Source organism: Hyalella azteca, unplaced genomic scaffold, assembly GCF_000764305.2.
Source record: "Hyalella azteca isolate HAZT.00-mixed unplaced genomic scaffold, Hazt_2.0.2 contig5826, whole genome shotgun sequence".
Taxonomy (NCBI): Eukaryota; Metazoa; Arthropoda; class Malacostraca; order Amphipoda; family Hyalellidae; genus Hyalella; species Hyalella azteca.
In genome coordinates this window covers 335,821-399,263 of record NW_025936006.1, presented here as the reverse complement: position 1 = coordinate 399,263, position 63,443 = coordinate 335,821, and the positions used below count along the sequence as shown (strand labels likewise).

The 63,443-nt window shown below is 39.1% G+C and overlaps 1 protein-coding gene and 1 long non-coding RNA gene across 2 annotated transcripts; both read left to right on the top strand.

The window, feature by feature from the left end:
* The first annotated feature begins 8,257 nt into the window (after positions 1-8,257).
* On the top strand, positions 8,258-35,838 carry LOC108676312. Its single transcript, XR_001931170.1, has 3 exons — positions 8,258-9,433; positions 31,540-31,789; positions 35,780-35,838. It is a non-coding gene; the product is annotated as an uncharacterized LOC108676312 (long non-coding RNA).
* A 215-nt stretch (positions 35,839-36,053) lies between these two features.
* On the top strand, positions 36,054-42,940 carry LOC108676303 (neural cell adhesion molecule 2). Its single transcript, XM_018164364.2, has 5 exons — positions 36,054-36,074; positions 38,824-39,034; positions 40,899-41,026; positions 41,412-41,574; positions 42,785-42,940. Exons 1-5 carry the CDS (start codon positions 36,054-36,056, stop codon positions 42,916-42,918), a joined length of 657 nt encoding a protein of 218 aa, XP_018019853.1. The 3' UTR covers positions 42,919-42,940.
* The last annotated feature ends 20,503 nt before the right edge of the window (positions 42,941-63,443 follow it).

Here is a 63,443-nt window from a genome sequence, read left to right as displayed (position 1 = left end):
CTTTGTGTGGTAGGGAAGGCTCTTAGAAGCGCGCCGTTATGTTTGATTCTGCTTTATGTGGTAGGGGAGGCTCTTAGAAGTGCGCCGTTATTTTGATTTTGCTTTGTGTGGTAGGGGAGGCTCTTAGAAGCGTGCCGTTATGTTTGATTCTGCTTTGTGTGGTAGGGAAGGCTCTTAGAAGCGCGCCGTTATGTTTGATTCTGCTTTATGTGGTAGGGGAGGCTCTTAGAAGCGTGCCGTTATTTTGATTTTGCTTTGTGTGGTAGGGAAGGCTCTTAGAAGCGTGCCGTTATGTTTGATTCTGCTTTGTGTGGTAGGGGAGGCTCCTTAAAAGCGTTCTCTCGAGGAAGTTCCTGAAACTGGAAAAACAAGAATCCTTGAATGAGCTACCGTATGGTAGTCACTGGCGTATTTAATCCGCTTCTGTACGTAGATAAGCGAAAAAGATAGAATTTTCATCTAAATTTTGAACTATAACAATTACTGAAATGAATCTCTCATTTAATGTGAACTGAAAGGTGCCGACAATACACCTATTTTGATCACAATTAGCAAATAGCGGAATAAAACTTGGGAATACGTTAAGAATTATTTCATTTAAAAGTCTCTGTAATCTTTTATCCTAATATTCATTAAAATATATGAATGATTGTTCTAACTTTATCAGTGCGCTTGAAAGTTTCACTTTGCCAAGAATAAAAAGTTTTCAGCGTTGACTGCCTCACAAGTTCTCACCAAAACTAGTCATGCAGTTTTGTGATCGCGAGTATGGCTCCAGCGCCCGGCATCTGTGCTGCAGTTTTCCAGTGCCAGCACTGAAATATTGTGTAAGGTTTGTAAAGTTGCAAGCGTGTGGGCGCATCCGTCGCGGGATTTCGGTGCGATTTATCCTGTTTTGGCGCTCATTGTGAAGCATAAGTCTCGCTGGGCTTGTCACAACCTAACTTTACTGCTCAAGTCGGGAAGGAACTCCGACTCAAGGAAGTGCGAGACACTTCTTCCTGCACAACACCCTTACTTTCTACGGAGCTTGTCGATAAATTCACATAAATGTTACACATAAAATCTTGTGCGTAGATTAACTTATTTTTATACGAGTTTCGGGGATTCGGAGATTGGGTGGAAGAAAGACCAAAATGCTACGATATGTTGACTGTATTTCAGGAAACGCGTATTTTCCTTCTCGAGGATTTAAACTGAGTGAGCTACGTTTAGCTACTTAATAAAATCTGATTCAGAGTACATCAAACTAGTCATAAAAGAATAACTATTATTTTTCTCATATCGCCAACGTTGACCTTCAATCTTGTATTATTGATATAATGACTCGTTGATCAGGGAAATTTTACTTCAAATACAATTAATGGGGACGATGATTGTCTTTAAATTAACGAGAAATGCAATTAACGACGAAGAAAATGTAAACAAGTAAATTCACAAAATTTTCGCTGAAAAAGTTTCAGAGGTCGCCGAAACGTTTTTAACTGAAATCTGATGAATATAATTGGAATTTACTTTGCTTTTAAATTAGAGGTGAATTTAAAATTTAATTGAAGCAATGATTCGAGTGCTTGTCTTCAAATTATATATACAAAGGGAGTTTTTATTAGGGACCAAACTTCCTTGATGTCTTTCGGATGTTTTATTTCCATTTTACAACGGCATGCTCTCAGAAAATAAATGGACATTAATGTTGAAATAGCAACACATTTCTGTGCGTAACTCTGATGCCCCTTTAATTTCGCCGGGCAAAACTTGGTCAGGACGACACACGCAAACACGAAGTGCATCGTTATTTGGACAAGACCTCGCTTATTTCTCTAAGTGTGGATGACGAGCGGCCTATCATCCATCTATTAAGAAAGACTTACAAGTTGAAACTATGTCCGGTTATTTATACAGGAACATGTGGTGAGTCGTACACACTTTAAAAACCTTCACGATTTGTTTGACAAAAATAGTTCAATGTAAACCGTAAAATCGATACTTTTATTGAATAATTTAACATTTGGCTATAGTTTACGCCCTATAGAATGCATTGTCATCAACGAATCGCCTAACTTCTGGAAAGTATTTAAGGTTGAAATAGCTACTAGCAGGTATACAGTATAACATGTTCTAATGCATTTTGTATACCTATACGATATATCAGACGTAGAGCATTGTTCAGCAAGCGCTGTCAGAAAAACCTTCTTTTTCAAAACTGAAACAAGAAAACTCCTGCCCCCCAAAAAGGCGAAGAGTATCAGGAAAGAAGGAGAAGCTGAGGCGAGAACAAAGCCTGCTAAGTTCTCGTGGCGTCGGCAGCGCTGAAGCTCTAAAGGCCCTCAGGAAATTCAGGGCACGGAGCAGCGATCAGGAGCATAGGGTGGGCATCGCTACGGGGTAGGCTTGGGGTCAAGCGCGCCAATGATGATACAGGGCCGTACTATTATAAATAGTTACAAGTTTGTAAATCAATCAGTCATTCACTGTAGGCTTTTTGAGCGAAATTCACCAATTAAAGACGAGAAAGCGGCCGCTAAGTGTACTTAAGCTCTCACGTGTCCAATGCACGTAGGACGACATGTGTGTCTAATCGAGGCCTCTGTTGTTTCGTTGCTGTACTACTGATACCTGTCTCGGTGCTATACCGATGATACCTGTCTCGGTGCTATACCGATGATACCTGTCTCGGTGCTATACCGATGATACCTGTCTCGGTGCTATACCGATGATATCTACCTATGCCATGCAGGAATTATAAAGCTAACATCTAGTGAAATTTAAAAAGATTTTGACGAAATTTTTAATTATAACTTGAAAGTCAATATGAATAGGCATAAAAAGCTCAAAAATTTGTAATGTACTCATTATACAAAACACAGCTTGAATAGATATTAGTGATAAATCGTTTCAGCTATGATAAAATATACATACTTTATAATCATTTTAAATGTGCTGATTAACTCGAAATAATTAATGAGCTGCAGCCAAACCGAACACAATTTATGACTGATTGGAACGCTGCGCAGCACCGGAAAGTGCGAATAAAACATCGATATATTTTTGATGTAAAATAAACTTTAATTCCATCGCGTTTTGGCTGATATTAAACTTTTATTATAACTTGTTTAGACTCAAATTTAACTGTAATAATGAGGAGCTTCGAGGACGTGTTTCAGTGGCCACCGAAATCTAACTTTGATGGCGGCCTCAGACCGTGGCTCGAAAAATTGCTAATTAGTTACCTCGCTGTATATGAAGTGTGACTTTGTATTGCAAATTCCGGAAAAATTTGCACATTTTCAGCAAGCGTTCCCAACACGAGCAAGGCCACTTGCTGTAGAGGGAAGTCTTGCGAAAAATTGTGACTAAGCTTCACAGACAATATTCAGTGCTGCTAGTTAGAATATTGAGTCTGAATTTGTTTCTGATTCAAAAGAATTTGGTTCTGAGTTATTTCTTCACCTGGGATTGCTTTCTTATGAACTGTGTGATTTGATAAACATTCTTTTTCATATTTTCATCGTTTATTAAGTTTAGGTAGAACGTTGTCAAGTATTCGCTTTTCCGAAGGATTTCAGAATGGGACTTAGTCAACGGGTTAGAAAAAGAAAAACTTTTACGAATAAGACTATATAGCGGGTTGATATTTGAGCATCGTTGTGCTGCACTTAAGCTGGAATATTTCCAGTAGAGATTATTATACGAACAGCGAATATTTACAATCAAATTTTGCACCCTACAGTGGCTTTCGAGGTACTCCAGCTGTCTAATATCTCGCGGAATCTTCCTCCAATCCACATAATTGGTCGTAAAAAATCTCGTCAACCCCAACATCGCTGTTCTTCTTTTTTAGGACGCATAAATTACATGAAATTGCGTCGATGGATTCGTGGATAATCCAATGTCATCGCCTCATAAATGTTAGCATCTGTTGAACATAAGCTTCTTGTCGTTATAAAATAACTGAAAATTTTACTTCATCGTTTGCGGGCAATCGAAATCCTATTAGTGGCCTACGAAAAATTCCTTTAAAGCTCGAGATTTCCCTAGAGAAAAATGTTAAGCGATAATTGGAGGCCTCGCGATGCCTAAGGATATGTCGCCGATAATCTGTCGATAATTTTTAAATGATCGCGGATTTTTTCAGTATCTCGCTGAACAAATTACTTTTTAAAATATACGTAGTGCTTTACTGAAACAAAAGAAAAAAATAAGCGTCCCTTCAGAGCCATTTGTTTTATTTCTTGATCGATGTCTGCGTTTATTAAATTGCGTAACTCGACGACATTCATCACAGTGCTACAAAACAACGGGAAACTTCATCCTTAATTAAGGTTTCCAGTGCAGTAATGGAGTAGTTGTCGTTAGAACGTTCAAAGAATAATTGTGCTTATTAAAATGAATTTTTTTGGTTTTATGTAATGTTATCCTAGCTTGTTCTACCAGTCACTCCGTCTGAGTGCTTTCTCCCGCTAAATGACCAGAGGATTTTCCTTAAAATTATATCTCTGTTTCTTGATCGTTCTCCATGCCCGTTTTTTCTGCTGCTAATATTCTAGACTTTTATGTTGCACTGATGCTTATGCTGATATTTTCATCAGAGTTGTTTTCATTTTAACGATCTGTACCTCCATTCTAAGAGTTATTACCAGTGGCGTGATCAGGCCTCTTATTCTAAGAGCTGTCACCAGTGACGTGATCAAGGCTCTTATTCTAAGAGCTGTCACCAGTGACGTGATCAAGTAGAGTTGATTAGCGTGGAGATGTGCAGAGTTGATTAGCGTGGAGATGTGCAGAGTTGATCAGCGTTTTTATCATTGGCTGCGTTTGGTGATTGCTTGTATGTTGTATTCCATTGAACAAATCAAAGGCTTAATTAAGAAGAGGCGCGTTTCATGGAAAATTTCATTCCTATTACATTGTGCGTTAATATAATTAGATGAATGATTCCTTAGATTAATTTGTGAATTAAATAATATAGTAATATTTTTGGAGATTGATTAGAAAATGACATTTAACAACTGGTATGAGAGAATTTGAAGACTTTTTTGGTCATTAATTCAACATATAGAGCTGTTTCAAATATTGCACTGGTAATGTAGTAGAGTCGATCAGTTAATATAATTATAAACATGGGACTCCAGCAAATGGGACTCCAGGGCCTATACTTTCAAAAAAAGTTAAGAGATCGTAAGTTCATCAGCCAATCATTGACGGCCTTTCGAGCAAAATCCACCAATCATAGACAAGAAAATAGAGCGTAAGTACTTACGTTCACTTAGCCAATTTTGAAAGTATGACCCCAGAAGTATAAAAATGCGTGTTGTTTTTGATGTAATAAATGTAAGAGGTCTAGCAGAGTCCCGTACTTCGAGGAACAATGTATCGTGTACAGAATATATGTACACGAATATGAATATGTTAGTGTCTCGTGAGGTCAACGTTCCCCGGCAGTCATTCCTATAATAGTTTCTGGAATAGCAGAAATTAGGAATCTCATAATAGCCCTGAATGGGAATCATATAATAGCTGTGAATAGGAGCTATGTTTCATGCATTAAATATGAATCTTAGAATAGCATTGATTGAAAATTATATAACAGCATTAATTTTAAATTTTACTATAGCATTAAATGCGGACGAAGTAATATCATTACATAGGAATAATAGATTGACATTAAATAGGAATCAGTTCAATCTCGCCGGCGATGCTGGGTTTTCAGGAAAGTCGCTGCCGTGTTTTGCGACCTTTGCTTGCTGCGTGCACTGATATTTTTTAGTTGCATAAGAACGCGACAAGTTTTATGTCGAATTGTACTTAGTGCCAGTCCGGCAGCTGGTATTTCAATACCTTCGTATATCAAAGTATTAGGCTTTTATTGGGCTTCGGAGTCTGCTCTATTTATTTGCAAGCTTTGTTCCCTGTTTATGAAAGCATGATTTCAAGGCCTGCTCTTCTTATCGAATTTACAAGCCTGCTCTCTTCTTTTTTCAAGGTTTCAAGGACTGCTTTTTTCATTGTATTTCAAGGCCTGCTCTTTTTATCGAATTTACAAGCCTACTCTCTATATTTTTTCAAGGTTTCAAGGACTGCTTTTGTATTGTATTTCAAGGCCTGCTCTTTGTTTTTATTCAAAGGCCTGCTCTCTTTATTGTATTTCATTTCTTGCCCTTTTTATTGTATTCATAAGCATACTCTTTGTATTATATTTCATAGACTGCTTTTCTTATTTTTTAAGGCATGCCTTTTTTAAGCATTTAATTGCTCTATCTTCTTATATTGTATTTCAAAGTCTTTTTATTTGTGGCTTCTAACTTAGTTTTCAGCGGGAGTCATTTTTTGCCGCTTAGCGGAATGAGGGACACATTTCCAGCTTAGCCTGGCACTTAATTAGACTTTATGGTCAGTGTGGGGAGACAAATACTGAGCTCTATGGTCCCTTGAAACGCCTACACGTGTTCTGCACAAATAAGACAATTGAGCACCAAATTTATTCCAGTGCTGGCTGCTCGACTAACAAGCCGCCTGTCATGGCAGCAACACCGAAATTTATAAATTAATGGCAGTTTGTTGACGGGGACTGAACACTGGATGACGTTAAAGAAAAATATTCGATATTAATAGTTTTTAACTTATTTCTATCGCAGGGTTTAAACAAATTATTTTATTTCTATATGATTTAATTCATGCGTTAAAGAGTCCATGTAAATGACTTTATGTATAAATAAATTGAGCCAGGAGTAATCAGTACAGGTAACTTGCTTCATTTCGCAGACGTGCTTCACTTCAGTAGCTCGCTTCACTTCAATAACTTGCTTCACTTCAATAACTTGCTTCACTTCAGTAACTCGCTTCACTTCGGTAATTCGCTTCACTTCAGTAACTCGCTTCACTTCAGCAATTCGCTTCACTTCAGTAACTCGCTTCACTTCAGTAATTCGCTTCACTTCAGTAGTTCGCTTCACTTCAGCAACTCGCTTCACTTCAGTAACTTTCTTCACTTCAGTAACTCGCTTCACTTCAGTAACTCGCTTCACTCCAGTAATTCGCTTCACTTCAGTAACTCACTTCACTTCAGTAATTCGCTTCACTTCAGTAACTCGTTTCACTTCAGTAATTCGCTTCACTTCAGTAATTCGCTTCACTTCAGTAACTTGCTTCACTTCAGTAACTCGCTTCACTTCAGTAACTCGCTTCACTTCAGTAACTCGCTTCACTTCAGTAACTCCCTTTACTTCAGTAACTCTTTTCACTTCAGTAACTCACTTCACTTCAGTAACTTGCTTCACTTCAGTACCTCGCTTCACTTCAGTAACTTGCTTCACTTCAGTAACTCGCTTCACTTCAGTAACTTTCGTCCATATCTAATCTTAATTGCGGTTGGTGTTGTTAAATCTAAAAATATTTGATGAAATACAAATTTTATCAGACAATATCTTAGTAGCATAAAATGTGAAAACGAAGTGGTTTGCGCACAAAACAATATCGAAACATTCATTTGTTATCGTTGTTATTGCATCACATTCATTTATTGTCAATGAATAAAATGTGAATAAATCAATAATTTTTCGGTGTCGGGACGTTGCTGGTTTTGTTGCTTGTTGCTATACTTATCATAAACCCTCACTCAGATTCTTCATATTATAATAATTTTATGATGATAATATTATTGATAAAAAATAATATATTTACGATATTATTCATATTAATAAGTATTATAATGATAATAATTTTGGAGTTCAGAACTTTTCTATCAAATAACAGAGACCTGACATTGAATCTTACATACATTGCGCTCGAACTCCACGGAACTTGCGCATAAGATTCAATTTACTTTCTTCAGTAGCGGAGTGTTCTCACGCCCGCGACTTTCCTGAAAAACCTTCTCATTTCAAAGGAATGTAACTAAGTAATAATTTAATTACAAGGGTCATTTGACAGTTAATACTGATTTCATTTCCTTGTCTGTTTAGGAAAATAATCCCCAAATTTACCGACTAATATTGTATTGAGTTGAATTTTCTTTTTTTTTTTGGTCAAATGCCCACAATTTTAATATCAAAATTCAGGACTGTTGAAATAAAAAGCTCTGGAAGTTACAAGTTAGGTTTAAAACGTGGTAAAATCACTCACTAAATAGCGTGGGTAGTTTCAAGCTCACTTGGGCAGCGAAGAATGTACATGGGAACCGAGGACGCGTTTTAAGCTATCGCTTTACTTCACGCTTGGGTAGCTGGGCGACGAGTGGCTCGGCAGTCGGTGTGCAGAAGTGAAGGCAAGTGCACGGCGTCGCTCCTCAATGAATGGCCACTCCTCCTCCTAAGTGACTTGAGAGTGCTAGGCTCTTCTGCAGCTGTGCCCATAATGATTAAAATGACTTGGTTAATTTAAATCGAGTGAAAGAAAATATTATTTGTTAAAAACTGACATTAAAACTACGTTCTTTTGATGGGTTGAAATCTTCCTAACACTTCATAGTTAAAAAAAAATAATGAAAAATCGAGCGGTAAATGTGATGCGATATGTAGAGCATGGCTGAGAATTATTTCGTCATCGAAGTGTTCGTAGATCATTGGCCGACCATGCACTACACTGGCTGCAATGCAGTTTTAAAATAAAAGGACTCTGATGTGGACGTAATGTGTTTGAGTGAATAACTGGAACTTTGTATTAGACGAACAACGATGAAACTGAATATCACGTACGGCCAAAGGTAATTTGAAGTTACTTCAAAATTCAGCAAATGAGACATCACATTAAACAAATATCTTCGAAATTCTTAATTTTTTGAATTTGTAAAATTCATATGTAATAAGCCCAAATACACCGGAGCTGCACATATTTTTTTAAACAATAAAGTGCGGTGTTTTTTGAACTAATTCATATTTTCTCACGACTTTGCCTCGAAGTAGAGAGACTGACACACACCATAATGAAATATTGAAATAGAAATAGGGGTTTTTCACGCAAGATAGACGAAATAAAACGTAAAAGCGGCAACTTTAATACTACTTCTAACTGTGAAGTGCATCTGAAGCTGGAAGAGTGCAGCTGCTGTTGTTTGCACCCGGCGCGCTCAAGGCATCCTGCACTTTACCCGCACTTAAAGCGAACTACCTGTAAACATTGACCCTGTGTTATGTGCCCAGCGGGTCGTTGTAAATAAGAAACTTTGATAACTTATCTTTGTTGTTACGCTAGTAAATTTAGCTGATGTTAAGAGTGTTGTTATATGCATGTTAGTCGCTGTCTCATCGTAACTAAGGACACGTTTTCTAGTCTCATTGTAACTAAGGACTCGTTTAATAGTCTCATTGTAACCTGAGACACGTTTACTAGTTTCCTCATATGTAAGAGCACCTTGACTAGTTTCATCGGAAGTAATAGCTCGTTGACTCTAGCGCTACCGTTCGTGGAAACTTTTTTCGTGGACTTCGATTCTGAGGTGAGCAGAAATATGTTAAAATATATTTTTATTTTTTTAAGTCTTTTGAATAGAATTGCTTGACTGGCTATGATGTTATGTTGATGCTCGTGAAAGTAAGTTGAGGACGTAGCGTATAATTGATTGTTAAATTGATAGAATTACTACTTGATAGCATAACTACTACGAACGGCCTAGAACTAACCTGGAATAAAGATTGTGACGAAGAATGTGATTCAAACAACTAACTTCGCAATGCAAATGATTGAACTTGTTCGCTATAATGCATATAGCCATGCCGGTGTATTTCAAGGCTACGTATACTAAAATATTTATATTCTAATTTCAGCTGCACAGCAATTTGCCTCTTCATAACTCCACGGGACAAATAAACTCTGTGGAAAAACACGTGTATGTTCAAACAAAATTTTAAATATAATGTTATCGGAAAAAAATATTCGATCTCCTGAACAAAGAACTGGCAGGTACGACGACTTGTGCATTTGTACTTAATTGAGGAACTGAACAAACTAATGATCTGATAATTCAGTAATGATGAAAATGATTGGGTAAGACTCGACGTTATTCCTGGAATTCAAATTTCAAGAGTCATACATGTAAATCGTAAGTTATGTAGGGAAGACTATTATACTCGCGTAATTGTGTGCACGTAATGATCTCGAAAATGGTGAGGAATTCAGAATTATTCGGTGTCAATTTCATTATTATTTGATTATATAATGTCGCTTTATTTATGCGAATGATCTCAATAATTTATTATCATGTAAAATATAATTTTTTTAATTTACACACGTGCAGTTACAGTGAGATTGCTTTTGATCAGGATCATTTTGAAGTCAAACAATTATTCGGATGACTTAGGTAGATCAAAAAGTTAAATATTCGAAAGTAATTTTAATTTTTCTTCAAATTATAAATTTCTGTTTTTATACATATTGTTTTGCTAAAGAACTACGATGGTTTTAAATTGTAAACTTTTGATTGAGAGTGAGGTTTCAGAATTTTTTTATAAAAAAAATTTCGCTATCAAAAGACGTCGTCATTGATCCGACCCTTCGTAACACAATAACCCGAGAGGCCAATCGAACTCTGGCACAACCCTCTGGCCGCAACCCTTGTTCAATCTAAGTAAAGTTTGCAAAGCTGAATTAATGTTACACGCTTAAAATAAAGTGTATATATCGATTGCAGTTCCTGAGTCACGAACAAAGGTCAATAGATTGGAATAGAGCAAGACTTAGCTAGTTCAGAATGCCGTTATTGGTGTCAGGGATAAAAATGAGCCCATTTTACGAACAGTTACTAATGATAGCCTCAGGGCCTGCGGTGCTCTGAACTGCGTCAGAAATGCAGTAGCGTGGCAGGGAAGAGTTATGTTAATGTTTGGGATAATTGAAGCAATGGAAATTAGGGTCATGTGGCGGTAGCAATATCAATTTTATTACGCAAAACAGGCTTGCGTTGCGTCGGTGTCGGGTATAAGGAGGCTTAGCCAGATAGAAGGGATGAAAATAATGACCAGGATCACACAAAAGATAATTGTTCACATGGTTTGGGAGAGAATATTTTAATACTTTGCATAAAAAAAATCTTTAACCGAAGAATAAATTCAAAAGTGATATTGGTAGTATAGGTTCATCGTGATGGGACAGCCGCAAGCGGCATGAAAAAAATTTAAGGACTTTTAGCCAATTTTGATACTTTGCGTATTACAAAAAATTGACGGGAAGAATATCACCTTCCTGGAAATGCTTAGATTAACGTCTCTTATAGTCACCGAGGCTGGTCATACGTCGCGAGGTTGCAAGTCTTTCCCCACTTCGTCTTTTCTCACCAGCACTAAAATTATTTAGATTATTCATAATTCACAGGCTATATGGCTATGACTAAAATAATCAAATGAATGAACTGAAGTAGGCTAATAGTTTCAAGATTAAAGAGCAGTTATTGAAAATCTTGGGTTCAGTCTTCGCAACTGACAACAATCTTATTCACATCGAGATATTCTCAGTAACTTTTTATTGCTGAACTAAACCTTGCGGTAATCCTACTGTCGTTAACCTGCTCGATGGCTCGGCAGCGGCGAGATGGGATCGATTGTGTGTGGGCGCCGTTTTGACACGCTGGTCGGTCAAAGGATTACAAGATTTATCGTCCACGCTCTAAAGTGAGGGCAATGTTACTACGATAAAATTCATGTTTTAACGTACCTCTTCACGCAAAATTTTCGAGATTTTTAGATGACAAATTTTGAGCTCCAAGCTGCATTATAAATATTAAAAAAGGAAAGATTTAGAAATTTGATTGAGAAAATTATAATTATAATTTAATTTACTTAAAAATTATCAAGAACTCTCCCCAAAGTCTTGAATTTACAGGAATCTTTGGTTTTAGTAACTCGCTGCTCGTCCAATTTTGGTGTGTTGTGCAGTTGTGCTGTCGCCGCTGTCAAGAAAGTGGCAAGTTGGTGTGGCAAGACGAACTTTCGAGGGGAAGTTCTGACTTGTCTACAGGTGTCGGCGACCGAGACCAGAGAAAAGCGAGAGCTCATCTGTCGCTTGGTTTGCTCAAGGAGATTTGCTGTTGGGACCCGACGCAGAAATTCCATTGGTAGTTCACTTTTTTCAAGTGACACATACTTGATTCAAGCTTTACCCATCAAAAACTCAATTTTTCGGTGATTCATTGGTTGTATATTCACAATAAACTTGCTTTATGGCGTCAACAGCCCTCCGCTGAGGCTACATATCTCAAACAAGCTACTTTCATAAACTTGTAAATCTTCCTCATAATGAGTCCTTGATCTAATTTAAATTATATTAGATTCAAACCGTCGTGCCAAGCTTTTTATATCCGGCTTCACAATAATCCCTGAACAAAATAATAATAACTTCTATGAAACAACACAATTTGCACCAAAAACGTATGTATTAAACTTATGTAAACAAGTATTGTTTCTTCAAGTTTTCTTACTTGAGTGAAAGAGCAAGGCTATCAGGAAATTCTTGGAGCATCAATTGTGAATAACTACTGAGCTTCATACTTGACGAACTGCATGTCAAGCTGATCATGCTGATCGTGTGGTGTTCATAACTATGATTCTGTAACGAATGTTGCTTCATGGAAACCTGATTACTATTTCATCTAAAGATATCATCTTCTGTTGATTCAGAACTCAGCTCAATGCCTGCGTGTCAATATTGTCTGAATAAGATGCTTCAGAGTGACTGGATGCATCGAAGTGATGAACTGCTGAGTAATAAAGACTATTTATAGGAGTGTGTAAGTCTGTATAGTATATTCAAAACATTTATCGCACGCAAATCCTGATAGAGAATGACATTATTGTGAAACAATCCTAGTATTTAAACCTTTCTGATATTAGGCCACAATGATTATGCCAAATCCTTTATATTGCAGTCGCTGCTGGTAATACGGTAACCGATTAAATTCTCATCTGCTTTGACCCTCTAGGGCATGATTATTTATTTAGTGCTTCTTTAAAAAGTCTGACGTAAATTCAAGCATTGAATACTCTAGCGTTTACCTTTATGAATGCCTCTTAGCGTCGAAACCAAACAATGAAACTAAACCCGTTAAATTGAGGGCATTAATTCAGATGACGGAATGCAACAACAAAGACGGCCGTAGGGCAGAGGACCAAACTATGTCTCGAGGCTGAATATTTCTCTGATGACTATAGAAAGAAATTAGAAAGAGCGTTGAAGTCGTCTCTTGGCTGAATATTTCTCTAATGAGAAGAGAGAGAAGCTAGAAGGAGTGTTGAAGTCGCCTTGTGACTGAATATTTCTCTGATGAATAGAGAGAAATTAGAAAGAGTGTTGAGGTCGTCTCGTGGCTGAATATTTCTCTGATGAATAGAGAGAAAATTTCGAAAGAGCCTCCGAGGCATGAGCGAGCAGAGCCCATGAAAGCCATCGCTCCCTAACTCCGCTCGTAACCATAAAAGGCTTTCTGCTGAACGGCCCCCGAACTGAGCACGATCTCTTTCTCCTAATATAAAGTTAGAAATTAAAAGCCCTTCTCCCTCTGTCACAACGAGCTGCTGTCACAATGAAATATTATGAAGTGTTCCTCTGAAGAAAACTTGCGGGGGTAAAGAATGATACTTTGATGTTGCGACGGAATTTCTTAAGAGTCTTGCGTGTGTTGGTTTTAGGGCCGTGCAGTCTGTGATCCTAATGTTTTCTTACTTCGTCGAATAAATAGCGAATAATTTAATGTTCCTTAAATTGCATAATGTTAGACAGTTAATACTTATGTTCAATTAAGCCCATCTAAATATAAACAGTTAAATTCAGATTTTTATATAATTCATTTGCTGAAATATTGGCATCTACTGAATATTTGGATCACTTGTCAAGTCAGAAGAATTGACATCGGCTGCTATCAGTTTATAGAACCTGGGTTTGCGATTGAACACAGAACTGTAAAAAAGTAGCCGTAAATATTGTTTTGAGCACGGTTGCTAGTCTTGTTCTGAGCCCGGCCGCAAGTCTAGTTTAGTCGAGATTGTTCTCTGATATCGCCTGTTCCAGCGACTCCAGCTCTCACATAGTCCTGTCTCTGGCCTGGAGTTCCAGAACCGTTGCGGTCGTTGGACCGACGCTGCTAAGCTGGACACGGGGGGCAATTGGGGCCTGCTGAATTTATTCCAATGGTCTAAGTTCGGTCAGTCGACCTCGTCTTCGGGCTCCTCAATAGTTCTCTCTGAAAAACATTCCATGCCAACGGCGACTTGTGGGCTGGATTTCGTGTGTCGGAAGGTGAAGCGTCCATCGCCTGTGATTTACAGTATGAACTTGACTGTCTTTACTACCTCCATTCAAGTCTCAATTACTTCTCTGAGTCGTAGCAATCAACTAATTCTTTTAATTGCTACCTTGAAAGCTCATCAGGAAAGTGTTTCGGTGTCACCAAGAAGTCCGATGTTTTTTTTAATTTTCTAATGATTTGATGGATGCCATTAGATTATTTTTAAACAGTCAAATAATCACAGAATATTTTGACCCGTTTATTGCGACGGTGAAAGGATAGAAGTAAAATTTGATTAAACCCTGCGATGCGCAGCAGAACACCGAGGCAAGGGAAGATTATGATAAGACCACGAGGCATGGCAATACGAATCATCAATATTGAATCAGCCAAGCCGCATCAAACTGAATTCATGAATAGCAAAGAAGACTGCCAGCCTACGCAACATTGTTAAAGTCGAACTCTTAAAGCTTTGTTCTTTTAGAGCTGCAAGAGTTGCCAGTAGTACTTTTTTAACCCTTCTGTCTATTTGAGTCACCTCTCTTGCCTATTTATCAGTCAGGACTTGGGCCTATTTGCATGTGTGAAATTTTCTCCACTATTTCAAATAAAGTCGAATTGAATACATTATCTTGCCGCGATTGGATAACAAAGACTTCAGAACTGCCATGAACTCAGTGTTTTTGCACGAGTATCTACAGGCCCGGGCTCGTCTTGCGCTTCAGCCTCATGAGAGGAATGGCGGGCAAAGTTGCTCGTCACAGACAAGTGGCAGCGATGCTCGTAAAATTTACTTTCACTTGTCGCAAAATTACTTTGTTCAATTTTAACTTTCAGGTAACATTTTGACATTTTTGTTAGAACCCATAGAATTCCCAGAGTTAATTTACTCGATCAATTGCGAAAAAGAGCTCCAAGAATAACAGGTTCAACATCGAAAAAAGGATTTTCCAAACGCCTGGTGACACCCAGGAAGGGGGCCACGGCCATGGGATGTCTAATATCGTCGCTATTTACTCGAATCGAGCGTCGTAAGGGTAATCAATGAAAAACATCACCGACTTCTGATTTTTGCTCAGATGGTTTCGATCTTAACTTCTTGCAGTCACGCACGTCACCCTCCGCAGGTCTGCGACCAAGTTGGGCTGGTCGATGAAGTCTACACGATTCTTCCTCGAGAGCTGCTATCAATCCAGAGCTGATATTATACCTTTACTCTTTATTTATTTGGTGGCCGATTGAAAGGGTTTCTTTCGTCCCTATATAAAAGCTCTATAAGTGGGCCAATTTATCCTCTTTCTTTGTCCTAGAAAACCTCTAACCTTTTTTCCAGGCAATATAAAACATAAATCATGCGAGCTGATAACAGCTCTCTACTCTCATATTTTCTCAATGGCCGATTGAAAGTTTTTTTGTCCCAATATAGAGGCTCAATTTGTAGGTGCATTTATATAAATATTTTTCTCCATTCTAGCTAAATTTAACAATTTTTGGTTCTGGCGCTGTAAAATATTGCATGCGCGTCTAAAAATATTCGAACTTCCAATAACGGATGTTAGATACATTTTCAAAAGAATTATTTTCAACAGGTTTATTTTAAAATAATTCATAAGTCAAAAAACAATAAAAATTTATAAGTTAGGGATAAAAATATATTCATTTGATACCAAAAGAAACTGCATCGTATTTTACCACAGCCTCAACTCGAGTATTTCGCTAACGATCTTCGGCTCCATGCACCAAAACTCGTTTATTCTAGCGGACCGAATTCAATAATTGGAATTTTTTATAGCTGCAACTCGAATGACTTTTCAATTCGATGTCTTGATGAAGCCGTCGCTTTTCTCTTAGATTTCAGCCTCAGTTCAGCCCAGTTAATGCCAGTCAATTGCAGTGAGAAGATCATACGTCAGGCACGCATAAACCAATCACATCTGAGATCAATGGCTCCACACTGGCGAAGGCCTGGTGGTGAAGCCGTCGTCAATGCACGTGTTCATCGGCGCTCTCAATTACATTTTATTTAGCGACGTGGAAATTTGTGAATTAAGCGTGTACCTAGCAGTGACTTTTCACTGCCTCGTCAATTTCGCGCGTGCACTTGACAGTGGCTCATCACGGCCTCGTCGATTTCGAGCGCGCACCTAGCAGTGACTTATCACGACCACTTTAAATACCGTGCGTGACTTATCACGGCCTCGTCGATATCGTGCGTGCACTTGACAGCGACTTATCACTGCCTCTTCAATCTCATTCGTGCACTTGGCAGTGATGCATCTACTGAATACAAAATCATGTAACCAAAACAGACACAGCCAACGATGTGACAAGTTTTATTTTAAAAGCGACATTGCGCCGGGATGACACGAGGGGTGACCAGGGGCATCAATAAAGCGTGTTTGCCGAGTTTTGCCTTATTACGGGAGTGTTAAATTAATTGGCGGTCAATTATTCCATGCTAATGGAACACGGTCATTGATTGCTGTTGAAGTCATGGGTGTTTGGTTAACAGTTCGATGGATGACATAATCTGCACCTGCGACAGATGCTGGAGAAATACCAAAACACGGCGATGATGTGGGTGTTGATATTGCATGGTATCTGTGTTGATATTGATATTGCACAGAAACAGATAGAGGCAGGTACTGGCATGTGTATGGAGATATTGGCTCGTGTGAAGGTATTGGAATGTTTTTAAATGTTGGCAGAAATTATTCTCTAACTTTAAAACGTGAGTGCGTGTTAAATTCAATGGGCAAGATAATGAGACGCAGTGTATCTCTAATCGTTCTGTTGGTTCAAAGGCTCCTACTTTCACAAACCGTTTATTGTTTGGCAAATGAAAACAAAGACACGATCGAACGATATTATTATTATTATATTAGATAATTTAGACGTTGTTTTCACTGCCAGTCAATTCGGCTGTAATGTGAATTTGGCTTTTGGTCACGTAAACTTTGTATTGCCCAAATTTGTGGCATTTCCACTTCCTACATGTGCAGCATCGTATTAAAGTAAATTCGTGTATTTGACAAGGCATCTCATTGATTCAAGTAGGTTGTTTTCTAACAGTTCTACTAATATTATATCTTTCTGTTCATCTTCAAATTATTATCAGGAAAAACTACTTGATTTCCTCTGTGCCGCAGCAACAAATTTGCTATTACGGCTCGCACAAAATGATCGTTGGAGCGCCGTTATTGTGCCGAGCTTGTCTAAAGGCTTGGTGGGAGCTGGACGTCTCCGCTGGTCGCGTGAAACACCAGAATTGGTCTGGTTGTCAACATTAGAAAAACCAAAATGGGTTTAGTTTTACTCCTTAATTAAGAACCTATGGACGCAGCATGTACACAGCACATTATGCACTCGTGTATGGTAGAGTTAGATGGCAGCACATACAGATGCCTTCTATTCTGACGTCGACGTAATGTGCCAGACGCATAATCCCGGATAAGGAATCGTCTCACGGTATATTCATTTGACGACATTTTGGTAGGAAAACTAAAACCGTATTATTTAAAAAGTTTTATTCTCAAAGCTTTCTAGTGAGGTGAGTCTGATGAGTGATTTGATGGCACAGTACACGGAAAGAACTCACTGCTTGTCCTTGCGCAGTGCTGTGGCTTGGAGCGTTCAGTGCATGGCTAAGAGATCCCCTACAGAAACCGAGTGCATTTCTTTTGAGATTTAACTGAGCGAGTCTGCCAGCTTTTAACGTTAGGAGATACGGAGTAAAAGGGAGGCAGTAGCTGAACTCGACTGCAGTTCTAAACCACTGGCCTTCCAGAAAAATCTTGTGTGGACTGATGTACAGAGATGAAGGCGTCTTATTGATATGCCGGAGATGAAGGCGTCTTATTGATATGCCGGAGATGAAGGCGTCTTATTGATATGCCGGAGATGAAGGCGTCTTGTTGATATGCTGGAGATGAAGGCGTACGTCTTATTGATGTGCCGGAGATGAAGGCGTCTTATTGATATGCCGGAGATGAAGGCGTCTTATTGATATGCCGGAGATGAAGGCGTCTTATTGATATGACGGAGATGAAGGCGTCTTATTGATATGCTGGAGATGAAGGCGTCTTATTGATATGCTGGAGATGAAGGCGTCTTATTGATATGCCGGAGATGAAGGCGTCTTATTGATATGCTGGAGATGAAGGCGTCGAGTTTATATGCCGAAGATGAAGGCGGCTGAGGCACTCCATCCCTGCGAGGCCTGCAGTTTCCTCTTTTCAATCAGCGCAGCAATTCCATCAAATTGCTTCACATCGCAGCACCTCCCGCCGAGCTCACCGACGCCAGCGCGGGGCGCAGCCACCCAATTGAAAATTATGATTTTCAGCAGCGGCTCGTTGCCAATTTTTTTAATGCTAACTATAAGCATAGTCCGAATGAGAGATTAATCATAAATAGTAAGGGAAAGTTTGGAGGAGTAGATTTCATACGCCAATGTTATTATTATGTTAAGCGTAGTATCCATTGTATCGCCATACAAAGTCGCATGCGTAGTGAAATGCGTATTCCGATTTTAGTGTACAGGAGAGAGTGTGAGATCAATACGATAAAACTTAAAAGTAGTTTGCAAACTCCCTTGACAAGTTGACAAACAATTTGATAATACAATAAAATAATTAACTATTTTAGTTTAACAAGCATTGCATTGTTTGCAGAGCATATGAGGCGTTGATTACAAGCGTTCCAAAGAGCAATACCAGAGCATATAAGGCGTTCTTACTGGATTTAGAAGTTACCGAGAGAAAAAAAGGCGTTCAAAGTCGGTACATTTTGCTTCGGTAAATATGCTCGTATTATTCGCATGAATTAGCATGTGCTCACCTGGTTAACGAATATAGCTGTGCACGTTGCGCACTAACGTACGTCGGAGTGACGTCATGTAACTTCTACATCCGGGGTTCTCAACACCGTGGCAATAGCTTTTGTTCGAAGCTGCCGCTCACGAGGCGTTCGCATTGCTGAGCGCCTCTTGACTTGTGTCTGGGAGTGATTTTAAAATACTCGGTGCCAACTCTGGTGTTTCAGAGTAAAGGATTTTGGAATTGATACATATTTTTAAATGGAAATCGTGTCACAATAACGCATACAGTGCCTCTTATCCTCGTGAAATTGCAAATCGAGGAGTTTTTATGTTTCAATTGTTGATTTCTCATTACTTATGTTTTAATTTAGTTCGTGTATATTCTGACTTACACTGCTGATTGTACTTGTTTTCTAGAAATTTTAATTCTAAATACTTTTTTAACTAATGACTCCGGAATGTTTTCACTGTATATATTGTTAGTTACCTTTGTGTTTTCTTTGTTTTAAATTTCTTGATGAACTTGTGATATAGGCAGACTAATGATATTTATAATTAATTATCTAATTAATTGCTCTCTTAGTAAAAATAAGAGGACAAAACCGATTTCCATCAAATTGGTAATGGAACGTCATTACTGTTTAATATGAGGTCATAACCGCCTGAGTGATCCTCTTAAAATAGTATTGTTCGAAAAATTACATTGACGTCAATTCCTATGATTCAGTTGTTAGAAATTATTTTAATACATATGATTATTGCCTTAATTAAGTATATGATTTTTTTCAGAAAAGGGGAGTACGGCTAATTGAAGTGACATCATCATCTCTCATATCTTGCGTTCTCGATAATTGCAGAAGTTACATCGCTTTCTCGCACACAAATCTTACGTCATAGATTAAATTAATTAGTTTCAAACAATTAAAATGATTGGATTCCGAAACAAAAGTGATTCACTAATTTTTTTTCGAGCATTTTGAAAATGCTGCGTTCGTTAAGCCTGTTCGCCAATTACCTTGACAAGCACCAGGTTTCTTATGCAGATTTCAAGTCTACGCAATTTTCGCACCGAATATCGTAACCGCGCTGCGGAAAATGGCCGTCGAAATTCAAGGTTTGTATTGGCTGCCGGTGCCGAGGGTTGAATTTGCCCTGCAAATAATGCCTTAGGGAAATCCCTGTAAAGACGCCAGCACCGGAGGTGATTTCAGAGCAAAGGCCAAAGGCAATCGCAGGCAAAAGCAATCGGAGTGAGCAGATTTGGCTGAGAAATCCTCATTTGTATTCGTTTTTGAAGCGTACGGGATGGGGCTATCCTACTGATGTTGAGACTCAAAGAAGTTCGATTAAAAATGTTTCATGTGGCAAGCCACCTCGCGGTTTAAAAGTAAAAATGTGTTAATTTATTCGAAAAAGGCCTAAAATAATTGCAATTCATATAAATTTTGGATAAGGTAAGACTAAAAAATTGTTCAAAAGCATTTGAATAGTGAACTGATTATATATACTCAAAAAGATATATCTGAATTTCATATCGAAATTATTAGCATGTCTCGTTAAAGCATATCAATTAAACGTTGAGTTTTGTTTACTACTGATTTTTGTAGTTGAAAAATTTGGAAATTCCTTTGAAAAGTTTTTTTTTAGATTCCGGTCAAATATAATCTATTTGCAATGTTTAAGACTAATGCAGAAACTTTGTCGACTCCCAAATCTTGCTAGAAAAAAACTAAAAACTCATTAATATCGGCCAAATTTTTACCATCCTCTAGATCTGGTCCCAGTTATCCTATAGTTATACGTAAGGATATCGTTCGTAGTTTTATTTTGACATCGTTCATGTCGAGTTAGGACATTTCTTGTCCTGCCGGACCAGCCAGCGGTGTCAATTTCGGACATTTATGGCACAGGCGCCTGTATCGCCTCGTCTGTACACGGCACAAGCATCTACATTGCATCGTCTGTACGTGGCAATTAAAGGCGCCTGCATCGCATCATCTGAACGCAGGCCACTTGCATCACATCGCCTGTACACTGGGCTTTTCATGCTAGAATTTCATCGCTTCTACTCAGGTTATCCTGCGTCTTATTCGAGCTTTTTTACCGCTGCCATAGCGCGGTTCTTTTTTGCTCCACCAAGAACCATCCATTCTCCTGCTTCTCTTGAGCTGCACCTGCTGTACTCCAGCTGATGTGTTGCAGGTGCTGTGTTGCAGCTGCTGTGTTGCAGCTGGTGTGCTGCAGCTGGTGTGCTGCAGCTGCTGTGTTGCAGGTGCTGTGTTGCAGCTGCTGTGCTGCACCTGCTGTATTGCACCTGCTGTGCTGCAGCTGCTGTGTTGCAGGTGCTGTGTTGCAGCAACTCTCACGCCAATCACACTCAGGCCGACGCGTCTCAAGTTACTGCCCGGCGATGGCCCAGGATCAAGTTTAAAGCGCTCGATGGAGTTATAATTTGGCCGCTGCCGTCACGGCACAACTTTAATACCGAGATAATCTCACAGACTGGCACTTTATTGCTACTGAAATTGATGGCATCGAAGCCTTTCTCCTGAAGCTTTTCCTGATAATTGTTGACTCTACGACTCACTGATAGACATCAGGACTGGGCAGGGTTTTTGAACAAATTCTGGGCTGGTTTTTGAAATAATATGGTAACTTCTAATTGAAAAATCCATGAATGATTTAAACGAGGTTTGCAGAAATTCTCTTTTCTGCACTCGAAGGTGGAATATCGATGCAAACGAGTACACTGAGACTAACGAGGCAAAGTTACTACGCAAGGTAACAAATGCCGGTAAAATGAGACTACCCAAGCAAAGTTAGGATCCAAGACAATAAGGTGCGGGAAAATGAGAAGCCAAATTGATAAGTCACCTGCTAATGAGGTCGAAATGAGGGATCGTCAGGATATTAGGACTGCCGAGAAAACAGGCATAATGCAGCGCTGTGAAACTCTTTATGTGTGTCCTGTTGAGGAGAATAAGTTAATGCTAAAATAGAAAGATATACTTATAATTTACCTTCATCACTTTATCGCGTCTGTCATGCAGCGTACATCAAAATTCAGAGTTTTATATACTCGTATGTGTGGCCTTGATCATCTGCCAGTATGTAGGCAAACTGAAATTTAAGTTTGAGGTCATGACGGAAGCTTCTGTCACAGGAAGTTTATATTATTCTACATGCAATAGGAAAAATGTGGAAAACAACGAGGAAGAACAAAGCTGGTATTCAATTAGCTATTAGCTTTTATTTGAGTTAAGTTTGAAAAATTTAGCTGTTTATTTAAGGTATTGAATAAAAAAGTAATTCCAGCTTGAAGTTAAACCTATGTCTTTTGAAATCCTTTATATCTAAACTTATTTTAATTATCTGCAATGCCTAGGAGCTTCCATGTATGAGTTACAGTTGCTACAAGCAACTCAGAATTGCAATGCGACGAATTTTGCATGTCCTGACCATCGGGAATGGAGTGCCATTTTGGCAAATTTCAGTTCGGCTTTTGCAAATTTTTGTTTGTTGAACACAATTATAAAAAATGACAACGCTGTAATTGACAGGTGACTTTAACCCTCAGTCTATGCATACATTTACCGTCGTTAATACTTATAATGGCTTGGGAACGAGAGGTCCCGTCTGTACACAGAGGGTTAAGGCCTATACACAATGGCCGCCTATAAACCCCCTAAAAATATCCAAAGGACAGCTAGTTACCTAATTTCTAAGCGTCTTTTTAACAGCAAGTGATAGGACGATCCCTCTCATCCATCAGGTCATTCAGCCGCGACTTTTGAATTATTGAGCAACAATGCCAGACTGGATCGCAGTTCCCGACGCTGTTGCTCTGCTATTGAAACTATAACAATGACGCTTGTTGTCATTATTCTCTTTCACCAAAAAAATGTCGGAATAAAATCGTACATTCGTTGCTATTTATATATTTTCGTACAATGGCTGGGATATTCGCAATCTCTGAGTCTGAATTTTTTAACCTAAAAAATTTTGCCTGGTGCGAACAAAAGAAAGTCGCAGCGAGTGGACAGTTCAGCTCGCATTTCTAAATAGCAGTGACGTCGAACAATTCTTTTGAGAAGTGTGATTCACGGTGTTTCATTGTGATATTTATTCTTTTTTAATTATCTTATTTACTTAGAAGAGATTCAGACATTTCCTGCTTTACTGTTCTTTCAACAAAATACACTGGAAAAATTGTTACCGTGCCATGTAAAAAAATGAAAAACAAGCTCACATGAATATACTGGCAGAAAATTTCACCAGCCACGTGAGTATTTATCGCGTTTGAATTTCCGCGATTAACATTGAGCATCAGGCAGTGTTGCCGACATACTTAGGATCTTCGGTAGAACTCGTGAGTATTACGCAAGAAAATGAGTGGCAATAATGACTACCTCAACGCCACTGATGATCATTTAGAATTTTATTTTTGAACAAGATGCAACCTCAGCCGAATAAAATAATAGTTTAAACATAATCATTCAATACAACTTCGTGGTGACACTGGCCTCAGTTCTAAGATGTCGTCTCTTTGAAATGATATGATGAACAGCACGGCGAGATGTATGTTATACATATGTATTGGTTGCATATGTATTGCAAATGTATTGCATGCTAATTGAATATGTATTGTATGCTAATCGCAGATGTATTGTATGCATAATAATGCCATGAGAAGTGCACGGCCTGGTCTATGTGGCATATCAGGAAGAATGGCAATAAGCAGCCATGACAGCGCATAATGGCCATAACTCGATATTGCCCATACGATCTCAGGCGTGGGCTCTTGGCATTCAGAGCCGTCATAGCGCCCGCCTCCACGCACAGCCTAATAACCTCATATTAAAGGCCTATAAAAAACTGTGCGCTGTGCTACAACTGTTCGCTGTGTTACAACTGTATACTGTGCTACAACTGCACGCTGTGCTACAACTGCTCGCTGTGCTACAACTGTTCGCTGTGTTACAACTGTATACTGTGCTATAACTGCGCACTGTGCCACAACTGCGCACTGTGCTACAACTGTAAACTGTGCTACATCTACGCGCTGTGCTACAACTGCGCTGGTCGCTGATAACGCGCAGTTCAATATTATCTATCTACCTTAATATCTAGCAGCAATTACCATTAGATATTTAGGCATTAAAAAGGTTTATTTATCCGTAGATAGAAAGTAACTTGTAGTGAAGGCAGGAACGCTGGCGTGATGAAGGGACTTGACTTCATTTTAATGGAATTTGTGCGTGCTGGTCAGTCCTTATTTACGGTTTTATTTGGCGGCCTCATCCGCTAAATCCTCAATTTACGGATACGCGACCTACCCGCCATCCGCCTGATCAATTCATGATAAATTAGGTATAAGATAAAATGGCATGATATTCCTCTAGTGGTATTCTCTGATTAAAGTTTAAAATTGAAAATATATTTGTTACAAGAAAAGCATAAAGCGAATATTATGCTACGGAATTAGGGACACCTGCCTCGGTTCGAATTAAAAGTTCTTCTTACGCCACCGCTCGATCCACTGACGTTCCTCATTCCCGCTATAAACGCTGTCGTTATCGCTGCAAGTGTCCTCATGCATACAAATGTTCAATCTATAGCCGATTAAGTCTGAGAGATGGTAGAACTTGAAAAAAAGAACTCTTCAGAAATTGGTTGTAACTGGGAAGTTCATAGAAAAGAATTGGTTTTAGTGCAGACGCTTGAGGACGGACGGTGTTAGAGAGATATTGATCACTCTATCGCATCAAGCCAAAGTGTCTTAATATAACGGAAACGTAGAGCTAAGAATTAGCTTCAGATGAAGTTATAGAAAAATGTGTGGCAAATGCTGCATACCAGAAAGTTCCAGCTGCCGTTCTAAACTTAAGAGGCTTGTCAAGATTGTTTGCACAATAAGCTCTAAGTTGCCAGTTTGCAGTAAGTTCAGTGTAGATCGAGGCAGCCTTTGTGGTGCTAACCTCTCTTACGTACTGGCCAACTTTGGACCCAATGTTTCAATTTCGAGACTCGTATTCAACCAACTTTGGAGAGTCCCACTTACTCGACGACTTCAGAAAATCGTTGAATTTGAATACTTTATTTGTATATAAACAGAAACTGCGCGTGTGTACCTAGAATTTCGAACCTACCAAGCTCAGGGCAATCGCAAGCATTTCAAGGGGGAATTTACCTTGTAAGCGCCATCTCAAAACACGTTGTTTTCCTGCCTTGCTGCATATTTTACGCACCCGGTTGGCCGTTTTGGACGACAGCCTAAGATTTGCCGAAATTCTGAGAGAGAAATTCAGGAGCTTGGGTTCCGTACAGACTCGCCGTTGTCGCTCCGAGCATCGCTTTGAAGTCGTTGCATTTTTTTCGGTGTTGAAGAAAAATTGTGGCGTAGCAGGAATGAGCGAAATTCCTTGGAATTAGGGAATTAGATTTGCTCACAGCCGTAGGGGTCCTTTGAATGAACTGAAAAATTAAAATCAATGGTCAAATGACTGATAAATGTTGAATTCTTTGAAAGGATCGGACCTCCGTACACTGGGATCAAAGTAGCTGGCTGGCAAGGCGATATCTTGAGTGATGTCTTGATGTTCTTGTTTATCTCAAAGAATCGGTCTGGGAGGTTCAACTATGATAATTACCGTCCTTCACTACGTTACTTCGTGTTCGTTATATTATATTTAATAGCATTCATTGAAGAGACATTAATCAGTCATTTCCACAGTTGATCTACAAAAGTAGAACGCAGGGAAAGAAAGTTGAATATATAGCCATCATTCATTCAGTAATTTGAATATAGAGTATACCGTTGAGTTGATTTCATCTCTATAAGCGGATTTTAAGAGCTATTGTTGATTTTTATCTCAGTATCATCAGCACAGGTTGTTAAGAGCCTATTCTGATGACACGGAGAGACGGTGAGGCAGCATCACAAGAGATGATAATTAACGAAGATAATGTTGTTTATGAGGTATGGGATGATACCGATGATTGTTTTCCGCTGATATGGTCCGCAAAATGTACTCGTGTTTTAGTCTGTACTGAATTTTAATGAACCCTGATATGCTTGGCTGGATATCTTATAATATAAACACACTGTAGTTTATGTTATTGTAGTAAGAAAGCCGCGAAAATAAGTAACAATGCACAAATTAACCTCTTCTTTGATCTTCAAAATTGAGAACAAAAAATATAATTTCTAGTACACTTGCACGTCGTCAAAAGAAAGTTTAAATTATTAATCGGCAGTATATTCTGTATGAATTACCATTTCATGTATTGGTGTCGTGTCGCGTGTTAGTTAAACTCGCTTTTTCGAATTAATACAAAAAATATTGATCATTTGGCATCGATAAAATAATTCGGGGACTTAGACCCGGAAAAAAAATTTCGAGGCTAACCTCTAGCGAGCCAATACATTGATAGAAATATCAAAGCCGATGATACGGCAAAAACTGCAATAAAAAATTCGTTGAGTTTCTCTGTGATAATTTTGTGTCGTACGCTTAGAAACAAACTCAGAGAAAAAAGCAGCGCAGCGATTCATGAGCAGCAATTATTTTGAAATGAATTGCCAATAATTGGACTCCTTAGAATGTTTTGCGGTGTATCACAAAAAAATAACAAATGTACAAAGTTATATTTGCACTAGCAAGCGAATTCTGACGATAAATCCTAAAGTGCAGCGCATTTATAGCGGTAACTTATCGTCGGAGCTGTGCTCAGACATGCCGCCTGCTCCGCGCTCCGATGTTTTCCATGAAGGACATCGCGCAAAATCCGGCCAAAAATTTTTGGCTTCACTTAGCAGATTAAATGAAAAAGAAATGAAAGCTTGAAAGTTCTTGGGGGGTTTCTCTGGCCTTGATGTAAACTTCGTTGACAGTTGGGCTCTTAATTTAGTTGCAAAAGGCGCGTTTGGCACTTTTCCAGCTCAACGCTAGCGCGGCGTTTTTCATTGCCGCGGTCGTTTTGGGCGACGTCGCTGAGCAGCTCAGCGAGATTTGCTTAAACCTCAACAAAAATGCGGGCTTTGCCTCACATTAGCCGCCCACTGCGACCAACAACTCACTTGCAGGCGAGTTTAGGTCGTGCTTAACCATCATATAATTATGATAAATGCTGCTTCACCGGCGATAATTAATGTTAGTCGTCATTGATGAATAAATTCATTTCGCTGAAGTCTAACTGAGTGAGCAGCAGCAATAAACGATGACAGAGTTCAGCCAGGATGAATTTAATCATTGAACTTCCCTATCTGTTCAGATGATCCAGAAGTACGCACGATCATTCTATGAGCAAAATGAGTCTCATTCGAAAAAGTGACATCGGAAGTTCTGTTGTGCAAAATATTGACCTATAATTGGGTATTATCTAATTATGTTTGCACGGTACAAATAAAGAAAATAACGCCGAATAATGATTCCAGAAATGCAGGATCGGTATCAACATCAAGTTGTTTTATATGTCGACCATAAAAACAGCACTGAACGATTCATTACGGAATCTGAACAATATCGTCCGACCTGGGAATAAGAAACGAAACATAATAGAACATTTATATATATATATATTTTTATGAACAGATCGGCTGTTTTATTAAACTCAAATGATATGAGAAAAATTTATTTGCTGGTTCTCCGCCTAGTGATTTTATTGTGATAATATTTATTCTGACCTGTGGCCCATGACCCAGTGACAATATTTATTCTCAGCAAACCCACTGAAATTATGCAATCAATGCCAATGAAATACTACATGTTCAAACTGTAGCAGAAAGTTATGCTGCATACTCGCTCGGGACACACAATGAGGATAACGGAACGATGCTGATTGTTCTTCACGACAGCAGACAAGAAAAAGAAATGTATCTCTACGAGAATCTAAACAGACTATTAGAAAACGATAATAAAAATGATGAGTTCGAAGATTACTTTATTGTACTTTAATTACTAAACGAGGACAATGATATCACAGATAGTCTTATCCTCAGACTCAGAGGGCGATGATATCTAGCATTAGGCTTTTGCACAGACTCAGAATGCAATTATATCTTGCATTAGTCTTTTGCACAGACTCAGAATGTAATGATACCTTGCATTAGTCTTTTGCACAGACTCAGAATGCAATATATCTAGCATTAGTCTTTTGCACAGACTCAGAATGCAATATATCTAGCATTAGTCTTTTGCACAGACTCAGAATGCAATGATATTTTTTATTAGTCTTTTGCACAGGTCCAAAACGGCGCCTAAAATTAAAAGTGATCAATTGATCGATCGAAACCAATTATAAAAATCTAACCTAACCCTGAGGGTGTACCACGGCAAATAGTTGAGTAGTTTGAAATTAATGAAGCAGTGAACCTGAAGTCTTGGTTGGCGGTCGCTAATTGGCCAATTTTCTTCGTTTAATAGGAGCGTCGTTAGGGCAGATATGAAGGTCTTGATTGTAATTCCTGGTTGATGATGAGTGTTCACGGTACTATACAACATATTCATCGTAAAAACATTACAGTCTTAATGAATGCATTCATTATAATTTTGTGCGGTTTGTCTTCGTTAAAAGTAATCATTTCAGTTCTCAATGCTTGGAATAAAAAAAATCTACGCTCGTACTTATTCAAACGAAGAAAAAGCTTGGCAGAAATAGAAGGATACGAAGTGCAATCACAATTTACCTGAGTTGAAAACACATTCATCACAAGAGCAAATTTGTTATGATAATAACCAAATGTCTTGTCAACACAGGATTAGTGCACTAATTATGCATCACGGCCAATGTTATGCTTGCTAGTTAATAAGTTTTAGAGCCTGGAGTGAATTCAAGATAGATCATTCAATTCTGGAGGGAATTACTCGCTTATAAACGCTATCCCTGCGTAATATAGCTTCCAGCCGTTGATCAGAATTTTGATCAACGAATCAGAATCAGAATCAGAATCATCACTTGTTCACTAGCTGAGTTACAAAGAAAATTCCTCTCCCTAACCATTTATCAGGTAAATGGTCATATTCAAGCCTTAAGTGCAATACCCGTTGCGTATGTTCTACATTCATTATGTTTACAGAAGCCTAGCACAGCATGAGCTGACCGTTCAGTGTACGGCTCTGCAGATCCAAAAATGGATGCAATGCTTTCTTTAATGCCGCCTTGCAAATGGACACAAGACCATAAATTGTGTGGCCCAGACCTAATGGTCCAGAACGGCCGTACAAGCCTCTCACAATGATTCAAACGCGGCTGTCCCTTGCGCCGCTGCAGGAATTTGCATGGCGGCCTTGACACGAGGAGCCTATTGTGCAGAGCACGTTTGCTGGTGAAGCCATGTGTGACGGTCTGCAGTAGACCGTGCGTTGATAGACCTGCACGTCAATAGACCATGTGTTGATAGACCTGTACGTCAATAGAACGAACATTGCTAGACCTGCACGTCAATAGACCGTGTATTGCTGGGCCCACTCGTCAATAGACCGTGTATTGCTGGACCTATACAGGCTATACGTCAATAGACCGGGCATTGCTAGACCCACTGGTCAATTGTCCGAGCATTGCTATACCTACCATTCAAGTGTCGAAGGGATCATTTAATGATAAACCTGAATGTACAAAACCATTATATTGAAATGTAATGTAGAATTTAAAAGTATAGAATCATTATAAAAATGTTCCACTGCTCCCAAATATATACAAAGATAAGAATTGATTGGCCCACTAGACTTGAAAGAATAAAACCATTAGAAATAATGTCTCACAAGACCTGAATGTATAAAACCCTTACAATTGACTGTCACGCTAGACCTGAATGTATAAAACCACTGGAATTAAATGCCCACCCAGTCCTGAATGTCAATTGATCTCCGTGAGCGGACAATTGAACGCTGTCGCAATCTCTCCACCACAAAATCTTGCCGCTCAAGGCGCCAATTTCTGCTATTGTGCTGCGATAAACCAGGTGGCCAGTCAATAGATATATACATAAAAAGCGTGGAAAGACATGACAAGTACAAGACATTTAGAAAGGTATGACAAGTACAAGACATTTAGAAAGATATGGTAAGTACAAGACATTTAGGAAGGTATGGGCAGGGTGGCACAGTGGTTAAAGTTCAGAGTACCAAGATTGGCGCAGAGAGGCGCGGGTTCGATCCCAGCTCTGCGCGCCAGTTTCTGGTCAGAATCGGCAAGGAGGCCGGGCGGTTAAGCATAGCAGAATTGAAGCAGTGAGTTGTGTGTTCAAGACCGCAAAATACTGTAAATGTTCTGCGATGTTAAGAATCGGCGACAGGCCTACGGCCTAATAACGCTGAATCCGCTATTATTATTATTATTAAGTACAAGACATTTAGAAAGATATGGTAAGTACAAGACATTTAGGAAGGTATGACAAGTACATGACATTTAGAAAGATATGGTAAGTACAAGACATTTAGGAAGGTATGGCAAGTACAAGACATTTAGAAAGACATTGCAAGTGCGTGACATTTTGGAGAGACACTTAAACTAATCCAATGGGCTCAACTTTGGCCGGTAAATCACTGATTCAAGATTTGAAGCGGGCATTTATTTAATATTAAATTGCGACAATCATGTATGCTTGTAAGAGATCTATTTATATATATATATATATATAACTACACCAAAATAACTCAGCAAATAAAAGGCTGGAGAGAGAAAATTTTATTGGTGTTAAATCTGTGCAAAAAATATTTATGAATCGCATGAGGAACAACAACCTCAACGCCAGGCGGTACTGGAATGAAGTGATTGTGAGGCATGGTGAGGTGCAATCGTTGTGGGGTGCAGTGATTGTGTTGGATGGTGAGGCACAATATTGGGTTAGCGGCCGCTCACCCTCGGGCAATCGGACAAATGGCACGGCCGCCAGGGGCTGTCCGACGCTCTACGTTTTTCGTGCGTTCTGAGTTCTATTTAATAGACTCCACAGTCACTTAAGTTCAACTTTCTACTGAAATAACGCGTTTCTGGGCAAGAAAGTGGGAAAAAGTTTCATTTGCAGCTCCCAAGGCAGATATTGTGATAGTAGCAGACGATGGTGCTTCTAAACTTGGTTCCGACATAATTTGCTTTGCGCTCTAAAAAGAAGCTTTTGGATGCTGATATTGAACATATCGGAACAGCTTATAACTTTCAAAACATTTACAAATGACTTGAGGCACGTGACTAAACTTCAAATCGAATTTTGACCACCAATATGAGATTACTGCTTTCTGCAATATTTTTAATCAGTAAATAATACCAGAATATTATGACTCAACACATTCCGATATGATTCAACATTCATTTATGATTCAACACCGTCACATTCTTCTTCAAGTCCTTAAAATTTACGTGGCTAATAAACCAAATTTCCAACTCACCTTATTTAACCCTCTCGTGCTAATTATTTTATGAACAATAAGAACACTCTGCCTAATTTTATCGAAATTTTTGTTTTAATTGATTTTTTTCGACATAACGTGTCTCGTGTTTTTCGTTTCAGATCAACGCGCTGAACATGAAGTTCGCTGAAGCACAAGACCCTGAGTCAACATCGCCGCGCTGCTCAAGACGCTGCGCACGACGAAGGCTTTCATTCATGAAACAAAAAATTTCAAACAAAACAAATATTGACGTCGAAGAACATTGCGAAAAAGTTCACGTGCTTAATCAAATTACCAAGATGAACAACGTTCACTTCAAGGGACTCACTTACATCGGACTCATTTTTATCTATGGACTCACGCTTCCCGGTGAGTGAAGAATTTATTCCATTGATTTCGTGAGGCTGGGTATGTGAAATCTTTAACGTTCATTGCTGAGTTTCGTAAAGCAATTAAAAAACAATGAATTCAGACAATGGTTTGAAGGCAGCTTCATAATTATACAATTTGCTCAAAATCATGTTATAAATGTTATTAGGAACACGTCGCTACGAAATTTTGTCTTCTGTGATCAAAATTTTGGTCATCAATTCATGAATGAATTATTCAGTTCACGTATGCATAACTGCATACGCTAACTAAGGTTCAGTTCAGTTCAAACGCATCCTTTGAGTACAGTCGGTGCCGACCTGCAACTGTTACTCGGTCTGAGGCAGAGATCAGGGTTGGGTTGGGTTAAGATAGGATATTCTAATCAGAAGATAAGGGTTGGGTTGGGTTGAGTTAGGATATTCTAATAAGAAGATCAGGGTTGGGTTGGGTTAAGTTAGGATATTCTAATAAGAAGATCAGGGTTGGGTTGGGTTAAGTTAGGATATTCTAATAAGAAGATCAGGGTTGGGTTGGGTTAAGATAGGATATTCTAATCAGAAGATCAGGGTTAGGGTGACATAGGTCAGTATATTCCCTGCATGAATATCCTCCCAGTAACCCTGAGTGCGCTGTTAGCGGTGCGATCGAAGTCGTAATGGCTCCTGATTACCTGGCAATTGGTGGTAGGTAATGGGACTTTGAAGGATGGCGTGTTACTTGTGCCTCTTATTACAATCAAACGGTGTAGTGAGGGACCAACCTCATACCGTGATCACCATTACAGATGGTGCTCAACGTTAATAACTGTGACGAATATTATGTTGTAGATTTTATTCACCACTGTTATAACCTTCAATGTATTGCAAATAATTCAGCACACTACTTGAGCTAATGACACTGGCATTGTAGCAGCAGTGATACTGGCAGTGCAGTAGCAGTGATACTGACAGTGCAGTAGCAGTGATACTGACAGTGTAGCAGCAGTGATACTGACAGTGTAGCAGCAGTGATACTGGCAGTGCAGTAGCAGTGATACTGGCAGTGCAGTAGCAGTGATACTGACAGTGTAGCAGCAGTGATACTGACAGTGTAGCAGCAGTGATACTGACAGTGCAGTAGCAGTGATACTGAAAGTGTAGCAGCAGTGATACTGACAGTGTAGCAGCTGTGATACTGACAGTGCAGTAGCAGTGATACTTATTAACTTATAGGAATTAAGATCATGAATAAATCGTTCAAACTAAACAAACTACCAAAGCCGGACGTGAAACAAGCGAATTAAAAAAGTTTGTTTTCAATGCAAATCCAGTTTGACATGCAAATCCGGATGACAATTTTCGCTGAAGTAAATTTTTGAGCGTTTATCCTTGGATCAAAGTTCGCTTATGCAAAGTTTCAAAGTCCTTTATGCATGACATTTTTTAGTTGACTCGGAAGTTATACAAGCGAGTTCCTTTGTAGTGTACTCATAAATTTCAAATGCTGTAAACTCCGATGACTTAAAGTTATTGGAGTTAAGCGTCTTGAGCGTAAATGTTTGATGGTTATGATTAGGATCGTATAAACTTCTCTATTTTGTTTAGTAAGTTGATTTGTTAAACGTGCATTGAGAGCGAGCGTGACGGTTGTAAAGATCAGCAAAGGTCTGCAAGTGACGTTGTACAGACTACTATGGTCTGCAAGTGACGTTGTACAGACTACTATGGTCTGCAAGTCACGTTGTACAGACTACTATGGTCTACAAGTAACGTTGTACAGACTGCTATGATCTGTAAGTAACGTTGTACAGACTACTATGGTCTGCAAGTAACGTTGTACAGACTACTATGGTCTGCAAGTAACGTTGTGCAGACTACTATGGTCTGCAAGTAACGTTGTGCAGACTACTATGGTCTGCAAGTAACGTTGTACAGACTACTATGGTCTGCAAGTAACGTTGTGCAGACTGCTATGGTCTGCAAGTAACGTTGTACAGACTGCTTTGGTCTGCAAGTAACGTTGTGCAGACTGCTATGGTCTACAAGTAACGTTGTGCAGACTACTATGGTCTGCTAGTAACGTTGTACAGACTACTATGGGCTGTAAGTAACGTTGTACAGACTACTTTGGTCTGCAAGTAACGTTGTACAGACTGCTATGGTCTGCAAGTCACGTTGTACAGACTACTATGGTCTGCAAGTAACGTTGTACAGACTACTATGGTCTGCAAGTAACGTTGTACAGAGTACTATGGTCTGCAATTAACGTTGTACAGACTACTATGGTCTGCAAGTCACGTTGTTCAGACTACTATGGTCTGCAAGTAACGTTTTAATCTGATTTATTTTGATGGTCTCAACATTAGAGATATTCGAGATATCTATCGTTCGAGGATAAATTGTAAATACTAAGGCACATCTCATCAGGCATTTAATGCAGTTTATTGCAATTGCTCGATGCACCAATGATAAAGTTCTTGACTATACTTGAAACTATAAAAACTATCGAAGAATATAATTGAAGTCTATCTTCTGGTATCTGAACGAGGTGCTGAAAATATAACATACCACTACGAGCGGCCAGAAAACAATATTAGGAAAATTCTTGAGCAGCTTTAACGACTTCTACTCAAATGAACCTGGCGGTCAGCCTAATTTAATTATGAACTTTCTCAGACTCTGCAAGGCCGATCTTAGGGGTCTTAATTGGGAAGTAGAATGCTGTATCTATTAGCACTACATATCGCTTCAATACATCGGCATTTATGTATGCGAATTACTGGCCGAGCCTCCCATCAGTCCCTTATATAATGCAATATTTGAGGCGCAATGTAGCTCAGACTCAAGCCTTTGCTGGCCATGCATGACCAAGGTGGACCCATGAGGTCTATGTCACCCCCACGATGTCAAAGTGACCCAATGAGGCAAATGTGGCCTCATGAGGCAGATGTGGCCCCATGAGGCAGATGTGGCCCCATGAGGCAGATGTGGCCCCATGAGGCAGATGTGGCCCCATGAGGCCGATGTGGCCCCATGATGCAGATGTGGCCCCATGAGGCCGATGTGGCCCCATGAGGCAGATGTGGCCCCATGAGGCCGATGTGGCCCCATGAGGCCGATGTGGGCCATAGGCTCTGCTGAAGGCGACGAGTTTATCGCTTCTGCATCGGAAAGCTTTTGTTTCAGCGAAGAGTGGAGGAGGCGAGAGCTGCTCTCTGCCTGCTCTGACACTCAGGGCAATGAGAAAAATGAATGAAAATGCATGAAATAAAATGAGCCAAATGATAATGCATTTTTTCACATGGGCTTAGGTAATTCTGACCAAGTTGGGCCCCGGCATAATTACTTATCAATGCTACTTGCATAAAATGTGCCACTATTTATGCAATATGACACATCCTATTTTCTGAGTGCAGGTATTCCATCCAGGCCAGTTGTTAACTCTGCCTTTTGCAATCATCTGAAGCTTTTTTAACTAATATTTGCCTAAAAGGAATCAATTTATTAAGACAGGGCCGCATGCACTGCGATGATGGCGCTATTGCTATAATACGCCGAACGAATGCTATCATCAGGCATAGCGCAGCAGTGGCTGATGACGCTGTTTTTTTTTTCAATTTTGTGGCTCTAGTGACGTGCATAATTTAAATCAAACTTCTCGTTGCACGTCACGAAAGATTTTCACTCATCCAATTTATGAAGGCTTCCCAAGAGTACGCCAAAAAATATTTTCATATAATTTTTATTGGAAGTATGATAATAATCACACTGTCATTTTGCTCTCTTCTTTTCTTCCGTGTTTTATTCACTGACATTTCAGAATTATTCAATAAGTGATCGTTGGTCTACTAGGAAAAAAACGATAGAATTTTTAGCAAATTTCCGGGCTCACTTCTATCAATTGTTCTATATATAGAACTTATGATTTCTTTATTGACTCAATATTAAGTTCAGCTGAATAAAAGCCTAAAAATCAAATGAAGTGACGAATTTACATATGTGTGTTCAGGTCACGCTCATGGCTGGTCTAAACGCCCCCCTCGCCACGTGGTGCCGCCCCCCTCCTCCGGCCACGGTAGGCCTTCGTAGGGTGAACCTCCGGCCACGGTAGGTCTTCGTAGGGTGAGCCTCCGGCCACGGTAGGTCTTCGTGTAGGTTAAGTCTTAAGTTAAAGTGAGTCATCGGGCAAATTTAGTCTATGTGTAAATTGAGTCTATTGAGAATATATGGATGAGGCACTGTGCGTGGTGTGCAAGCTTGAAAGTTTGAGTCAAGTAAGCACGATGTGCAGGGAGTCATCGCAGGTGAGGTGGGTTGCTGCGATCCACTATTAAAATTTTAAGCCAAGCCATTACTCACTGCGCTCGATGGTACTGCCAAGTATTTGAAGATCATACCTTAAAAAACAAAGAGATTAGACTCGAGTAATATTACGATTATGACAGCTTGAGTCTACTAGAGAGAGTCTACAAGAAATATATCTGTTACCATCTGCTCCGATCTTGTCCGATCTGCTTCTTTCCTCTCCCATCTGCTCACATCTGCTATGATCTGCTCCCAACTGCCTTGATCTGCTCTGATCTGCTTTCATCTGCTCCCATCTGCTCTTATCCGCTCCTATTTGCTCAGATCTGTTAAGATGTGATGCAATCTTCTCAGATGTCATCCGATTTACTTTCATCTGCTCCCACTTGCTCCCATTGGCTCCCATCTGCTTCCATCTACCCGCACCTGCTCCCACTGTCCCGAAGCAAACAACTCGCTAGATTTCCAAGCAAATTTACTACATCGTTCTCAAATACGGCGAGAAAATGTGGTCCGGCTTATTTGTCGCTTCGAAGTGATAAAACCACTGGCGTCTGCGGAAGCGTCTAAATGGTTCACAAAATGTCCTACGTATTCAGACAAATTCTTTAGAAACTCAGCGATCCTGGATTTATATAATTTTTGGGACATGATTTTGATTTTTATTTCTACGTAAGATTATTAAATTCCATAAAGACACATAAAAATTGCTGCACACACAGACACAATCACACTGAGGACAATCAATGCTTTTATTGGCAATGCACGGCGCCATTCGTCACTTCGTTTGCCGCAGCTCCACTTCAATACTGCAGTGCATAAAAAACGCTGTGGATTTTTTGCACCGAGAGCACGACGCCATGAGAATAAGAGCCTCAAATAACAGACTTCATTGGTCAGGGCGTCTGCGTGTCGTGTTATTGTCATTGATCTCGCATGGAACGCGTCAGGTGAGTGACAGATGTGCGTGTAGCCCAACGCGACCTGCACCCATACGTGTCTGTCCAGCGCATGTAGCACACACATACACACATATAACCAATACACACACACATAACCACGCACACATTGTTAGCGAATAGTGTAAAGTATCTCTCCAGCACATATAACACACATACACAAGCCACGCACATATGCGTGTCTTTCTGGTGCATGTTACGCACACACACATGTCACGCGCCTAAGCGTGTCTGTCCAGCGCATGTAGCGCACAAATAACCCACGCATACATACGTGTCTGTCTGCCGCGTGTAGACAGACACGTCTATACAAACCACGAACACATACGTGTCTGTCTACTGCGTGTAGCACACACAAGCTACGCACACATGCGTGTCTGTGTGGCGGCTCGTGCGTGACCGTCAATGGTCGCGTTGCTACGAGTCATTCCACCACAGTGCAGAGGCAGCTTCAATAATGCAGCCTCGAGAACTGTACTTCTGGCTCGGTAGGCGACATCACTCGTCCATGATTGTCGTGTATCGTCAAGTTTCGACATTAGCGCAAGGAATTCACTAGGAAGTGACTGTCTAATTTGAGGTCGTTGGAGCAACTTTCTTATTGCAATAGCGGGACGAACGTTGTCGCATTATAAACAATCATGCGGAATGTTTCCGTTTTGTGCGGCCGCAGCATTTTTTCTTCTTACGTGAATTTCCATTCACAGAAAAAAAAAATATTTTTTTTCGGGTGTAGCCATTGATGAAAGATCACAAGAATTATTATGAATTAACTTTTGGCTGGCCCGAAAGTCCTCGGATTTTACGCAACATACCAATTTGCATTTAAGGAGATTTACATAAAAAAATATTTTGTGTTACAATTTATAATAATTTTTTGGCGTTTTTAATTATTAAATTACCTCTGCCTGTTAGCCAAGTATTATGGTTGTTATGGAAAACTTTATGGCTGTTATGAAAAAAAACAACTTGTATATCTTCACGAGTTTGCGTTTAAATACTCATATTCACTCGATAGCTCGTTCACATTCACTCGATAGCTCGTTGGCACATGTGTCTCTGCTTATTGGAACATCTTAATGTTCTCTGCAGAAGATTAGGTATGTTAGGTAGTAGGTAACTGAACTCCCTCAGTAAGCCTAATTTTAGCATTTGAACCATGAAAACGTATTCACTTATAAAGCTAACTGACTAACATTTCTGGAACATGAAGGCATTAATCTGCCGTTTCTTAGTGTGCTCAGTGAGGTAATAAATTATTCAGTATGTCTTGCCTGAAGTTCCAGATAATTTCATTTCCTCAGAGATCTTGGGGATCGGCAGGAGAATTAGCGTATAGGTTAACTGTATTTTTATGGTTAGAAGTTGGTGTTGACAAAATAAATATTTTGAGTAGTTCTCCATCATCACTCATGTGGTCCGCTCGTGAGTTTCTTTTGTAATAAATTGGATTTTCTTGATACTTATGATGGAAGAAAAATTCGTTGAAGGATCATTTCTTCTGAAAACGAATTTTCTAATGTCAGGATATGCTTCCGTGAATTACATAACAAAACAGCTTTGGTTTTGAAGGTCCTCGTCCACGTTAACGATGATGCACCATCAATTTCTACTACCCTTCCTACCTGTCAAGCTAATTTATCATCACGCTTTCATGTTTAATTTGCTTTTAAAATATTTCTACGATATGCGTTTTTTGAAATAAATTTAAACAAAATTTGTAGTTTTCCCATATTATAAAAAATTGTATCTCATTATTCCTCTAAAAAGAATGTGGCATCTATTCCAGGTATCGTGGATCAGGCACCGCGACCTGCACATCCTATCAGTGGGCGCCGTGACCTACACCAGCGACGACAGGTTCCAGGTTGTGCCCGACCAGACGACGGGTGACTGGGCCATGCGCCTGATGTACGCGAGACCCCGCGACTCGGGCCAGTACGACTGTCAGGTCTCCGCTACGCCAGCGTATGGCCGCACTTTTCATCTCGAGGTCGTCGGTGAGCGGAAATTTGTCGGGAGTTCACAGATTTATGCGAGCTTCCTTCGATAATTATTAATCATAGCATTATTTAGTAGAAATGTGGGAAGAATTCAAAGGGTAAGCAAGCTTTTCTAATGATAATTGCTTCTATCTCCGGGGAATTTGTCGGGAAATGAAATATTTATGTGGGTTTTTGAAAAGATTATTGCTTTATTTCGGAGAAATTTGGCGGTTTTCGAAAATTTGTATGAGCGTTCCCTATAATCAATGCCTCTTTTCAGAGAGATTTGCAGGGATTTAAATATATGAGTGAGCTTTCCTGACGATTATTGTTTTATTTTGAGAAATTTTACGTAAGTCCAAAGTTTTTAATGGCATTTCTACCACGAATAAATGATCTTCAACCGCTGATCTACCGTTGATATAATATTCTCTACTGTATGCCATAATATTCGCAAACAAATAATCAAAACAAAATATTCCAGTATTTTCTCCGTAATTACTCGAATCGAGGCATTTAATCAATTATTCCAATAGAGAATGAGGTCTCGCTTTTATATTTAATCCCAGCGATTGCCATTCACGTACAAGCGAGGCTCGTTTACTGTAATTCTCACCACTTCTAAACCGTCACTTTTGAATATCGCGTGTTAATATTTTGTGAGTCGTTGAAGCAATCAGATGAATGCCAGTAAGACAATAGTGTATGCTGTGAATGATCACAGCTGCCATCTGATATCAATAGCTGTAGGGCAATTTTGAGTCAATTTTTTCATTTCGGCTTCCGTGGCAATTACCGACTATCGTTACAACTGCTCCGAAACATCCAATCTTTTTAATTCTAATATTTCGTTAGCCTAATAATATTGAGTAACGCGAAAAACGTGAGTCAGTTAATTTACATGAATCGTAATCATTTTGCCTTTGAATCGAAGAAAATGCACAATCCAAGCCCATTCGGTGGTATGTACATTTCGTCGTAAGATAAACCTTTTGTCCCATTCATTGCTTCGATGGTCTGTGCAGGTTTTTATTTTATTTATATTCTTCGTGGGTACAATTCCGTTTTTTATTATACAAAATATTTATTATTAAAACAAAGGTAATGAGATTTATTTACGAAAATATGCTATTGCTCTGGAAAACAGAAGTAAAACGAGGTGAGTACGGTGAATAATCTTCTCGATTTTAAGTACTCGTTCATTGTTTCCCTGAGTATTGCGTGAGATTTCAAGACTTAGATAGCACCAAGGTTGAATATTCATAGCTCCATGAATTCCTAATGTCGCTCATGGCTTGAAGAATCATGGATCTCGACGTATCAAGATTCGTTGCGGTGACGAATGCGTCCCCATGCACGTCACCGGGCTTCTTAGCGGCGACGTCGACGTAAGATGTGGTCATCCATCCATCGTCAACTTAACCGAAGACGCCGGTTTTTTCCCCAATTTTTTCTATGATAAAAAGAAAGAAAGAAAAAGCTTCTTTTGCGTAGGATATGGTTAGAAATTTAAGTTCAATAAATTGTACATATTTCGTTTCAACGAGTGTAGTATTTCAGTAATGTAATACGTAAATAAATATTTTTTGTCCAGCTACAAAATTTTGTAGCGTTTCAACAAAAAAAAAAAACATTTTCCATTGAACAGACGCTATGACAAAAAATAACTACCTCCAATAATGTTTCTCCTCTCACTAACTTCCACTTTATCATAACTGCCCCGGAACAGTTTCCATCAGACGCCTTGCTAACACCACCACAAACTACATTTAAATGCAGTACAGCTCTCGTCTCCCAACTTCGGTGTAAATTTGAGTTGTGAACTACAAGCCCGCGGCTCGGATGTTCCGCTCGAACTTGGCTTTGGCGTTTGTTTCAGAACCTCAAGCAGAAGTTCTGCGCGCCCCTGAGATGCATGTGGGAGTTGGATCCCTCATCAACCTTACGTGCGTGGTCCCTTACTCCCCCGAGACTCCCGAATACCTCCACTGGTACCACAAGGAGCGGGTGAGGGTAACCAAGGCTTGTGGGATAAGAGGACGTGAACAGTGCAATAGATGCCACTATTTATAGTATCCTATGTCTCGGCAGTACTTATATGTATAACGTATCGCTTTAGCGAGACATTAGTACGTGTTAATATAAGAAGAAAATGTTCCAAGTAGAACTTATATAGGTAACCTCTTTTAGAATACATTGCGCTTTTATATTCACTCTAATAACAGGATTAATATTTCAATTCAACTTATTCATGAAAAACTATATTTTTCAATCTTTTGTATTTTTGTATTATTTTTCAATCATTAGCAAAAATTTCTTAACAAACTAATTAATTTCTGACTTAATTATGTTTTAAATTCCACTCTGAGATTCACGTGGCTGACGTGAGCAGATGGTGCGTGAGGATGGTCAGCGCGTATGGATGCGCACCACTCTGGGCCACAAGTCCATCAGTCAGCTCGTCGTGAAGGACGCTCGGCCATCTGACTCTGGCCTATACACCTGCAGCCCTGCGCACTCCAGAGAGCATTCCATCACTGTGCATGTGCTCACAGGTCAGAATGCTTCTCAGAAAACGCATGTTTGACAACAAAAAAAAAATAATAATTTAAATATTTAGTTGTTTATTAGAATTCAGAAATCTTTATGTTAGGGTTGGTTAAGGTTTGATTGGGATTGAAATTTTGCAAGTAATATCTACATATTTATCCCTAAATTTAAAATTCCATTGATAATTTTTAAAATTTCTCTTCATTCATAATCGTTGAATTCACCCACTACCCTCAAAAATTCAGTTATTGGATACTGTAATCTTAGGCGTATTTACCGTAGACTTTTTTACGACATCACTCCGCCCAGTCATGTAATCTGACCATCAAGTTCCGTAGGTCTTGATGCTTTATCATGTGAGCGACACTTGAATTTTAGAACCATTTACCTAAGATATTGAATACAGAAATTATCGCGGAAATATTCTATTGGTTGAATGATGAATAATTGCTTAAAATGTAATCACTGCATATATACTAATTGCTTACGATAAACTGCTTCTATATAATAAACGCCAACTTTGCCGCTACAGTAACGAAATACGTAGAAAGTATTTCTGTACTCTAACGGGGCTTTTGCGAGTGTATGTAATAGGAACATCACATAGATTTTCATACGATTAAATGGAATCACAGTATTTTTCTAAGCAAAGAAATAATGCAATGAACAAATTCAACAACTGTTGAACAATTGCAAAAGTTTTAGAACAGTCAAATTGGTTTCGGACCCTACTAATGGTGACATTGACATGAATTAATGGTCATATCAAGTAAAGTTCGTTCTATTGACTATACGCTGAAGTTTCATTAATAAAGCTTTACATCCCGCACCCACGCACAAGAAAATTGCCTCCGTATGAAAAATTTATATTGTACTTATATATTTAGATTGTGTGAAGTATTGTACAAAATAATTTGTAATATGAATTATATATTATTTATAAGGCACAAAAGAGGTATAACAATAATAATATAACAAAGAGGTATAACAATAAATATATCTCTTATTATTAATTATACCTCTTAATTATAAATAATAAGGTGTAAAAACTTTCCCCCAACACTAACAATAACGATGATGGACCTCTTAATTATAAATAATAAGGTTTAAATCCTCTCCACCAACACTAACAATAACGATGATGGACCTCTTAATTATAAATAATTAGGCTTAAAACCTCTCCACCAACACTAACAATAACGATGATGGTCGCAGCGGGCGAGTACCCAGCAGCGATGCAGGGAGGGTCGTCCGTGACATGCGCCCCGCACTGGCGGCTCCTCCGCCTCATGGCCGCTCCGCTGCTCACGCTGCTCATCGCTTCCCACAAACCTTATTTTTATATGTAATTAAATAAAGTGTTTCTTTTTATTGTAGTGTTTTTTTTCTTCCTCTGCGATAGCTAAGATATTGTTTGTTTTGGGTGGTCAATTCGCAAACAATAAAATTTTGCAAGTGGTCATTATTGGTACATAAATTTCGTTTAGATCCAGAAAATGAGTGAAATCACTTCTCAATTTCCAGACCAGGTGCAATAGTGAAGCTAATAGGTACAGGGTGTTTCAGAATTAAGTAACCCTTTTAATTTGTTAATAAATAAAAAACTAAGAACGTTATGAAGTTGAAACTTGTTTTATTTAAAAGAAGAACATTTTCATGGTAATATTGTATCATAGTTACGTCATTATCCTGTATAGCTTGCTAAATTTGTGTTTAATTATCAAGCCTTAAATTTTCATCATGATTCGCTACAGCAAAGAAGAAAGAACAAAAATTATCGCTACAGTCAATAACGATGTCAATAACAGAAGTTCAACGTGATTACAGGATCCATTTCAAAACAAGGATCCTTCAAAAAACACATTTAAATATCTTTATCGAAAATTTGCGGATATCAAAAATTTGCACTCTCGTCAGAAACACTAATGAAGGTTATGAAAGCAACGAAGAGAAGAGCCCTATTTTGTCAAAACAATTGTGGTGGGCATTTAAAAGATATTATATTTAAAAACTAGGATACAATATTACCATAAAAATGTTCTTCTTTTAAATAAAACAAGTTTCAACTTCATAACGTTCTTAGTTTTTTATTTATTAACAAATTAAAAGGGTTACTTAATTCTGAAACACCATGTATGTCGCTGTCGTCTTCATGATCAATTTAGTTCTTAATAATATGAAATCCACGTTACAATGAAAAATTTTCTGAGAGAAAGTGAATGTAAAAGGAACAATCAAGGGAAATCTGTGCTAGCTATTTGTCTGTACTGACTGCGCACCGCCTGCACACTCTGCACTGCCTCACAGTCTGCACTGCCTCACAGTCTGCGCTGCCTCACAGTCTGCATTGCCTCACAGTCTGCACTNCAGTCTGCACTGTCTCGCAGTCTGAACTGTCTCGCAGTCTGTACTGTCTCGCAGTCTGCACTGTCCTGCAGTCTAAACTGTCTCGCAGTCTGCACTGTCTCGCAGTCTGTACTGTCTCGCAGTCTGCACTGTCCCGCAGTCTAAACTGTCTCGCAGTCTGCACTGTCTCGTAGTCTTCACCATCTCGCAGTCTGCACCGTCTCGTAGTCTGAAAAGTACAACTAATGGCTTTTGAATCCAAGCGAGACTTGAGCGAGCGTCTTTGCGAGGTTCTTACGTGATATTGGAAAACAAGTGGAGCTTCTTAGAAATGCCCGATGGCGCACAGCACAGCCATAATTGCCGCAACAAAGAATTCTTGGCGGTCCTCTGTATTGATCTTTTGACTCCATTCCACGACTAAATTTGAATAACTGGAGGTAGAAATAATTTCCAGTTCACTGAGAATTATTGGCAGAAGAAATTGATCACCCAATTTTTAGTAGCTCAAAATGTTGGTGGATGCGGAAGAAGAAAAGTTCTGTAGGTGATCTTTCGGCGGGTCATCGATTTTGCTAAATAAGAAAGAATAAATTCGAGTCTTAGTTTAATTATTGTCAATTCATTATAAAATGAGTTGATTACTAGTATGGGATTTTATCCAATACAAATCATGCAAAGATGAGTGCTTGTCGCCTCTCTCTTCGTAATTTCTCGAGCCACTGAAGGATGTGAGAAGGATCTCTCTGAGGCCTCCAACATGCTTCAATGGTGCTCTTGGGGCGAAGGGGCAATTATTTTTTACTTCTCGCTGCTACGTCTCGCATAGTTCATTCTAAGAGCGTTACCCCTCTAATTGATCCTATTTAAAGAGGCATTATACTTAGCCTCCTTTGCCTGAAGTTTCGCCAAGTCGGAAGACCTGGAAGCCGTGACCTTTGCTTCAGTTTCCTGCAGACAGATAGATTTTGTAGCGGCTTATGCGTCGCATCAAGATGCTGACTCAGGTTTCTATTTAGCGACGCCTTGAACTTGTCTCATATTTTGTATCGAGCATGTGGCCCGCTGCGTGTTGGTCTCTGGGCGAAATGGTCCTAGCAACACTGGTTCAAAATATGGTCGAGATTTTGCTCTGGATGGCGAACTGGTACAAAACACATGGAAGGTCTTCTTAAGATTAAAAATATTTGAACAATTCCTTACGGATAATATTATATATCAACATAAATCCAAATTAATAAAAAATTTTAAGAGCTTCAGAAAGCATGGTCGTAACAACAGCTCGCTGCAATTTAATTTCGTTCAAGCGTCACTTCCCAACGTTTTAGCGCCGGTCGCTCGCTATGGTTAGCACAAGCATTGGCCTTAGACGAAACCTGCCATGAATGCTGCATACGTTAATGGCGTTCACATTCCCCACGGGAGGCCCCAAGCCTGCATCGTATTACTGTCCCTAATTAGCATGCGCAGCGTGACGCGCCAGCCATTAGCAGTCCAAAAGTAATCTGATTATTGCTGATCTTTGCCTTCTAATTGTTTGCTCTTTAGCATCGACTTCAGAGTCTCAAAGCGAACAGACAAACAGCCCTCGAGGGCGATAGGCCTGAATTGTTTGTTCGAGCAAAAGCGCCTGACGCCTCCTGATAAATGCACTGAACTGAATACATTAAAAGGTTTGTCTAGTGCGACTTTGTACAGCTCACAACATGCAGTAGAAGGACTGGTCTACCGTCACAGTATACAGTATAGAGATCACTGCAGATATTAGAAGGGTGTGTCTATATAGCCACACAGTTTAAAGATCACTACATGTATTCAGTAAAGCTTATTAAGCGTATAATAATAAATTTCCCTATAATTCTAATCCACGCAATGATCTGTATACTGTGAGAAATAATTGGATCAATACTCACTGCAGTGAGCGGCAGAGAGCGAATTTTCTGATCCGTCCGTGAAGTCACGGAGGGACGGACGAACATGACGAGCACAATAGCAATTTTTTTCCATAAATGAGAAAATGAGTTAAGAACATCGAACACATTGTGCTGCCATTTCTACACGTGTGCGAGGACGAGAAGACAGTGTCATGTCAAACCACTCATCAAACTCAGAAAACAATTCAAATTTCCCAACTGAACGCTGTGTAATATGTACGGCAGAGAATAATCCTTCTGGTCTACAATTTTCAAGTTTGAATTATACAGATGAATCATCGCAAACATTGGTCGTAGGTTCTGTTATCCTAAATTTTCAGGAAGTAGTGAATATTTTATGCAGTAATTTTTAATAGGAAAGTTACATGAGCGCAGCTCCTGCAAAATAATACATGCGTATAGCTACTCAGCAAGAATCGCAAGTGAGTCCATACACCGGAAAGGAACAAATTATTTTACATATGATTGAGGTTGTGGTTTACGTAATAGAATCAGCAGAGAGCCCTGAGCTGTGCAGCCGTCATCGCAGTCCATCTCCACAAGCACGGCCCATCGGCGGCTGATGACGGACGCCGCGTCCCTGAACTAGGATTAGCGAATGTCGGCCGTAACCCTGATCTGAAGTCCGAAGCTGACAATGAAACATCAAATAAACTGCCGGATTAAACTAACAGCGGCAATATTATTTCTACAGAAATTAATGAAAATAATTGAATATATGTTTAATGCGCAATTTTTTGTGATTTTCATTTAAAGGATTTTCAAGGTTGGAAATTTTTGCACAGTTTCCCTGAACTTGAAGCATAAAAGTTGCATAAAACTTTCATAGCTCAGTTCTCGTTGTTTTTTTTATTTTAGTACGAATTCGCGTGGCTTGGAAAAAAATATCATACCCCCATGGCTACCAAAGGGAATTGGTTTCTCAATCCCGCCGTAAAATTATAATTTCTGGAACTTGTAAGCCATGCGATGGTGACCCGAATTTAGACATTGTAATTTTTATTTGAGACGCTTTTCGGATTGCCTAGGGCTCAATGGAGGTATGGTTAATGCATCAGATTTTAAATTGTGATCCAAGTTATGAGAATTCGAAAAGCTCCGTCATAACTTCAAGAGTCAGCGATGGGTGATGGAATGGGAACATTTGTGTTGCCGACGGCGGATTGCTTAGCGTTCTACAGGAGGGCGCTTGCTACGACCTGCGCTCAGGATCGTGATTCAGGACGCAGGTCCTTTTCCATCAAGATTCCGATCACGCCTTGGGCGAATTTGAGTACGTCGCAGTTTGCCGGCAAAGAAGCGCTGCAAGACCTCAACAATCCCGGCAGCGCTTGTGTTATTCCATCGGAGGGCAAATGATCACAGTTAGGCTCTTCTGCATGAACAAAATCTGAATTTGCGCCAAACTCATATTCTCATTTAATTAATTCTTGGTAAGGCTGATAATAATACTAACATTTCACAAATAAAACACATCAATAGATGGAATTCAATTATTTCCCAGTTTCTATAGTTTTCCTAATCAATTCTGGCTTGAAAAAGTAAAGTAAGCATGCATCAATTCTTTGTGTCTAAATTAAACAATATATTGATTAATATGGCTATTAACTTTTCTAATTTTATAATCAGACAGCATAGAGTGTAGTATTTTCATTCGTAATCTATATCATTTTCTGCGACTCTGTGACCGAAAAGTTTTCCGTCTCGTGTCTTAACTTCAGTGCTGTGTGACCGAGAATAATTTATCTAGTCCCGACTTCTCCGTTCTAACTAGACTCCGTTATAATGAGTCCGGAAGATGGTTTGCAACTGCAATCGTAACATAAAATGCATCGCATGACTCTAGACAAAAAATGAATTGGCGCCGTCTGAACTCCTAAGGAGGCGAGTTGCAGAACTAATTTGCTCGCCAAACTTACTGCAAAGTTTTGCCGGTCTTAGATTGAGCGAAGGATCCGAGAAAATTATAAGAAAAGTTCGCTAAGTTTATGACTTCCAATAAGAATTATTCGACGCAGTTAAGAGGCCGCTGCAGTTATCGGAGTCTCAAGCGCAGGAGGAAGATAAGAGAAATGATAATGAGAAAAAGTATTATAGTCTCGTAAAATTATTTATCGAAAGAAAATTGTAAATTTCGTGGTAAAAGATTGAGGAACATCGGAATAGGTGAACGCAGGCGATGTTGGACAAATTTTAATTGTATATCGTACCTAAAAGATAGTTAAGGGGAGCGTCTACTCTAAAATTAAAAATTTCCTCTTTTTCGGTTTTTATACTCATTTTAAAGCTGACATTCTGCCCTATCCAACGGTACCACTGCCATCTCTCTACGTTGATTTATGATTTCACGGCATTTCATGAAAGGGGGGCGGGTGGGGGAGTTCTTTCAGTAATAGATAGGAGATAATTCGCTGCCCCAGCTCTACAAATACAGTGTTTTTATGAGGTCTGACTCAGTGTGCCTCCGGGCGTTGTACGGAGAGATGTGCATGTAGTTGCTCCCATCATCCTTGAGTGGAATCAAGATCCAGAAACGTTTAGTTTGGTATCTATGCTACATTGAGCGCCTATTGCAGTGCGCTCGGGACTTTGTCGGGCTCTCCTCAACATTCACACTTATTGTCACGGAAAACCTATCTCCTCCTAGAGTTTTAAAGCTACAACAATGAGACATATACCATTCGATGCGCAACAAAATTATCTAGAACGGATGGCAGGCTTTTTTCTAATTTCGTTATAGTTTGGATTTTATTCCGCAAAAAGGGGGGTGGCGGGGGGGAAAATCGAAAATTTTTCGAAAAATTCACGAAAAATGCTCCCACACCCACAAAAATTAGAAATCCAAAAAACCGCTGCCATCAGTTTTAGATATGGTCTTTACGCATCGAATGATATGTGTCTCGATGTGGTAGCTTGAAAATCCTAGGAGGAGATAGATTTCTACGGTACCCCCTTTTTTGGCCGTTTTCTAAGAATTTCACGTTTTCTTTCATTTTTTTCGAAAAATTCACACGAACAAAAATGTCTTAGAATTCTGTTTTACATATGTGTACCAAGTTTCAGAGTGATCCGTTCGTAAATAGCCGAGATAAATTTTAGGGTAGATGCTCCCCTTAAAGTGTCGCTTGCTTGAAACAGAATTTTCATTTACTTTAAATGAAGTTTTAGATATTTGTTCTTCCATAATAAAAGAATCCATTTTATGTAAGATAAATAGTTACCATTAATAAAAATAAGAAGATTGGTAACCGCCATTATAATGATGTGGATCATAATCATAGATAACATGAAAGAATTAGCTTAGAAAATTACATTCCGCTGACTCACGATTTAAGGTCGGAACTGGATTAACAAAAGCTCATCACATTGCACCAATTGGTTACCTCTAATTCGCTTGTGATTCTGAACAGGGTACTAGGCACACCAGCAGTGAAGGGTCTTATCAGACCTTTAAATAGATCGTTCAACAGACTCAGTGTGTGGGGGAGAAGACCAGCAGTGAAGGGTCTCATCAGACCAATCATTAGACCCAGGTTGCAGTGCCGGCCAGCAGTGAAATGTTTTATCAGACCCTTCATCGGACCTGGGGTGCAAGTGAGACCAGCAGTGAAGTATCTCATCAGCCCCTTCACCAGACCTCATTAGCCCAGCGCGCTCTATAGCCGCCATATAAACACATCGCAGCCTCATGCTTCTGACTAACTCTCGGCGTATGAAAGTTACTCAAAACGCCAGATATTAGTTAATTGAGCCTCGGCCCTCGAGTTAGTCCGTATTTGGAGCCCGAATAAGCATGACAAATTCATTTGTATCTGTTTTCTAACACTACAACATTAATGTATGTGATATTACAAGGTTTATTGATCGATCGTGCTTCTTAAAGTTATAATCCCAAGCTTGAGTTTGGAATTAACCAATGACGTGAATATGAACAAAATTATCGAATGAACGAAAGCAATCCTTAGTAAATAAGTTTGACTATCAGTGGAATCCCGCGCAGGCGATGTGCATACCGGTGAATCGCTAGGCACGGTGGTGAAAGTTAGGTATAAGTTACTAGAGTTTGTCTATGCAGCACAAATTTGAAGTTAACGCGACAATAGTTCAGATTAACAATGTAATATTATTTGATGTGTCATAGCGAGTTGTATTACAAAAAAATCTCGTGATACAGATTTCGCGATATGTTTTGTAAGCGGTTCGGCCACTTAGTGTACCTACGAACGAGAAAAAAATGTCCAACTCTTCCTTAATAATCTCTAAAGTCAAGGTTACCAGGGTCAGACCTGATCTCAGGTCTGATATGTTTTTATATATCCAGGAGATGTGCAACGCGTGTTGCTGCGTTTCAGCTGCCAGTGCCCACTCTGGTCGATTGCTTCTATCGCAGAAAACATTTGCTCCGTGATTGAGCTGCAACATCGACCCCTGAAAAGCTGGCCCAGATGTTGCGAGCATGAAGCTCTATAGCTGCCTTACTTTTGGCCATTTTCGTGATACGATTGCCGCCGCCCTGGGACTGTCCGATGCACCGTTGCTTGCCTGTTACGATTTAGTTTTGATACCTGCAGGCATCCATGTGCTTTGATCTGCCCTACTACTGCTGCTGGTACTGTTATGCTAGTGCTGGTACTGATACTTGTATACGGTCTAATAATAACACGGGGATTTAACATTCCCCTAATCAATTTAATTGAAAATTTGCGCATTATGTGATTATAATGCGCATATTTATGATTATAATGCGCATATTGCTGTCCGAGCAATGGTCGCAGGCGCTGCAATAGATGAACCATCGCTTAAATTAACCTTACCTGTGTTATTAACCTTACCTAGCGACCGTTTTAAGCCCTCACTGCTGCGCTCATTTAAATACGTACGTACGAATTAGAACCTCATAAACGGGCGCCACTGGTTCGAAACGCAGTTAATTTTGCGCTCCGCCTGACTTCGCTGGCGCAAGACGTTGCTGAGGTGAATATGATGCTGGGAATGCCGAGCCTATACTAAATAATATGCGTTTAAAAATTACTTTTTAAAGACGACATTTCTAAAGGATACAGTGTTTCCGATGTCACACATCAACGATGAATTTCTAATTTTATTCCCATATATTAAAAAATCATTTTAAATTTTTTTAATCAATGAAAAAAGTTTAAATTTTCAAAATGATTTATTGTGTCAATTAATTCATGCATTGTCTCTGACTTTACTCAAGTGTGCAAAATTTCAGATCGATTAGACAGTTAGAAGCTAGTGTATTGAATACCGATCATAAGATTTGTAGCAGACGGACAACAAGACGTGAAGTTAAAGAGTAGTGTTTTAAAAAATAATATACGTTTAAAATTTTCTTTTTAAAGACAACACTTCTAAAGAATCCAGCGACTCCAATGTTACACATGTACAATGAATTTCTAATTTTATTTTCGAATATTAAAAAAATTAATTTTTCTATTTTTTAATGTATAGAAAGAAATTTATTTTCACAAAATTATTTATTCTGCCAAGTGATTCATGCATTGTCTCCGTCTTTACGCAAGTCTGCAAAATTTTAAATAGATTAGACAGGTAGAAGTGTGTTAAATATCAAGTATAAGATTTGTAGCAGAGAGACAAACAAACATACAACAAGAAGTGAAGTTAAAGAGAAGTGTTGTAATGAGGATAATTTAAGCAAATATCGATTCAATTTTTGTCCTTTTGTGAATAATCCTGACCCAGCTTAGCGCTAAAAAAAGGCATATCAGGGCTAATCATCATTAGGAGAGCATGACATTATATATAGGTAAATATATGACCCCATCATTTAGCTTAGTGTGACAATCTCGTGGGCAGGGCTAAGCGAAGCTCCTATCAATTGTAGGTTTAATCGTAAATGTATGATTTATCGTAATAAATTCATCATATGCACAAGTTTATGTCTTCCTGATATTCACGGATTGAGCTACAATAGATTTATTGTTAACGACATTTGTATGATAACATCATGCATTTATTATGAACGATGTTTGTATGACAACATCGCATGTATTATAAACGATGTTTGTACGACAACTTCACGCATGTATTATGAACGATGTTTGTACGACAACTTCACGCATGTATTATAAACGATGTTTGTATGACAACTTCACGCATGTATTATAAACGATGTTTGTACGACAACTTCACGCATGTATTATAAACGATGTTTGTACGACAATTTCACGCACGTATTGCGAACGATGTTTGTATGATATCACACAAAGGTTTGGCAACGCACAAACCTTAGTTCATGTGCACCAATTCACATAAAACATCAGCGCAGACAGATTTATAAGAACGTACGTATTTACGACGTTCTGCTTTAACTCTTGCAAGAAGAGAGGCTCTTTAGAGAAGCACACGCTTAAACTTACCGCTGCTTGCATGATGCTCTTGATCGTCAACTACTCGTCATGCACCAGCAAGCATTTCAAGTTTCCTTGTTGTCAGTCTTAGCTTAGTGACGTAATTAGGTCTGAAAACTAGCATTATAATACGCACTGTTAACTCTGGAAATGATTCTTTGCTGCACCCGATGAGAATACTCCCTTTGAAATTACTCATTACTAAATAACTTTTCATAAATAAACAGTTAATTTAATTATACACGTTATAGACGTTTGTCTTACCGACAAACATTCATACGCGTCGCTTGATTTTCTAACATCGCGGCTCTGTAGACAAGTTAGCGCCATTCACATGCAAGATTGACGACCGCTCGATGGCCCTCATTTCAGACGAAGGTGTCGCCTGTCGAGCTTTCCTATTGTCCGCTCTATTTATGGCCTCTTAATTAACGACTATAAAAGCTCTTGTATGAAATTGTAATCGATGTAACGGGCTCGAGTTGGTAAAAGAAAATAAAACAAACTTGGCAAGTCGTAAATGTGCTTTCGTGACGTCAGAATTTCTGGACGTCAGAGTTGAACCCGAATTAATCAATGTCAAAATTGAATCCTATCAAATCTTTTGTCGAATGGATTTTATTGAAAGCGTTTTTATCATCATGTTAACTTTGTTGTCAAGGGATAATTTTTTCAATAGGATCGAATATAATTCCGAACGCCATGAGAGTTCCAGAAAGAGTATCGCACCACCGCAAGCGCGAGGCAGATGCACTCACGCCTCCGACTCTTGAGGCGGAGACACCTCAAATTCAGCCTCAACACGATTTTATGGACACAAGGTGCAGCTCGTACGAATTTTAGCTAAGAGTAGCCAGGCCTATTATCGAGGTCAGGTGTCACGACATAAACGATTTATTGGCCGCCGCTCGATGGGTCCTAGGAGACGTCAATGAGCTCCAAGTTTGCTCGCAAGAGTTTGCCACAAATTAAGCCGAGCGTCAGGAGAGGAGTTGAGGACCCAAAGGCTTTTGTTAATGGAAGGATTTAAGGATATTTGGAGTTAAATTTAGATAGACCCTACTTAATACTTTTAATTAACATGTGTAAATGGCGAGAAAATGCAAGCTTATTGAATTACATTTCACACGAAATTCAAATAACTCCGGTCACGAGACTAACAGCCTTGACCAAAGTAGGATATGTCACTATATGCTGACATATACAACGACTGCTCGACCGTCGTTGCCACGAAAAACTCGTCCACTATAAACACAAACGCGCCTTAATTTCGTGTTTTTCTCAACCCCAGCAGAGACCGGCAGAGACCGGCAGAGACGAGCAGAGAACATATATTAGGGATTTTGACCCGACGGCGTGCAGCATTGCTACGGGAATCTCCCCAAATAAATTGCTACGCTCACCAAAAAATTGCCTAAAAAAGCAGCGATTTGTTTCAGGTGCGGACTTTCCTCGGAGGCGCTAATGCAGACGCATGGCGGGGGACGGCTTCTGGTGGCTTGGTCGTCCCAGTTGGACAATCTCAGGGATTTGAGGAGATTTATGAGACGGAAATATTCTTCTGAAACGAATTCCTGCACGAGTTAAACTTTTTACATCGTTATCATTTTGTTATTGCGAGCAACATTACTCATTTATTATTGTGAGGACCATCTCTTACTTATTATTGTGAGGACCATCTCTCACTTATTATTGTGAGGACCATCTCTCACTTATTATTGTGAGTATCATTTCTCACTCGTTATTGTGAGGACCATCTCTCACTTATTATTGTGAGGATCATCACTCACTTATTATTGTGAGGAAGATCTCTCACTTATTATTGTGAGGAAGATCTCTCACTTATTATTGTGAGGAGCACAATAATATGTGAGCCAATAAATAATGGAAATTAAATGGGGTATGAAACGCGCTAAGGAACATCAGATCGTCGCAGAAGTTTATTAATGAGCAAGAAAATAAAACGCGTATAAGGAGAACATTCATTAGAACCCAGGCTCACAAGTATCAGGGGCGAAACAATTCCAATGGAATATTTAGTATTTTTCGTTTTATCCGTATCGTAGTTCTGGTTTTTCGTAAAATATTTACTGCGAGTTATTTTACGCAGTTTCTAAGGAAAGTATATACGTCAATTATTTGGTTTTTTTTCAGCGTTTCATAGAAAACTACTTTATATCAGCTTAAATAATAATAATAATAGAGCAATAATAATATTGATGGAGCAAACATAGCTAGACAAAATCTGAAGGTATTACTTCAACGTCTGAGATGTTGCATGTTATTTAACTTATTAAATTCAAAATGCATTGCAACCATGAGGTATTGCTCTCAATGCTAAAATCTAAACTAATATCGCCATTCATAAAACTAATATCGCCATTATGGATTACACAGTTACATATTTCTATCAATTATTAAATCACAGTAAATATTTCGAAAATGCAATGGAAAATCAGTAAATCACAGTAAATATTTCGAAAATAGGCGCATGGAAAATGAAGACTTACGGAGTCGCTTAATTGTCTAGCGTCGGAAAGTTCACGATTTAAATTCATCCCAAAAAACCGTCATGATCTCTAAAGCTTCGAAATACAGCAGCGAAGAATCCTTCAAATTAGCAATCATCCGGGGAGAAGAGTAAGAAAAGTCTCGTCTAAAATTGTCGAAAGAAAATTGTCGGAGCAAAAAGTTCGATCCAGCGAGAGGGAGGGCGGGTGTCAGCGCTGTGCGTGAGGAGGTCTTTTGTTTGCCGATAATTAACAAGAACTTCAGTCAATGTCAGAAATCAATGGCAGCGAGAGATGGAGGGGCTGTGGGGGCTGGTCGTGAGACTCTCATGAGGAACCTTGATGGCCTAGGAGACTCGGAGGAACTGGGCAGGTTTGTGTGTTTGATGTAGGCATGGGCTTGATGCAGGTGATGAAACATATGGACTCGATGCAGGTGATGAAACATTCATGGACTCGATGCAGGCAATGAAACATTCATGGACATGATGCAGGTGATGAAACATTCATGGACTCGATGCAGGCAATGAAACATTCATGGACATGATGCAGGTGATGAAACATTCATGGACTTGATGCAGGTGAAACATTCATGGACTCGATGCAGGTGATGAAACATTCATGGACTTGATGCAGGTGAAACATTCATGGACTTGATGCAGGAGATGAAACATTCATGGACTTGATGCAGGTGATGAAACATTCATGGTCTCCATGCAGGTGATGAATCATTCATGGACTCGATGCAGGCATTCATTCATTTTATAGAATTTTATTCGTTCATTTATTTTATTTTTAACTAAATTATAGAAGGATGTTTTCAGAATAAGAATTTTCAATTATTTCACAAACTATCCATTCAGAATAATTTAATATAATGTTATTATGCATAAATGCATCTGATTTGAATGGCCAATAAGTAGGTTATTATGATATATTCATAAATATATCATGATCTCAACACCACGACCGTCGAAGCCCAGGAATTTATCAGAAATCAATATGATAACTGACTATGTACTTAATAAATCAATTGATTGATTCTAATCCCTTACTGCCAACTATGTTAGTAAACAGCAGCGCCCGCACATCGTCTCTGTTAATACACGCGTGTAACGCCTTCCTCAAAGGACGCCACGCCTAGAACGATTCAGCACTAGTTTACACCTCCTGGCGTACTGAGCTCTAGGCTCTACAGGAGGTTCAATAATTTTGTACTAATTAAGTTTCTTCGTTTAATATTGAAGGAACTAACAGTTGCAATTATTGAATATATCTGAAAAAACACGAAAAATGAATACATAATACAAACTTTAGCACGGTTATGACAAATATAAAAGAATCTCAAAAAATACACCAGAAAATACACAAAAAGCTTACAAACTAGGAACACTGAACAGGTAAAGCGACCCTGGTCGCGGACAGAGCAAAAGTGGCCGGCGGAGATACAGTCCGTAAATTGCATACTCTAGCAAGTGTTGCCATATGGGCATTTTGCACTACATAATCGCTAAATTAATGAGCTGCGGCTACAACGCGATAAGCCATGAATAAAATAGGTGCCACATTAATAACGTATGAAATATACTGCAGCCGCAGATTATGTCGAGTCATGTTCAGTACAAATTACTGAAAATTTTCCTTTGTAGAATTAGGCAAGTTCTAGCCATAGAAATTTGTATCACAGTTAGCGGGTTGCGACTGGTGCGACAGCACGGTGCCCTCACTGTTTTGGTAAGGAGCTATTTATTTTTGGATACTGATTGCGTATATTATTACTACTTTCATTCTAGAGTACTTGTGTTGGAATGATGAGTTATTCATGATTATTTCAATATTCTATTATAATTTACGCTTGTTCATTTGTGTGTTAATTTGTTTGCAGAAACCGTTTGCGGTATGTTGAATAAAAATGAAGAACCTAGCACAAGTTAATGACATCCTGCAACGCGTTAATTCAGCAGTATGGGAATTTAATACGAAAGACGACGAAGAAAGTGGCTACTAATGTAGAAGTCGTCTTTATATACTATGTATCATTGGTCTGTACAGGCTGTTGAACTGGTCTGTACAGACTGTTGAATTGGTCTGTACAGGCTTGTGAATCAAGTCACGACAAATTCAAGAATCGGCAACAGGCCATGGGCCTATTTCTTCAGTGCCGACACTTCTATTCTATTCTATTAAGTTTTAGTTATTCCAGTCTTATGGTATAGATGAATTATAGGATAAACTTCAGCCTTAGAGGTTTCAGAGGCTCCAAGCCAAGTCATTCGAATGCAACACAAATGCAGAATTGATCAACGGTTGAGTTGATTCTGCCCAGGGCAGCGCATTCCAGCGACAATTTCAGCCACCGATTACGTGGCTTAATAAATATTAATAATACACAATAATACGATTAATAAATACACAACATTTGATTGTGTATTTATTGACGGGCTGTGATTGATTTGTTTGAGATTCATCCATTAGACGGAAGAATTCCTTTGGATGTTGATAAATTAGCTTCGATTCAATATTAGATTGCAGGTTTATTCCTGGTTTGAAATTAATTGGTTGGGCTGGCTGGAAATCTGACATTAAATTGCAAATTTCTTATTGCTTGTGATTAAAATAACGAGCAATCTAACATATGATTGAAATTATTGAAATGTATTAATAATTTATGATATGAATAATTAGCAAAGATACGAACACCAAATTGAAGATGTTCATTGAATGATGATTAATTAGCTCGAATTCAACATTAGATTGCAAATGCATTACTTGCCTGTAACTAATGAACGAGCGTATAAAATGGCATTTCCAAACGAGGTATGAAGTTTTTCGGCGAGCACTTCTAATTATTTTTGCACACCAACAGAAGAACATGAAAATTGTAGTGAAGCATCAATATCTAATGCCGATTAGTATATTCAAGTGGTAGGTGATTTTCAATTATTTTCTGCCGTAATTCTTTTCGCTGCGCGCCTTCGTCGCCATCTTGTTAATTTTCCTAGTGTTCCATTTAAGAATTGCATGATTTCTCATAAATACTCTTTTATAACTTTCTTCTAGTCGCATCAGACCACATACACATTATTACCACATTCCTGTCCTCACGGTGCCCTCACGTTCCACATTCCTTCCCTCACTCTACCCTCACGTTCCACATTCTTTCCCTCACTCTGTCTTCGCGTCACGCACGCAACGTGACCACCGAGCGTGACGAGCGTTACAGGTCACGCTGGCCGCCCGACCCTCGAATGAGGCATTGCAATCCGTCGAAGCTCTCTAATTTAGAGTTCTTCGACCCTCATTTGCTGCTCCTGCGCTCTAAGACGCACACACAAGGATACCAATTGCTGGAAGTGCCATTACCTCGGCCATCTCACCTCCGATGGCTGGACTTTTAATGCGTTCTGGAGTCTGGTTGTTGGAATTGATCGCAATATTTAAACGTTAGAAGAGAAATACATGAGTTGATACTTTAATTGTAAAATGTATCGTCATCCATGAAAAAAATCATGCGTGAAAGAGCCGTGCGAACATATATGTAAAAATGATCACAGTTTGACTCGTAGGTTTTTGCATGGAGTAATATTCTGGTGATTAGCTTTTTCTAGGTCAAAATCCCACCAAACCTCGCATGAAATGTAGCTATTAACGCCTGACAAGGCAGATGTATGATCCATAGGAGCTGCATGATTCATATGGCTTTTGTGCCCATCGCTGCATATATAATAAGAGACTAACAATTTACAAAAAACACAATAAAATACATACAATGCACTATCCAAGCCTCTTTGGTCAGGGCTTAATCGCACCGGCGTTTAGCCTATAACTCACAGCGGCTACGCGACCTATGCTAAATCCTAGAGCTTATCAGAAAATTGATTCAACTATCATCAGGCCATCTTTGCTGTATAGTTCACTAGCTTTTCTTGTCAAGGTGTTCTAAAAAATAACTTGTAGAATTTCAGATGATATTTACATACATCCTGACATCTGCTCAATCTTTCAGATCAGAGGCTTTAATTCAGTCAGATGGACTGGTGTGAAGTTAACTTACTGGCGTTCAAAAAGAATAGCTCATGTTTATGCCTACTTCCTGGCCAGCATTCGTTGAAAAAATGACATTGCTGCAGGGCAGCTTATACTGACGTTTGAACTCACAGACAACTGTTAAAGAAGTATTAGGACACCAATAGCCGCACTGTCAAAAATACTTACGAGTTTTTAATTCCCTCAGCCAATCACTGACAGCATTTCAAGTTAAACCTACAAAACAAAGACGAGAAATTCGCCTCTTTTGTACCGCTAGGCCGCAAAGTGTACTTAGGCTTCTACGTGTGTTGAAGCGATTTTAGAAACTACGGCTGCCCGAGTTAGCGCGCGGTCTTCAGAATAAGTTCAGCTTAATTTCCCCGTGATTGAAACTAAATAATAAAGTATAAATAGAGTATCATTTGACTCATGTGCTTTGTACAGTTCATGCTTAATAGGAGTACAGCGCTTACACTGTCTGGCGCATGTACCTCCGAGAATTAATCCAGGACTTGCCATTCAAACATGGCCAACATAGCACCAGTTTATGAGACTGCAGCGTCGTTGCCTCCGTGGCATGCTTTGAAAAACAAACGGGCATATTGGGAAAAATCCACTGGCATATGGGGAAATACCACTGGCATATGGGGAAATACCACTGGCATATGGGGAAATACCCACTGGCATGTGGGCAAAAGCCACTGGCATATGAGGAAAACCCACTGGCATTTGGGAAAACCCACTGGCATATGTGGAAAACCAACTGGAATTTCGTGAAAACCCACTGGCATATGTGGAAAACCCACTGGCATTTGGGAAAACCCACTGGCATATGTGGAAAACACACAGGCATTTGGGGAAAACCCACTGGCATATGTGGAAAACCCGCTGGCATTTGGGGAAAACCCACTGGCATATGGGGAAAGCCTACTGGCATGTGGGCAAAACCCACTGGCATATGGGAAAGCCCACTGGCATGTGGGCAAAACCCACTGGCATATGGGGGAAAATCCACTGCAATTTGCGGCAAAAAACCTTTTGCTGCCGCCCAACGAGGAAATAAGTAATAACTGAACAGTAAGTAAATCTTTATAAATATTCAAATAGGAAAACCACAGATTTTACCGAAATAATTTATGAGTATTTTAACGCTAAAAAGATGCAAAATTAGAATCTCTGCGTTAAAACTTAAATTAAACTACGATCGGTTCTCCAGGCCTGCTAAATGCAATCATTTTATTCCTAAAAATGAATCTTTTCTCATATGTTAACACAATGATGGTGAAAACTCAAGACATAACTGAACAGTTTCATTATCTTGTCATACTATCAATAGAATTTAACTAATTGTATGACATGTATGGGGCCCATAAAACGTATAATTAACACGTTGAGCGCGCCACGACCCACCGTTGAGGTGCAGGGTAATTTTTTCTGGACAAAGTCAGCGATTTAGTATTTTTTAATTGCGTTGTCCGGCAAAAATTCATGATTTCAGTACTTCTCTATTAAATTTTAAAAGTACGAGCAAATGAAACTTTAATTTTTACACCGCAACCTAAAAATTTACTCGTAAATATTGAATTATGGGCCTTTTTGTCCGGGGAATTGCCGGTTTTTGCCCATCTTTCAACCATGGTGGGTCCCGCCGCCATGAACGAGTTAACGATCTCCACCGAATAAGCTTTCTTCATATTGAATAAAATTGATTTGAGAACGATCCTGCACTTCAATGATCCCGCCGCGGCTAATAAACTGATACAAAAGTCGGCAATTCAAGCGACGTGTTGTCGAGGCGTAACAATTGGACGTAGTAGTTCATAAAGTGAGGTAATTATTTTCGAAAAATTAAAAGAGCAGTTAGTTTCCCAATTGTATTCCGCGCTTTAATTTAACGTATGAAATGAAGCATGTTATTTGGCATACGTATCATTTCACACATGACATCAAATTCCAATATTGAATCTGCGATGCATAATAGCGTATAATTGATTACAATTTGAGCATTTGATCGACTTTGAATCAAAAAAATATTTGAGTTTTAAAAAATGTTCGAAAATGTTTGATCGAAGTATTTGACGTGTTTGCAAAATTATTGCAGTATTAAAAATTAACTTCTTCGATAAATTAAATCGACGATACATAAAAATAATATTAAACAGACTGAGCAAAAACCAAAGTAAAATTTTCGAAAGTTTGCTCAAGTTCATTTGATGCCAGCAACAAGACTCCCAAGGCAAGGAGACAACATTGTGTCGGGACAGACGTACGGTTAAGGCGCAGCAACGAGACTTCCGTGGCACGTGAGCAACATTGTGTCGGGACAGACGTACGGTTAAGGCTGTCTCTTATACACATCTAGATGTGTATAAGAGACAGTTATCCGGCAGTAGCACTACCCCGTCGGCCGTCTCTTATCCGGCAGTAGCACTACCCCGTCGGCCGTCCCTTATCCGGCAGTAGCACTACCCCGTCGGCCGTCCCTTATCCGGCAGTAGCACTACCCCGTCGGCTGACTCTTTCCCGGCAGTGGCGCTTATACCATGCAGGCAGTGGCGCAGCGTTGCCGTCATTAGTCACCTTCCAGCGGAGGTAATCACGACGAGCAGTTCGCTAAAACAGCATTACTGCCTGGTAATGAATTCATTACCTCACTTAATGCAAGGATTCGCCTCTTTTATTGAGTCTGACACTCCAGCTCTGAATGATAAATGATTGATTTGGTCTCTTTGAGGAGAAATGATAAATTATAATAGAGTCTCCCTCACTATGAGCAGTGATGAATCATGATTAAGTATCGGATGATTAGTGACTTCGACAAGTAAAGGGCCTGAATATGTAAAATAGTTTAAGAACTTAATGGCAAGCGTTTGATCAACGCTGGGTATTCGGGCATTAGAGAATGTCAACTACAAAGAATTCATTGCAGCGTCATCATGTGTGGACTTAAAAGCTATTAATCTGAGGCAGGAATTCTGGCTTGAACTATCCAGATAATAACCAAGTTTATAAATTTTATTTACAAATTCTTATAGGAATTTATTTCATATCCAGTTATTTCTTGCTTTTAGAGGAGAAACATTCCATAATCTAGAATAGTATGGTTTTATTTTTCGGTGGCATTGATATTTTGATATGACTCGTGCTTTTCATTAGTTTTTAGGGCACACAAAATAATTCATGCGAACCAGAATTTCCTGAGACGAAATATTTTCTCAACGTCAAAACTGTTTCCTGGAAGTGATGAACATCCCAAAAAGTGATTGGCAATTTCAATTTTGTGTCCAGGACGCTCGCTCGCTTCCCTGCAGTTCATTTCATCAAAAATAATCAATTATGAGCGAAAAATATTTTGCCTCCCGGAAAATTGACGTCATAGGTGCTTGAGGAAAATATGACTCATTGAATAAGAAAATGTTTTGCTGAAGCATCGGAAAATATCCAGAATAAACATGGAAGCTCGGAAACATTTTATTGGCGTGAAGGAAGTCCATGGCAGAGCAGTTGGTGGTCTTGGAGTAAAGGTTGCGGTGCTTAAAGAAGATATTCTGTGCAAGTGTCGCAACCAGACCTGTTGCGCTGCAGACCCCAACACCGAGTCTGCTTGCCTATTCTTATTAAATTTACAGATGGATTTAAGAATCCCAGAGTTGCGTATAGCAACGTATTACAAGTATATATGTTTTTCCCATATGTAACTTATCTAAATCATTATACATGATGTTACTAAATGCAACTTATCTTAATCACTATACATGATGTTACTAAATGTAACTTAACTCAATCATACATGAAATTATAAATTGCAGATTTGATCAGTAAACATGAAGTCTACGCAGCGACTAGAAATCATTCAACTATTCATACAATATACGATGGGATAAATTGAACAATTGTGTCACTTTAGAATATATAATTAACACACATTCATGGATGCACAAAAAACATCTACCTGTAATTTTTCCAGCTCGATGCTACATAGCATAAATGCGAGCTCGTTGTTGCCGGAAGAATAATAATAAAACGAAGAATAATAAAATAATAATAATAATAAATGCAGGAACTGAACTAAATGGAACTGTCATTATTAGTTTGGAGAGAAAAATTACTCTGAACCAAAATTAAAAATTAAGTAATTTATTTGAATCAATAGTTACTGAAAACTAAAGTAATATAAGACACATATTGCTAGAGTGATACATAGGTAGATGCCTTCCGGTAACGTCTCACGATTTGTAGGTTGTTAATTGAAACACTTTTAATGCCTTGAACATTGTTATGTGTTCATGAAATAACTCAAATAATTTATCATCATTGTTTGTTATTGATTTCATAAATATTAAACTTTGAAGCAACCCTGAATTTGTGAGATAATTTATTCCTCATTTATGAAATTCAAATTTGGTGTCCTAAAATTATAAGGGCGTGACCATCATAAGTTGACTAAATGAAAGTCCCAGTACGTCACTGAGAGTGGACACGTCTGAGTGTTGATTTGATTGCAGGAACGGTCGCAATCATCAGGAAATCAGCGTCTGCTTGCAACTGAAATTCAACTTTGACAATCTACACTTAATTACTTAATTAGCTCATTAGGCGCGTGCGCACTTCCTCATTAAAGTATTTAACGAAACTTGAAAGATTTCTGATCACAGTATTTGCT

Excerpts from the sequence above, each read along its gene's own strand:
- LOC108676303 (XM_018164364.2), top strand. The coding sequence starts at position 36,054 with ATGTGCAGGGAGTCATCGCAG. Across the intron at positions 36,075-38,823 it reads TGTGCAGGGAGTCATCGCAG|GTATCGTGGATCAGGCACCG; the intron begins GTGAGGTGGGTT and ends CATCTATTCCAG. Across the intron at positions 39,035-40,898 it reads TTTTCATCTCGAGGTCGTCG|AACCTCAAGCAGAAGTTCTG; the intron begins GTGAGCGGAAAT and ends CGTTTGTTTCAG.